The sequence below is a fragment of the Erpetoichthys calabaricus genome, chromosome 18 (assembly GCF_900747795.2).
Source record: "Erpetoichthys calabaricus chromosome 18, fErpCal1.3, whole genome shotgun sequence".
Taxonomy (NCBI): Eukaryota; Metazoa; Chordata; class Cladistia; order Polypteriformes; family Polypteridae; genus Erpetoichthys; species Erpetoichthys calabaricus.
The window spans coordinates 32,989,452-33,061,540 of record NC_041411.2 but is presented as its reverse complement, the minus strand read 5'-3'; the positions used below and the strand labels follow the sequence as shown (position 1 = coordinate 33,061,540).

The 72,089-nt window shown below is 45.1% G+C and overlaps 1 protein-coding gene across 1 annotated transcript; it reads left to right on the top strand.

The window, feature by feature from the left end:
• The first annotated feature begins 29,239 nt into the window (after positions 1–29,239).
• Positions 29,240–45,521, top strand: LOC114668312 (dual specificity protein phosphatase 7). Its single transcript, XM_051921242.1, is given in 5 exon segments — positions 29,240–30,185; positions 35,995–36,420; positions 43,903–44,075; positions 44,077–44,118; positions 44,121–45,521. Coding segments are annotated over 5 exon segments (1,128 nt in total). The 5' UTR covers positions 29,240–29,791; the 3' UTR covers positions 44,214–45,521.
• The last annotated feature ends 26,568 nt before the right edge of the window (positions 45,522–72,089 follow it).

The following is a 72,089-nucleotide window of genomic DNA, read 5'->3' as shown; positions in this document are numbered from 1 at the left end:
GTCCAGTGCTACAGCATGGCGCACAGCCCAGAGAGATGGCATCTCCATGAGCCAAATAAAATCAGAGCATGGGTTGCATGTCACAAAGGGCCTGCAAGGTCTACACCATGATCAGTCAGGTGACACAGAGGTGTCCTGGGTGTTACTGTGAGCCATTCAGCATGTGCTCCAAGAGGAGTGTAAAAGGGTTCAAGTGAATTGGGCCCAAGTGTATAAATGATGCCCCTTTTAACAAATGCAGCTTATCCCAGGAATGAGTCCCTGCGTGAATAAAGCCATATTAAGAATCGCAATATAAGAACCTAGTATGACATAAAAATGCCACACAACATCATAGCATTCTCACATACTGTATGCTGCAGTCATGACATGTCATGAGATGTGAATTGCACCCTCAGTTGGATGTTCTTAGCTGACAGAAGTGGCACTGATTTGGTTTCCTGCTTGCTTTGTTGAACTTTTTTGTTTTACCAAAATTAGCTATTTGAAAACACTCTGGAAAATGGAAGAGTTCACATACATTAGAAGGTCGGATCAGGTTGGACGGTTGGGAGACAAAGTAAGAGAGGCGAGATTGCGTTGGTTTGGACATGTGCAAAGGAGAGATGCTGGGTATAATGAGAGAAGGGTGCTAAGGATAGAGCTGCCAGGCAAGAGGAACAGAGGAAAGCCTAAGAGAAGGTTTATGGATGTGGTAAGAGAAGACATGCAGGTGATGGGTGTAACAGAACAAGATGGAGAAGACAGGAAGATATGGAAGAAGATGATCCACTGTGGCACCCCCTAATGGGAACTGCAGAGAGAAGAAGAAGAAGTGATAGCCTGAGATGGAAAATTAGATGCAGAGATAACCCATAGAGTGCACTGTTAATGGAAGAATTGGAAGAAGGTATCAGGAGTATTGTGTGATCGAAGAATTAAGGTGATGTTTAAAGGTCAGATTTTTAAGACAGCAGTAAGACCAGCAATGCTGTATGGAGCTGAGACATGGCCAGTAAATGGTGTGCAGAAGAAGATGTGTCAGAATTGAGAATGTTGAGATGGATGTGTGGAGTTACAGAAAATGACAGAAAAAGAAATGTGACAACCAGAGGGACAACAAAAGAGAGAGAGATATCTAAGAAAGGACTGGAAATTTGGTTGAAGTGGTGTGGACATGTGATGAGGGGAAACAATGAATATGTAGGTAAAAGAGTGACAGGAGCAGGAGAAAGTGAAGGTGGATGGATAAAGTAAGAAGAGTTCTGAAAGAAAAGGGCTTGACTGGGGAGGAGGTTGATCAAGCACATCACCTCCACGTAGAAGTGGGAAAAGCTGTAGAGGAAGAAGAAGAAGCTTGTCAATGCCTATAGGCAATCTCCATTAGCCAAGTGTACAGGTCAGGTGCCTCAGCGAATGGCCTCTGACAATCTCTTCCCTACCCAGATGTCACAGTGGGACCTTCTTCAGCCTAATATAGAGAGTACTTTATTTGTACCAAGGAGTGACTTAGGCTTTACAGAAGCTTGTGAAATATATTACTAGCCAACGCCCGCCGTAGCATATGGCGGTGTAAGAATGGGAATGGAAAACGGTGAGAAGGGAATTCAGAAATCAAGAAGAAATAAATACTTCTTGAAAGACGCAGTTGTGAATAGGTATTTTGGTGGGGACAACAGATAATGAGTCAAAAGATCTAACCCTGGAAAAATCCACGTACAACTGACCGTGGCTGAAGACTGGTTGTTGTAGATTAACGCAAATCTTTGCAAACGTTTGTCCTTGGGACTTGTTGATAGTCATGGAGAAGGTGAGTCTGAGTGGGAATTGTGTGCATTTAAATGTTAAAGGGAGATTGGTGTTGGAAGGAAGGAGAGAGATTCTGGGAATGAATATTGTTTAAGAATTTTGGATAGCAATCGGCTTGCACTCAATAATATTTGTATGTATTCGGGTAATGATGAGTCTTGTTCCGTTGCAAAGACCTTTTGATGGCATAATATTTTGGAGGAGCATAACTACAGCTCCCACCTTCAGATGAAGGATATGGGGAGGTATGCCAGTTGGTGTGAGGGTGTGTAAAAACTCCTGTGGGTACGTTAGTTGATCATTAGGATCGTCACTGACTACTGTATCTACACTCTTGAAGGTCACTTTTTCACCCTGTATAAGATCAAGAAGTTTGTTAATATGTAGAGAATCATCATTTGTGACGCTCAGTATTGGTCTTGTAGCAAGTTCTTGGGGAGTCACAGTCGAGAAATTAATATCACTGTAAAGCTGAGCAACTGGGTCTTGTTGTTGTGGTAAACATTGAGAAGGTAATTCTGCCGTTAGTTTTGTTGCATGTATCTTGGACTTCCTGGAAATGTGGATGGTAATATGATCATTTTGCCTACACGTATGTTGTTATTTTCAGTGTTTGCTTGCAGTGCGTCTGATAGTCCTTTGTATTGTTCCATGCACAGGTCTTGTTGATCTAATCTGAGATACTTGAGACGTGCGCCCTCTATTTTAACATACACATCTACGACGTACTGTTGGAATAGTTTGTCGCTGGAGTGCAAAATACTAAATGTATTCCTCATTGCTAATCTGTACACGTAAAATTGGCATTGAGTAAGCCTTATTCGCTTGGTGGTTCTTTTATCGGGAACATGTTGTAAATCTTTGTGCCAGCCAATGTCTCCGTAAGGGAATAAAAGTGGGTAAACCATAAGATGACGTTGTACAAAAATCCGTCGACAGAGAAGATACTGTCGTTCATTTTATAACAAAGGCTTAGGAAACAACCGTCGCAGTATAACGAAAATAGGAAGGAGCGAAACCAATAGCAAGGAGCGAAACCAATGCCAATGGTCGACAGAGTATGTTCTTGTAGCAAGCTACGGAAAAGACTCCCAGGAGCACACATGGCTGAAGTGAAAGGTCACACGGTCAGGCTAGATATAGGGCGGTGACGTGACACCAATGGGGTCATGAGAGAGGAGCGGGGAATGCAGTAGTCCGAAGGAGGAATAGGAATCGAGAAAACTGGTGTGGGGGTGTATGGGAGGCCTCAGGCAGCGTGGGGAACAGCAGGAATAGGAATCGAGAAATGCCATGTCAGCTGCGTGTGAGCGGGACCGGTTTTGAAGAGGAGCCGCAGGCAGCGTGGGGAAGGGTTTGGAAGAGGACGAATAGCAATCAAGAAATGTCGTGTTGGCTACGTGTGGGCATGACCGCTTTTGAAGAGGAAGCAGGACGAACCAGAAGAGAAATATATACAAGAGATTATTATAACAAAGAAAAACCAACAACCTCATCAAAACATGCGCAAAAGTTACAAAAGAAGAGGAATACGTGTCTGACTGACAGAAGATAAGATAGCAGTCCCAGTGAGGAGTCATGCCGGCGTATTGCTGGTGGTATGAAGGAGCCCCACTAGCATTTCCTGACACTCGTCTGCTGAATGATCCATTGGCTAAAAATACTCAATGGTAGTGTGTCACTAAGAGGATGAGCAGAGTTGTTCATAATGGCCATCGGTTTTGTCTTCATACTCTTCACCGCTATTACCTCTTGCAGGTGGAGAGCCCGCCTTCAGCTTACTGACTTGGTTGTCCTCTCTTGAAGTGATAACATACCAGCCAGTACACTAGAGATTCACAACGGCAACTCAAGAACTCTTCAACAACCGTCTGCCCCAGAGACGGGCTGATGACATTCTCTTCATTAGCCAAATGCTCTTGTGACATCTTTGGGACAACATTTTCACCAGCTGGGATCTCATAGACAGTCCCTGGAAGTCGTTTCTGCTTTGTTCTGGAATATCAGCCAGTCTTCTTGCTCACTCAAGCAGTTGGGTGTCATACGTGTAATGACAGTGACAAATTGACTCGGTTCCTAAATTATGTCATTCATGACACACGCTGGTTTCAGTGACAGAGAGACAAAACAAAAATGTGACACTTGGCACTAGCCTGAAAAAATGTAAAGCTGAAATAGCTTTTTACTGCAGAGCCCGCAAGGGTTTGCTTAACTCCTGTAAGTCTGTATTGTCAGTTTGAGTAGCTGTCAAGTTACCAATCTGTTAAGGATTACAGACAGTAGGACTTTAGGGACTTTAAAAAGTAGACTTGATGTTATTTTGGAGGAATTAAGTGGACATCAATGGTGAGCTTTGTTGGGCTAAATGGCCTGTTTTCGTCCAGGGCCAGAGAGTCCTCCTAGACTCTCAAGCTTTAAGATGTGAAGCGAGAATATTAAAGACTGGCCCTTCAAATGTCAGGTGTCTTACAGAATACACCTATGAATGGCCATGGACTGTCCTGTCACTAGAAGGAGGTTACAGCAAAACTTCACAGTCTGCGTCCTTAAGAACTGGGTGTCACAAGCTGTCATCAGAGATGGATTCCTGTGTTTGGAAACCCAGCCACTCAAGCGGTCCGATCCATAGTATAAATGAAAAGATTGGCCCTTCAAGATGTTGGTGTCTCCGAGAATGTTTATGGATATCCAAGGTCATAGGGAGGACTCCCAGAGGTGTCACCGGCAGCCATCACAGTCAGCATCCTATGTGATTCCTGAGTGCTGGTGTGTACATGTGGTAACTCGACTACTCAGGTCCACTGGGAGAGGGGAAGGACAAGCCGCTCAGGAGTCTGGCATTTCAGATCAGTCTCTGCATAAGTTGGCTGCCATTGGGCGCTCTCGGAGTCGAGCGCTTCCTTAATTCTATTGGCCTCAGGGACTGGGTGCCTATTGTTTGAGTGACTTCAGTGAGGGACTCTCCATTTGACCACTACTCCACTAACTGGACAGCATTACTGTATCATCAGACCAAATCGGAGCATGACTAGCTGTGATGACGTCTGAGATGCAAGCCATGGGCGTGGCGTGAGTTTGCCAAGGGACTCTGGGACCTGAGACCCTATTGGAGTCTTACACCTTTGGTGGAGCAGGTTGCTTTCCAGTTTCTGTACAGCCGAGTGGCGTCCTTGACAGTACCACGCCACAGGAAAGCTTGTCTCTCATTGTCCGCGGCAATGACTCAAAACACAAGAGCTGACGGCTTCAAGTAAGTGTAACTTAACCGGGTTCACAAAGCGCCATTATGCCAGGACAGAAACCCTACTGTTTTGGGCAGCACAGCTGCGATGAAGTCAAACGCTCTTTTTCTTCTTCTTTTTTTTTTTTTTCTTTCTGTCCTATTTTTGCCCAAATGTACAGACTGAGTAAAATCCCAAGCGTGCATTTCTCGATTGTCATATATTTTCTCGTAAGTCATCTTGTAGGGAAAACTTGCATATTGTGATAAAGTTACAGACAAAAGAAAAGCTGCCGAGCACCCCAAACAACAGGAACTCTGAGTGGCCTGAACTCCACAAAAGATACGCCAAGAAATTGTTTCCAGTGGGTGCTGTGTACCGTTAGTAGGTGAAGTGACTCACTTTGGGGGGGCTCAACTTGCAGTCGTTACTGCTTGGCCACCCTGGATAACCGTAGCTATGTCTGGAAGTCAGCAGTGGTTAATGCAGCCATTCATTTGCTATTCCTGCTTTCTCCATTTCAAGGGTCTGAGGTTATTTCGGTGGCACTGGGGGCAAAACAAGAACCGCCCACGATTTATACAAGTGATTGACTTATGTCACACCATGGCATGGGGCTAATCACGGACCCCTACTTCCAATGTTCCCCATTGAAGACTCTGGGTACCTTTCTTCTTATGTCTCGGGAGTGTCTCCCAGTATTTACATTTGACATTTTCAGACATTCATTCTGTCCATTCATATCTTTCCTTCACCCTTCTACTTTTGGCCCTCTATTCTCCAGGTACAGTTGCTGCAGAGCGGACCATATGTGGGTCAACAAAAATTTAAGACGTATGTTAAATCACTGCAGTGGGCTGGCACCCTGCCCGGGGTTTGTTTCTTGCCTTGTGCCCTGTGTTGGCTGGGATTGGCTCCAGCAGACCCCCGTGACCCTATAGTTACGATATAGTGGGTTGGATAATGGATGGATGGATGTTAAATCAAAGAACGGTTGAGGTGGGACCCACTTGGACATTTGTTTTTATTAGATGAACAGGGGAGACTTGTGAGCGTTGTTGGATGTATATGATGTCAAAGAGCGAGAGTTGGGGGATACTTGGGGCTGTGAACACGGATACATATGTTTGGGGTACAATGTACCTTTATTGAATGGCCGGCACGTTTAAAACATGACATTTTGTTCTTTTCCTACTTTGAAATGGGATACACTTGCTAAAAACGCAGATGTCTGGTCAGTCTACTCTAAGCCCCTTGATGGAAATGCTGTCTTTAGTCACCCTTCTTTGCCCTGGTGCTTCTTGCGTTATCTGGGACAAAGATTAAGCAGCCACCTCAGTCCAGGATCACTAAATTTGGAGATCTATTTGGTCTGCTCTCTTTTTCACGTTTTTTTTTTTTTTTGAATACTCTGATTTCTGATTTTTTGCTTCGAGATCCCTAACTCTGATTGATCCTTCTTTACTTTTACATAACCCTGTCACATCATGGCACACACTGTCATGTAGCATCGTAGCGTTTTCCACTTCATCAAAGGGCTTTAAGACCGATCAACAGACATTTCAAATGCACACGTAGTCACAGTTGAACCAGTTGCCTTGAAGTCCATGGTGGCACGTTGCTGCCTTACGTCCAGAGTTGGCATTGCTCTTCGGAATTGGTCTAAACCAGGGGTGTCCAACTGCAGTCCTGGTGGGCTGCAGTGGCTGCAGGTTTTTATTCTGACCATCTTCTTAATTAGTGAGCCGATTTTCTAATGATTAACTTGTTTTGCCTTTGTTTTAATTGATGTGGCTCAGACCCCTTAGTTGTTTCTTTGTCCTTAATGAGCAGCCAAACAATACTGAGACACAAAACATGACCAGCTAACCTGAAAATAAAGAAAGGTGAAGGTCTCGGTCATGTTGGCCTACTCAGGTCACCAAAACATCTTGACGGAGGTCTTAGAAAAAATAGAAAATCAACAGTCAGCTGTGGCAGAATGAGAGCAGCAACAAGTCCTGATATTCAATAACAGCTTTAACAGCAAGAATTGGCTTCTCATTAAGAAACTGGTTGGAGTGAAATTGGCTGGAGTTTGATGTTGCAATTCAGCTGGTCATCTGTTGGTTCGTTTCACATCTCATTTCTGTTTGGCTGCCATTTAATGAAGAAGCGAATCAACTCAGATGACCGAATCCTTAAAAACAGGGCTATTGAAATGAAGGGAAAAGGAGTTAATTAGCAGTGAAAACTGCTCGCTGATTAGGGAAAGGGTTAGAATGAAAACCTGCAGCCACTGCGGCCCACCAGGACCAGAGTTGGACACTCCTGGTATAAATGCTCCATCCATCCGTTTTGTAACCTTTGACTCATTAAGATCATTGCAGGACTGAGCTAATGGCCACCCTGGAAACCCTGGACCGGGACAGGGTGCCAGTTTGGTACACACACTCATTTGGGAGCCATTTACAGTGAGTAACTAAGCCACCTATGCGATGGTGGGATTCTGGGGGTAAACCCGGAGTACCTGGCCAGACACAAGACATTATGAGAACACTACAAGAGAGGGCGACAGGCTGGGGTCTTGAATACTGAACTCCAGGGCAGTAGTAACCAGTGGTCCACCCTTACGAATGGTCTGTTGTCATCTAAAACATCTGGTCAGCCAGATGGTTGCAACCATTTATCAGGCAGGTGAAGACTGAAGAAACTCTAAGACTCTTGTGAATTGAACTGTTGGTAAGATTGTAGGCAGTGATTGGATTGTTGGAAGCGACTCCAAACCAGAGATGAGGGTCCGGGGAGCAACAAAAGTATAAAAGAGGAATGGGTACAATCGTGAAATGGTGGAAATATGGCATGCACTTGGGCTTGGGGACCGGAATCTATGATTCATGTTTTTCTGTGGACCCCTGTCATTTATTTTTCTGTTCTGTTATCCCCTCTGTCCCTGCCTTGCCTGTGAAATTGTAATATTTGTGAATAAATAATAAATAAAATGGCCACCTCATGGTTCACATTGGTGGCATCACATTGGAGGAGACCCTCACCTTCAAACATACATGGCGGAGTGTACCCACCCCCATGGACCCTAACAAGTTGGCCAGTGGTATCCCGCCCTCAGCTACAGCCCCCTGACTTTCCAGCCCCTGTCTTAAATTTCATAGACTTAACAGGTCTGCTCCAGCATTTGAAAAAAGGGCCAAGTGGGCCATCTCTGGACCTCTAAAAGCTCATTGTTGTTTTTAGTGAGTCGCTCAAGCAAAGTGGCCTTCGCAGAAGAAGAGCTTCAGTGCACCTCTCCTCGATGGGATCTGTTAGTATGAAGCAGGATACGCGTTCTCTTTGTCAAAAACCACGGGCACGCTAACAATCTGCCCTCGCCCTCAGTCTGTCTACCAGAAATAGTAAAACCCAAATCACTCGGCAAAGACGGTGATGTCATCGGGCTGGGGACATTCACCATGCAGTGGAGCAACTTAAGAGCTGAAAGGACCTGAGCCAAGTGAAAGGGCTCATTGCTACTCTTCTAGAAATAGTGAGACCCAAATTCAATCAAAGTAAAATTATCCCTGTCTGGTGATGTCATCAGCCACTGGAATTTGTCCGGGCTGCAGCGTAAATAAAAAAGACCCACGCTGCCTGGCATGATATGGGCTTCAGGAGCAGAGCTGGCACCTTCTCCTTTCCACTTGAGCTGTGCCTCTCATGCTTCCTGATTTGAAGTAATTGCGATGTAACATCTTACGCTTTCTCTGTTGAACTACAATGTGGAGTCATACGCTGGCCACTTTATTAGGTACACCTTACTAGTGCCGGGTTGGACCCCCTTATTGCCTTCAGAACTGCCAGAATCCTTCATGTTAGAGATGCTGGAGACATTCCTTGCTGATTCTGGTCCATATCGACACGATAGCAGTTGCTGCAGATTTGGCGACTACACACCCATGATGCAAATCTCCCATTCCACCACATCCCAAAGGTGCTGTGTTGGATTGAGATCTGGTGACTGAGTCCAGTGAACTCATTGTCATGTTCAAGGAACCAGTGTGAGATGATTTGAGCTTTGTGACATGGCACGTTATCCTGCTGGAAGACGGGTACATTGCAGTCATAAAGGGATGGACATGGTCAACAACAATACTCAGGTAGGCTGTGGCATTTAAATGATGCTCAGTTGGTACTAAGGGGCCCAAAGTGTGCCAAGAAAATATCTCCCACACCATTACACCACCACCAGCAGCAGCAGCCTGAACTGTTGATACAAGGCAGGATGGATCCATGCTTTCATGTTGTTGACGCCAAATTCTGAGCCCACCATCTGAATGTTGCACCAGAAATGGAGACTCGTCAGACCAGGCAACGTTTTTCCAATCTTCTATTGCCCAATGTTGGTGATCCCTTGTGAATTATACCCTTAGTTGGCTGTTCTTAGCTGACAGAAGTGGCACTGATCTGGTCTCCTGCTGCTGTAGCCCACCTGCTTCAAGGTTTGACGTGTGCATTCAGAGCTGCTCTTCTGCAGACCTCACTTGTAATGAGTGTTGATTTGAGTTACTGTGTACCACCGCCCCGGGAGAACAACTAAGCCCAGGGGGCTGCTGCACAATCAGAATACAGCTAGAGAAAAGCAGTTCCTTATTAAAATCTCTCGAGGTAACGTGACCAAATGCTTGTCCTGTTTTTGCTCCACACGCCCAGATCAGCATAAGATAACAAGCATTAAAGCAAAGGGCAAAAAAGAAGAGGTTATATTTACATATTAACAGACAAGACCGTTATGTGATTCCCCCAAAAAAACATGGATATTGCAAAAATCAAAGACAAACTTTTACAAATGTTCTCGCCTGAGATAACGAGGTCTCCCCAAATTGGATCACAGTGTCCTTACAGTTCATGAGCCCAGTGAAATGCAGGAATCCCCACGGAGTACGCCAGAGGCCTATGCCAACAACAGTAATGGACAGTCCCCAAAGGTCGATCGCTCAGGTGAAACTACTAAAACATTCGTCTTCAGAGATGCGTCGCCATTGTATACTCGAGTGAAATAACGCAGGAGGACTCTTGCCGCTAACTCGCTGCTTCTCCTTACTCCACAGCTCCATGTCTCTCTGTCTCTTCCTTCCTTTCTGGGTTAAATTGTCTTCAACCCCAACTGTCTTGTCTGCAATATGTCTTCCTCTTAAAGGTGCAGTCCCCCATTTTTAGGTGAACCCTCAACAACTCATTTCCTGATGTACACCCCAAGGAGACTCAAACTGACTACGGGACAATAGAACATGTGGCACCCACTGCCATTCTATTGGCTTGAACCAGTCAGGCCATTCTCCTCTAACTCTGGCATCAACAAGGCCGCTCACTGGATATTTTCCCCCTTTTCAGACCATCCTCTGTAAGTCCAGTAGATCAGCAGTTTCTGAAATAATCAGACCAGCCCGTCGGGCACCAACATCCATGCCATGTTCACAGTCACGTCAATCCCCTTTCTTCTCCATTCTGATGCAGGTTTTCTTCACAATGTCTACAGGTCTGGATGCATTGAGTTGCTGCCATGTGATTGGCTGATTGGATATTTGCGTTAACAAGCAGTTGAACAGGTGTACCTAATAAAGTGGCCAGTGTGCCCTGAGATGTGTTGGTACCCCTGCCAGAGTTGCACCAGCTGATCTCAGACCTGCTGAGCAGCTTAGAAAAATCAACGGCTGACATCCATTCGGCTTCCTCCTGTTCTGCACCAGCTGAGCACCTCTCATCTCTGCTGCTTGTCATCCTTTCCATCCAAAACGTACATTTTGACATCTTCTAGGTGTGGTGGTCAGCTGGGGGCTGTGCCCAGCCGGGACGCCTGGAAGGACCGGGAGAGGGACTGTGCCTCACCCGGACCATGAGAGGGCAGCTGCCCTGGTTTGTATGGGGGCCACCGGAACTGAGCATGGAAGCTCAACCCTATAAGGGACCGTGGCCACTGCCAGGGGGTTCCCAGAGGGTTGAGGAGCCTTGGACGTCAGCACTTCTGCCACACCTGGAAGTGCTGCCAAAAGGATTACCAGGGACACCCGGAGTGCATCCGGGTGCTCGTATGGCACGTTCATCACACCAGGAAGTGCCATAGGAAGATCGTTGGATGACACCTGGAGCACGTCTGGGTGGGTATAAAAGAGGCCACCTTCCTCCAGTCATTGGCCGGAGTCAGGAGGAAGTGGACAAGGCTTGGGAAAGAGGAACAGGGGCAGTGAATGAAGGGAGGACCATTGGAGGGCCCGGACTTGAAAAGGGTGTTTGGTGTAAGGACACTGTGTGCTGTGCGGGACAATTTATTTATTAAATGTGTGTATTTTTGGAACTCTCGGTGTCCGGGCTGGTTTACCACAATGGCATCCCACATGGTTACTTAAGGCCTGTCAATCGGCTGGGAGCCCTGTTTAAAAGTAATTTTGTGGTCAGCCCAGAACAGCAGGACGCCTCACACACGTACCGCGAAAGGAGGCAACTCACCTGAAGACCGCTGAGCGGTTCGTGAAAGCGCCGTCTCCAACCCAATGGGGAAACGGAAAACCCGGCAAAGCATGACAGCAGCGGACACCCAAGTGCACGCCGTCGCTACGGATACCCGGGTCGGCATCGCGACTGGGAAGGCCACGAAGAGGAAGTTGACTCCGACAGACAGGATCCAGGAGGTAAGTCACACGCCCAACAGCAGTCGGCCCTGGGGGGCCGGATTGGCCGGACCCTCTTTTTGTGTTGTAGGCAGGGACTACCTGGATCCACGTCGGTGGCTGAGGCATGCTGATCTGTGGAGCTATGACAGCCCGGCGGCAATAGAACAACCTGGGGAGGATGAACCTCTGCAGCTCAGAAAGCCGCAGCAGCAGAAGAGCTGCCAGGTGGCTCGCCACCGCATCGGGAGCCAGAAGGAGGAGACGACGGAGAACCGGAAGTCCCTCCCCGAGGCTGGCGAGGGATTGGACGGTGTGTGTTATGTTCCCGCCGATGATTGGTCGGAGGCGGGACCAATGAATGTCCGTCCTGAGCCAGGGGAGGACCCAACTGAGCCGGGGAGAAGGCTCCACAGCACACAGCCGGCACACAGGACCAAACAAAGGGTAAGTCCACCGCCGGCTGATGTTCTGCTTTTACTTGCGGCTCTGCGCAAACTGGAGGATTGCCTTCAGCCCGCAGAGTCGCTACTCCAGGTAATGCGCATCCTCCATGAGACAGTGGAGAAGCTGGAGGAGGAGGCAATCGCGTCACTGAAGACAACACACCAGTGGACGAAGCAGTGCGGCGCTGGATTCTCCAGCCAGAGAGACCCGGCGGTACAGGTAAGTACTACCTGTGCCGTAAAGGGAAGAGGAGTGTTGTGCAAAGGGATTCTGGTATCGGTCAGTTCTAGATATCGACTAGCTGCATCTCCTACAGTAGATGCGGCGGTGAGGGCCGATCGTGTGGTGGGGGCGAAAAGAGCAAGAGGGCAGATAAGACACTGGCTGATGTGTGCCGTGTGTCAAAGTGCCCTGCTCCCAGAGTCAGCGACGGTCTCATACCGCTCTGCAGGGGCGCAGATGGCACAGGGTCTCCTTCTTTCTCATAAGGAGACCCATACCGTCAGGGCACCCCAGAGAAAGAGGAGGACCCGGAGGAAGAAAGCCAGCTCATCTGACAAGGAAAGACGTGAGGCTGTGAGCTCACGTACGGTGACAGGCCGCCCTCTGCGGTGCCAGAGGGAAGCCCCGAAATCAGCTGAGGAGACGGGGGTGCAAGCGTTCCCGTTGAACGTCCCGGTATTGGGGGCACGGAGGTCTCGGAGGGGGTGCCGAAGTTGTGAGTGCCAGGGGGAAGCGTTGCATGTGTGGAATGAGGAGAGACAGCGAGCAATGACGTCAAGGAAACATCTCCGCTCCTGTTTCCAGCTTTTGTTTTACAGGACCGGACCCTGGACAGGAGTGTGTTGGCTCCCCGCCGTGGGAGGTCTTCCCTCGCAGAACGGGCCGCTGGCCCCTACGGGTCTCAGCTGATGAAGGGGAATTGTGGTGGTCGGCTGGGGGCTGTGCCCAGTCGGGACGCCTGGAAGGACCATGAGAGGGTCTATGCCTCCCCCAGACCATGAGAGGGCAGCCACCCTGGTTTGTATGGGGGCCATGGGAACTGAGCATGGAAGCTCAACCCTGTAAGGGCCCGTGGCCACCTCCAGGGGGCACCCAGAGGATTGAGGAGCCCTGGACGTCAGCACTTCTGCCACACCTGGAAGTGCTGCCAAAAGGATTACCAGGGACACCCAGAGTGCTTCCAGGTGCTCGTATGGCACTTCCATCACACCAGGAAGTGCCGCAGGAAGATCGTCAGATGGCACCTGGAGCACGTCTGGGTGGGTATAAAAGAGGCCGCCTTCCTCCAGTCATTGGCCGGAGTCGGGAGGAAGAGGACAAAGCTCGGGAAATAGGAACAGGGGTGGTGAATGAAGGAAGGACCATTGGAGATCCCGGACTCGAGAAGGGTATTTGGTGCGAGGACACTGTGTGCTGTGCGGGACAATTTATTTATTAAATGTGTGTATTTTTGGAACTCTCTGTGTCTGGCCCATTGAGTAGCACCTTCACACTCTGAGCGCTTGATCCGCTCATTGGTCCTTTCACGCCATGATGTTCACGCATGGAGCTTTAAGCTCTTTCTGCCCAAATTGTGCTAATCGCCATTTCTGGGCACCTCACTCTACGGTATTTTATGAGATGTTTTATTAGCCGTTTTGAGCCCAAGATGGAGCTTTTCATCTGCTCTGCCTTTCCTTATAGAACTTGTAAAAATAAATCTCATACTTTCTTTGCGTGATTTGTTATATAACATTTTTCCCATTTTCCGTCAGCATCATGCTTATCGGTTTGTCATTTGTCAAATTGCAATATGGAGTCCTGCATGAGCTGCGCTCTGGGCCAGCATTCTGCAACCCTCCTTTCTAGTAGATCAGAATGTATGGATTCAAAATGGGGAAAGACTGTGGCTTAGCAGGACTCTCTGTGTGCCAGAAAGAGAAAAGAGCAGGCAATAAAAATCTATATGTCACTCGCACCTCCCCAGGGGCCACTTCATTTGTACCTTTATAGGTGTCAGGAAGGAAGGACAGGAATCTTGGCTGGGATAAAGGAAAGATTCCTAACCAGCCAGGAGGCAATAATGGAAGGTGCAGGACATTCACCCACATGACAGATGGCAGTGTCAGTTAGGACAGCCGCAGGGTGGCATGGGAATTGACATCCAGAAATACAGCCCTGTTGGGACCTTTGGTGACCACCAGAGAGCGCTGCCAGGAGAGAACTACCCTGGTTTCCACACGACCTGGAAATATTCCAGATGACTTGGCAATTCCTGAGTCAACTTTAAAAGGGAGCCCACCACCTCACTTAAATGAATCAGAGTCAGGAGAGAGTTGGCAATGCTCTCTTGGAGGAGGAAGGAGAAATCTGTATTTTGTTGGTTATTGGTGTTGGAATTGTGTTGGGTATTACTGTGTCTGTGGATTGGGGCTCAATGACGCCCCCTTGTGCTTATAGCTTCTTGATTGTGATAAAGTAACAGTGGCTGCTTGTTGTAGTCTTTGTGCTAGCAGACAATTTGTATATGCAGTGGAAATAACATGTGGAGCTCATCTATCTATCTATCTATCTATCTATCTATCTATCTATCTATCTATCTATCTATCTATCTATCTATCTATCTATCTATCTATCTATCTATCTATCTATCTATCTAATAGTGTCTTCATTGTCTATCTACAGTGCATCCAGAAAGTATTCACAGCGCATCACTTTTTCCACATTTTGTTATGTTACAGCCTTATTCCAAAATGGATTAAATTCATTTTTTTCCTCAGAATTCTACACACAACACCCCATAATGACAACGTGAAAAAAGTTTACTTGAGGTTTTTACAAATTTATTAAAAATAAAAAAACTGAGAAATCCCATGTACATAAGTATTCACAGCCTTTGCTCAATACTTTGTTGATGCACCTTTGGCAGCAATTACAGCCTCAAGTCTTGTTGAATATGATGCCACAAGCTTGGCACACCTATCCTTGGCCAGTTTGGCCCATTCCTCTTTGCAGTACCTCTCAAGCTCCATCAGGTTGGATGGGAAGCGTCTGTGCACAGCCATTTTAAGATCTCTCCAGAGATGTTCAATCGGATTCAAGTCTGGGCTCTGGCTGGGCCACTCAAGGACATTCACAGAGTTGTCCTGAAGCCACTCCTTTGATATCTTGGCTGTGTGCTTAGGGTCGTTGTCCTGCTGAAAGATGAACCGTCGCCCCAGTCTGAGGTCAAGAGCGCTCTGGAGCAGGTTTTCATCCAGGATGTCTCTGTACATTGCTGCAGTCATCTTTCCCTTTATCCTGACTAGTCTCCCAATCCCTGCTGCTGAAAAACATCCCCACAGCATGATGCTGCCACCACCATGCTTCACTGTAGGGATGGTATTGGCCTAGTGATGAGCGGTGCCTGGTTTCCTCCAAACGTGACGCCTGGCATTCACACCAAAGAGTTCAATCTTTGTCTCATCAGACCAGAGAATTTTCTTTCTCATGGTCTCAGAGTCCTTCAGGTGCCTTTTGGCAAACTCCAGGCGGGCTGCCATGTGCCTTTTACTAAGTAGTGGCTTCCGTCTGGCCACTCTACCATACAGGCCTGATTGGTGGATTGCTGAAGAGATGGTTGTCCTTCTGGAAGGTTCTCCTCTCTTCACAGAGGACCTCTGGAGCTCTGACAGAGTGACCATCGGGTTCTTGGTCACCTCCCTGACTAAGGCCCTTCTCCCCCGATCGCTCAGTTTAAGTGGTCAGCCAGCTCTAGGAAGAGTCCTGGTGGTTTCAAACTTCTTCCACTTACGGATGATGGAGGCCACTGTGCTCATTGGGACCTTCAAAGCAGCAGAAAATTTTCTGTAACCTTCCCCAGATTTGTGCCTCGAGACAATCCTGTCTCGGAGGTCTACAGACAATTCCTTTGACTTCATGCTTGGTTTGTGCTCTGACATGAACTGTCAACTGTGGGACCTTATATAGACAGGTGTGTGCCTTTCCAAATCATGTCCAGTCAACTGAATTTACCACAGGTGGACTCCAATTAAGCTGCAGAAACATCTCAAGGATGATCAGGGGAAACAGGATGCACCTGAGCTCAATTTTGAGCTTCATGGCAAAGGCTGTGAATACTTATGTACATGTGCTTTCTCAATTTTTTTATTTTTAATAAATTTGCCAAAACCTCAAGTAAACTTTTTTCACGTTGTCATTATGGGGTGTTGTGTGTAGAATTCTGAGGAAAAAAATGAATTTAATCCATTTTGGAATAAGGCTGTAACATAATAAAATGTGGAAAAGTGATGCACTGGGAATACTTTCCGGATGTACTCTATCTATCTATCTATCTATCTATCTATCTATCTATCTATCTATCTATCTATCTATCTATCTATCTATCTATCTATCTATCTATCTATCTATCTATCTATCTATCTATCATTTCATTGATACTTAATTTACAACAATCGTGTATTGAGAGATACTAAAACCCCTTACAGTCATCACATTCAAGGCTGTGAAATGAGACAGCAGAGCAGATTATGGCAGCAGGTGTCAACAGGTATATCAGACATGAACTGAAAGCAAACCCATTGTGTTGCCAGCCTCATCACCAGCATGTGTGATTACAAGATTCTGCTTTTTATGAAAGCAAATAAGACGTCTTATGAGGGAAGTGACCTGCCATTTTTCTATATGGTACTGTAAAGTCTGACGCACCCTCTGATCCACCCGACTTTGAATAACATGTGTGAGCCTTCTGTTGCTAATTGTCACATCTAAGGAATCACCCAATCAAAGGAAAAATTGCTGACCAGATTCTGTTCTACTTGAGCAGATGTCATTTAGGGCCCTGGGCGCTGTGCACTCACAACCTACACCTAAATAAACACACACAAACAAACACATTTCTGATCCAAATACAGACATGGCTCTACCTTCACCTCTACACTTGGTGAGAATTTCAAGCAAATGTGTTAAAATAACACTGATGGACATGCTTATCCATCCATCTTCAAACCAGCTAAATCCAGCTGAGGGTCAGAGAGACATCACTGGACACAAGACAGGAGCAAGTGCTGCATAGTCCATGGCAGGGCACACAACAGCACACAAACACACACACACACGCACACGCACTCAGAAACACACAGAGACACACACTCACGTACTCAGATGGTGCCAGTTAGCCTAACACAAGTGTTTCAATGGCGAGGAAAACTTGAGCCCCAGAAAGACAAACCCAAGGAGAACCTGAGAGAACATACAAACTCCACACAGAAATTGATTGGCCTTTTAACTCAACTCAGAGTGAAAGACCATGTTTAACATCTGTACTTCATAAAATCAAATAATATTCATAGAATTAAATGAAACAGTAATCTGTAAGCATACTTACATAATGTGACCTTTACATGGTAGGTTTAAACAATAATTATTAATGCTAAGAGATGACATCTTCATACAACAAAAGTTTAAAATGCTGCAACTCCCAGCTGGGTCCCTGGTGGAAGTAAAGAAAGTCCAGTGAAAGCAGCCATGTGCTTAACCTGTGCACGAGAGTCCCGGGTTCGGTAGTCTTCATCACTCCGTGCTCCTTTTGCTTATCTGCCCAGACCTGCACAGGTTAAGACTCATGGAGGAGAAATGGATTCCAACCACAGCAGCTGTTCTGATGCTACCTGGCGGCTCTCCAGCCAACATGTCATGTAATGGGCTCTGACGATGATGCCCCGATATTATTTCGTTCTGAAACTACAGAAACAGAAGGAGATACACTAAAAAGCTCTGTTTGGGATGTTGTGATTTGACTCATTTTTTGGAAGCACTGATGGGACTTCAAAATGCAAGGAAGGTGAGGCTTGGGCATACTGGCTACTCAGAATGCTGTCACCATCCCACCAGTTCACACAGATACGGCCGGATGCCTGCCTTTGATAATTCATTGTGGATGGAAGCCATTGGCCAATAGAAAAGAACGGGCCTCTAGCAGCACCCTAACCAGTGAGGGTAGGAATCTCCAAAAAGGGTGAAGTACAAAATACATGACAACTACAGCTAAGTGTCCAGGATCGAAGTTCAAGGATCATATGGACGTTACGATGAGGTTCTCACTTGAAAGCCCATACTACGATAAATAGAGCAGACTACTATGGCACACATCTGGCCCGCTAATGGCGTGACAGGCTCATGGAGTAGCAGGGTGCAGGCTGGCCTATTGATTTGTGAAGTCTCGTTCTCTCAGCCTCACCCTCTTTGTCTTTCACTCGATGACTGTCTGCTTCTAATCAGCAGGCCTCATTTTTCAGAGTTGCTCTTTAACCCTTTATGGAGCAACATACAGCTTTCCAGGCCTACTGGCTGTGCAATAACAGGTGACCCCTAGTGGATCTCGCCATCGTTTCAGTGCCAGAGAAGGCAGTAATTCATCTGCTCTGTTCTGGGGTCTTGAAGGGACTGCCTCCATGCTGGCCAGCTATAACAGATTCTGCTGGAATAGGAGCAGATCCCCAAAAATATGAACTGGATTTGAAAAGGAACGGTTAGTTTTTCAGAATTGTGAATGGAATTTTGTAAATTATAAAGAAAAGTACAAATTAAACGTGGGAGCACCTATGACGTAAACAATGTAAAATTGAACTCTTACTCCTCATTCCAATATACGGCAGTTAACTGATCACTAAGTCTCGGGCCAGAAGAGGTAATTGCGATGAATCAGAAATATTTATTATTGTTTTTTATCGGACATCCAAGTCAACTCATAAAAATACGACATAATGATGAGCACCACTAGGGGGCATTCCAACCTGAGATATAAAAGAGCAAAGGTGTTTTAAAAGATCACAACTGATGTTTTGTATTTTCAACAAAAGACATAAAGGAGAGATGAGAAACATTAGAAGACAAACTGAAAACCACAACCTGCTGCCCAAGTCCGAGGTTCCGCCAGTGGAATGGTTTCTCTACTGTATCCCACCTTTCCAATAGCACAATGTATTTTTCTCACTGTGTACCTCCATGCCAGTGGGCCTTCGCCCAATTTGCTGTTCCACTCTCCCCTCAGAGTCCCACAGTCATATAGAGAGCTTTAAACTCTTTGGGTTACTTTGAAGCTTTCCCAAGTCGGGGATGTCTGCAGGCCTCTGGTCGCTGACTGCTAGTGGTCGTTGGCTGAATCACACTACTGAGACGACAATCGACAGATCCAACAAGCGTCCTCGCTTCTGTTTGGAGCAGCAGAATCAAAATGGGGACTCTGCTGGATCTGGAGGAGCTACCCACTGGCCTCCAGCCACAATTCCAGGGCCTCTCATTGTGTCAGTCAGAAAAACAGGCGTCCACAGTAGGTGCCTGGACTCTCTACCCTCTCTGTGGAAAGCCACCAATCCCTGGTTGGGAATAGTGCTGCCACCTAGTGTCCGGGCACAGGTGGTGGTGGAGTAGGACTGGCATGGGGGTTAACCCTTAAACTGCCGTAACCAGCTATAGTCGCTTCCCAATGCAATTTGCCAGCACGCCGGAGCTGATCAGTCCGTGCCGTACATTCGTTGAGCAGCCATCTCATGACCACTGGCAACCCTTAGCGAATCAGCATCACTGTCCCTGGGATTCAGCCGCTGCACTAGACAGGCCTGCGAGTGTCAGCATTGGCCTCTGTGTGCTTGTTCAGGCGCAGTTGGCTCGGTGATTTACTGAATTTCATCAATGGCGTCAGTTGCACCTTCGACTTATAATAACTGATTTTTTTTACAGTTCATTTGCAGTGTGTAAAATGATCAGCGTTGCAGTAACTGTGATGCTCTTTGCCTGAAAAATATATGAGTTCCATTAAAATTTCACTTTTTCTTGGTGAATTGGTGACGTTTCCTTAAAAAGTGCAGCAAAAAAATTATTTGGCGTCTGGGGGTACATTAACCCCCCCCCCCCCCAAGTACGTGGCGGTTTAAGGATTAATACTTGTTGGAAGTATAAGCACTCACTGAGGAATTCAATCTAAAAGAAATAAAATATGAGTTGAAAGAATGCATTGAATTACGTTTAACGGATTTTAAAAATCTGATTACAGATTGACCAGCCAAATGGGCTCTGGGCACTTACACCCCTCTTCCTAGTATGTGCCCCTGTTAGGGTATACATTTTATATCCATTATCCAACCTGCTATATCCTAACTACAGGGTCACGGGGGGTCTGCTGGAGCCAATCCCAACCAACACAGGGCACAAGGCAGGAAACAAACCCCGGGCAGGGCGCCATCCCACACACCAAGCACACAATTTAGGATCGCCAATGCACCTAACCTGCATGTCTTTGGACTGTGGGAGGAAACCCACACAGACACGGGGAGAACAGGCAAACTCCACGTAGGGAGGACCCTAACTGTGCTACCCACTGTGCCGCCCTATACATTTTATAATGTTTATATTATTGTGTTCATGACAAATATTGAAATGAATACACACACACCCCAAAGCACACACACACTGTCAGCCCCTCCCATCAACGACCCATCATCTACCCCTACTTTCTTAATGTAGAATACCATAAGCCCCCTCACCCGTAGCGATTTGTCCAATTAGACACTCGGATGTGGGGCCTGGCAACTGGTGGCTGACCCAGAGAGTGAGGCCACCAAAGGCTCGTAGCTGTGGAACTTAAGGAGCAATCCGGTAGCTGCTGAATGTCCACACTCTGTTCTTTGGCGCCATTTTCCGCTCGTTCCCTTTGTCGTCATGCTTTAGGTTGGCATTCTCCATGGCAGGCCTCTAACATTTGGTCTTCTGAGGTGAGCTGCGGATTGGATTTAAATGGTCCACTCACTCACTCACTCACTCTCCGCACAAACCTGTACACGGTGTGCTGCACCTTTGAGGTGCTTTGTGAAAATATTTCAACAAACTGTAGGCTCAACGTGGTGGACACTTGAGGAACTTTTTCAAAATTTAAATGTTCTTCATGGTGCCTCATAGCATTTTTACCCATAATTCAGTGTGCTTCCTGCCCCTCAGCCTACTTTCTTCGAAGGAGATTCATACACGTAATGTGCGTTCACATGGAAGGAAGCAAGGCAAGAGGGAATCCTGTAGCGGGGCTGTCCTAACGTGTGGGCACTGGACGGGGGGCTCCAGGAGCATAGGGGTCCACGATGTATGTTTCTGTCTTGCTATCAAAACAGGGGCCCCAGTACACTATGTTGATGCTGTTAAGATGGCCGGGCCACTCTGACATACAAAGTGACACACGCTGACCAGTCACTGTCACATGCATGTCATTGAATCTTGGAAAGAAACGACTCACTGGGTAAGAAGGAAAATGTGCAAACTTCACACATTCAGTGACCAGGCCTGCATTCAAAGTATCTTTGAGAAGTACGAGGCATTGGGGCAGCTTAGCTGTTGATGGACTGAATGGTCTCCTCTCGTTTGTCCGATTTCTTATCTTCTTACGGAGCTGTGAGGCAGCTGTGTTAGCCACTTTGGCAGTAGAATTTGAAAGAGTCTAAATGAAAGTGGATGGATGTTCTTGGAGCAGTGGGCTCACTGACGGGGCGATGGTGAGTCTGGCGGATTAAAGATGGGAGAATATTTTGACAATTGTATAGTCAGAAGTGCTGTGGGTCACCTGTCCATAGGTGTACCAGTAAGATGATGGCCACCCCAGTTTGTATAAATCCTTCTACCCCAACACAAATAACCCGGAGAGCTCAGAAAGTGGCTACCTCATTCCTACCGAGTCAACCATCAGGCGTCGTTTGGCTTGGTTGACGCTTACCTGGGGTTGTGGCCTTTAAAAATCATCAGTTTCCAGCATCTAGAGGGAGACGTAAAGAGAGCAAAGTCTAGTGTTTGTGTCCTCATGTCACTCTCCCGAAAAAGGGATAAGATCTTCCATATGTTTTACATTTTCTAAACATAATTTGCATTCCCATCTGGTACCATTTTCCACATTCCCAATTAGTTCCTGTAGGTCATATTTAAAGAGCTAAACAGGGCTGGCTGCTGTATTTAATCAAGGGAAAAAGAAGGGGGCAGAAGAAAAACAGACGCTATGGAGGTGTGCAGCAGGCCATGGATGCGTTGGAAGGCTGGAGCCATCGCAGAAATAGTATAATATACATAAAATGTTATATTGGGGAATGAAGAGTTCAGTATCAGGTAGCAGGGGGGGGTCATGTGGTTGGCACTGATGCCTCATGGCGTCCGAGTTCAAATGCCATGCTTACTGTTTCTCTGTGCAGAGTTCCTTAAGCCTCCACAGCATTTCTTCCCAAATCCCCAAAAATGTTCGTTGGGCAGTGCCAGTGCTAGTTACTTTGCCCTTATTAGTGTGCCAACCAACTGTTTGGTACTGCCAACCCCACACCGACTATGATCTGTACCCCAGGTGAATGCCTAACTCGCCTTAATGGTGGTTCCGTCCCTGGCGTGAGTTCTGTCCTGCCTTGTGCCCAGCGTTGCCAGGATAGGCTCCTCGCCTCCAATTGGATTTCAGCTTAGCTTGAGCACTTTGTGAGATTTCTTAAAGTGGTGCCAGGTGTGGAAGTTAAAGAGCTCTTACTTTACAATCTCTCCTGCACTGCTCCGTCTGCCTTATCCTGTCTCCTTTGACTTCAAATGGAACATGAAAATGAAAGTTCCGTGCCCACAACGCCCACCAGTACATTATAATTTTATAAACCTCTATTCTATACGCCTGCACGTTAGAAAACTATCGCACACGTGCCAAATTCTGCCGCTTAACGTTGCAGCTTGTAAAACATCCTGACAGGCACAACGTGGTGTCACAGACGTTATGAATAATGGAATATTCATATTGACAAAGTAAACAAAACTATACGCACACTAGTTTGCTTTGTTTACAATGGATGTCTTTGCAGCGCACCCCGGCCCGTGAGCACCATACCCCATCCCGATTCATTTCCGAACAATAGATCTTCTATCTTCTGTGCGACTTTCCCATTTGATTTTCTTTCCCGGGTTTGGACAAACACTGCCGGCGCTGTGGGCCCGCCCACTGGAGAATTCTAACCCCGCCCACTGCACGCCGGATGGAATTTCATCTTGGCGGAGTTGGCGGGAGTCACTGGTAAGCTGTCAATCACTGCCCGCTGCGCGTCGCCCGGCCGCCTTAAAGGGACACGCGGCGTCAAGCGGAAGGGAGAAATCCTTCAGATCTGTGCGATCTTCCGTCCCGTTTCTTCTGTGTTAACATATGTTTCTCGTATCATACTGGTAAAACATTGCATTCAATTTGCATATGAAAGCGTCTTTGTTTTGTTACAGCTTTTCCTCTTTTCTGTAAACTCTACACGTTTAACAATCATAATCTGTTTCATACATCATCTGTTCATTTGCCGAGCTCTCTTTCTTCTAGGTCGGCTGAAAGACAGGGGCCAGCCTTGGATGGCACGCCAGTGGTCCTCGAAGGGCTTTGGACAGAGGACCACCTATGACCAACAGCTGCTCATTACCGTAAATTTCATTTTACAATTATCACTTTCTTTTTTTGACACCTACTCTTGTGAAAAATGTTATATAAAGCCAAGGTGCAAAGAAGAAGTGTTGGCACACAAACGGAGAGGCTGACTTAGTAAGCCTGAACAGGGCAGTTGATCAGAAAGCACCTCTTTGTTGGTAACTGCTGCTGTGCCCTTGGAAGGTGCCCTAAAGAAAGAAAACCAAATACCCAGCATGCACAGGGCTTGCTCTGCAGTGCTGCCTGGTCATTCTTGTACTGCCACTCTGTGACCTGCCATGCTGGATCAGGGTGTGAAGAAGTGGCGTGGAAGTAAAAGATGTGATCTCAGAGTGTGGCCTTTATCAGTTAAAAATGCTCTTCTAAGAAAGATGACTCGGTCAGCCCAGGGACCACCTGGCTCATGCACATGGACCCCCAGTGGCCCACGGACCACTTTTTGAAAATCACTGATGTACAGGACAGAACCATTCACACAGTCCTACTGGGAAAGTTTCGGATCACTGCCTCTGTCTTCTTGGGTCAGGGCTGTTTCTAGGAATTCTGGGGGTGAAATGCCCATTTCCTCTTTGGTGGTTGGGGGCTTCTGCTATGCTTAGCTCGCTTTTATCAGCAAAAGGCTCTGCGCTGGGCCCTCAGAAAGCATACTGACTAGGTCAGCGGGCAGCTCTGAAGTTCCTCAGTGTTAACGTGAGTGGCGATGGACCCTAAGATGGACTGCCGCCTGGCTGATTCCTGCCTCTTACCTGAGATGGGCTGCAGCTGCCCTCTGTGAGATTAAAACGTTTTGCGACTGTTATGTTATGTTTTGCCTTAAGTTAAATAGCCAGAAAGTAGTGAGTGCACGTAAAAAGCGGAGAATGAACAGGACAGCTGAAACATCTGGGCATCTTTTCTGGAAAAAAAAATTGTAGGCCGTGCCTGACATTCAAAAGGGGTCGCTGATATTTAGAGTCGTTGCGACTGCACAAGTGAATTTTTACTTTCAGTTTTAGTCATAATAAGTGCTGAAGTAACAATGAATACTCACTACTAAAATGTGGCATTACAGTATAACATTTTTTAAAATTGAGACTGAAATTTATAAAATTTAGATTCATTTTTTTAATTCATTGATATTTCAGCCTCTTCTCAAGGAAAAAGGACAATGGTTGTGTCTTTCACCTTCCCTCCGAGATCCATAGACGTCCAAGACATCTTATTTATGTGTTAATCAAAATAAATGTGGTATACATGGAACGTTTACAACTGTTATAATTAGGAACCTTAACTGATACGCAATCAAGTATGAAAGCTGCACTGGTAGTGATGTCAAAGTCAGCGGACAGATGAGCAGACATGCTGCCTTTGGTGTGAGTTAGGTCTTAGGGTGATTATCTGACCACATTAAATGAGAGAAAACGTTTAAAAATCCTGTTGACAAAACCTGGGGGGTACTGCCACCTTTTGTCAACCGTGGCACTGGACCTTGTCCTAAAGGCAAGCATTTAAGTCAACTTTTAGCATTTTTTATGGTCATAACAACCTTAGTTGTAGAGAGTATAATTTGATGAACAGCTCACAATTAAACAATTAAAAAAATACACTTAGATATATGCATTACATGTGTCATTCCAACAGATGGTGCATCACAAACATTAACACTGTTTTAACAATTTCCATACCAAATAATATACAGCATAACATATACATTACATGTGTCATTCAAACAAATGGTGCATCACAAACATCAGCACTGCTTTTATGAATTCCATACCAAATGACACATAGCAGAGATATATGCATTACATGTGTCATTCCAACAGATGATGCATAACACACATTAACACTGTTTTTACAATTTCCATACCAAATAACATACGGCAGAGACATATTCATTACATGTGTCATTCCAACAAATGGTGCATCACAAACATTAGCACTGCTTTTACGAATTCCATACCAAATGACACATAGCAGAGATATATGCATTACATGTCTCATTCCAACAGATGGTGCATAACACACATTAACACTGTTTTTAGAATTTCCATACCAAATAACATATAGCAGGCGGCACGGTGGCGCAGTGGGTAGCGCTGCTGCCTCGCAGTTGGGACACCTGGGGACCTGGGTTTGCTTCCCGGGTCCTCCCTGCGTGGAGTTTGCATGTTCTCCCCGTGTCTGCGTGGGTTTCCTCCGGGCGCTCCCGGTTTCCTCCCACAGTCCAACGACATGCAGGTTAGGTGGATTGGCGATTCTAAATTGGCCCTAGTGTGTGCTTGGTGTGTGGGTGTGTTTGTGTGTGTCCTGCGGTTGGTTGGCACCCTGCCCGGGATTGGTTCCCTGCCTTGTGCCCTGTGTTGGCTGGGATTGGCTCCAGCAGACCCCCGTGACCCTGTGTTCGGATTCAGCGGGTTGGATAATGGATGGATAACATATAGCAGAGACATATGCATTACATGTGTCATTCCAACAGATGGTGCATAACACACATTAACACTGTTTTAACAATTTCCATACCAAATGGCACATAGCAGAGACATATACATGTGTCATTCCAACAGATGGTGCATCACAAACATCAGCACTGCTTTTACGAATTCCATACCAAATGACACATAGCAGATATATATGCATTACATGTGTCATTCCAACAGATGGTGCATAACACACATTAACACTGTTTTTACAATTTCCATACCAAATAGCATACAGCAGAGACATATCCATTACATGTGTCATTCCAACAGATGGTGCGTCACAAAAATCAGCACTGCTGATTAATGGTAGTTAGGATATAGCGGGTTGGATAATGGAAGGATGGATATACAGTGTGACCGGTGGCAAGGAGACAGGCGAAAATTAGGGGTACCACCCCAGTAACCCCATTTACTTCTGAACTCAAAAAGGATAACAGCCCAGAAAGTAAAGCAACTCAGCATCAAAAGAACGGAACTGAAAACAAATTAATTTCAAACAAAATCAAGTAACGTTCACCAGAGTTTCTCTTTTTTCCGTGCTCCTCTCAAGAATGCGGCCACCTTCCTGGGGTTCTCGTTTTTATGGCCCTGGAACTGGAAGGGGGGGCGGGGCTTCTGTCTCACCTTTCTGCCGAGGTTACTTGCCCTCACTGGGCGTGTCCTCTGGACAGTGGATAGAGGAGATGAGAGCGTTAGCTACAGCGCCCTCTCACACCCGGGAGTGGTACTGCAGCTGAGCTTGTCGGGTAGCATGCAGGTTCTTCCTCTTCTTTCGGCTGCTCCCGTTAGGGGTTGCCACAGTGGATCATGTTCTTCCATATCTTTCTGTCCTCTGCATGCACGTTAATCCTTTAAAAAAACGTGAAGTTTTCATAATGGTAAGATAAACATCTAGCAGCAGTTCAGAGACTGTCACTCACAAGATGTAAAGAGGTGAAATGAGTACAACAATTTACCTCATGGGGAGGCTGGCTGGCTGATCTGATCGAATAAAAGTCTTGTTGCCCAAACTCCAGTGGAGTGGAGAGCCAGTCGAGTAGTGCGACATAATTTTAGAAAGAGAGTCAGGAAACACTCGGCGCTGTCTAAGGCAAGACCGACAAACATGTGTGAATGATCTGTTCAGGGTAGAAGAAAAGGCTTTAGTACGTTAAACAAATAAATAAGATCAAATCTCAACAGGCCCTCTGCTCCTCTGAATTACGTATTTGTGACAGAGGCTGGGCAGCCACTCTCTAGAAAGATGGTGATGGCTTCTCACATCGTAGATATTTATGACTCTGGAGTTTCAACGTAACAGGGAGGATTGAATGCTGTTAACAAAATTAAAAAATGCGCCGCACATTTTATGTGATCATTTACCGAGTAATCTCCATCAGGTCATGCGCTACCTGCAAGTGTGTCAAACTGATCACCATTTGTAATTAGACGGACCGTGACACTGGAATTCATTTTCTGGATCAACCCTGATAGCTGGCTTCTGGAGATCTTGTGAATTTGTGGGGCTCACCAGACAGTTTGCTGGGGCCAGGTCCTCTGAACGACTGACTCATAACTCATGCCAGGCAAGCCATTTAAACACATTATAAAGAAAATGCAATACGAAATGCTAAACGTTAGCTAGAAATATGTAAAGCATATGCGCTGCGATGAAAAAATGGTTGCATGCAGAAGTAGTCATCTACTTTGCCATTGCAGAGAATTTGTGAATAGATATTCCAACAGATGGCGCACCACAAACATTTACACTTCTTTTAGAGAATTGAAACGATTCTAAAACTAGTAACTTAGTGGCGCCCGCTGTGACGACATCACCGAGTAGACGCGCCGTCAGTGCAGGATTTACGTATAAGCTACACAAGCTATAGCTTAGGGCCCCCGCCTTCTTGGGGGCCCCCAAAACAAATTGTCCGAGTGAGCAATTGTCATATATACTTAAATATACTACAGCATTATTTGTCCCAATCAGGCCCGGCCTTAGGCGTAGGCGAAGTAGGCGACCGCCTAGGGCCCCGGATCGACTCCTTGGTCTAATTTTCATGCATTTCACAGAGCTTCCAGGGGGGCTCCGCCCCCGTCAGCAGGCCCCTGGACCCCCCTTTCGCCTAGGGCCCCATAATACCTAAGACCGGGCCTGCGCGCCGTGGTTGGCAATACGGTTGGTAATGGCGGAGTAGCATGGAGCCATGCAGATTCTGAGTTCAGCTAAACAGCTTGCTCTTCCAGTGGGCCATTGATGGGATCTCAGAATCTCCCATACATCCTCGGCAGGAGATGAGGAAAGTGGCTGATGTTCGAAACCACGAGGATAAGAATAAAGGCCAGGATGTGAGACAAAATCATAAATCGAGAAATGTAGTTAGAGAGACAAACACCTGAATATTTCACGTGGCCAACGCTCAAACAAAAGACAGAAATCAAAGACAATTTGCAGTCCCACAGATCTTTAACAGCAAGGCCACTAGAGTGTGAAGTTTTGAATTAGTCCAAAACTCGCACCGTAAAGGAATGTATGCTGCTGATCATTATATACCGCCGCTGTAATTATGTCACCATCGCACACTCCCGGACAGACAAACAGCAAACAATGGCGGCACAGACACTAAAACAAAATGGCGCCTCGGGTAGATGTGTCTCAAACTTAACGACTTCCAAAAACATCCCTGAATCAAAAAAAAAAAAAAACAGACCACACCATTCAATTCCTAAATTTAAATCTAAATAAAGGCCGTGAAAAGAATAAAAAAAAAAAAACGTCTTGACCATCAAGGTAGCGGCGGCCAGATCCGATCTAACAAGTGGGTGGGCAAAGGGACCAACAGTTTCAGGTAATGGTGCTCTTTAAACTGGCCCTTGCTGTTTTTACCAGAACTGATCGGTGTCGAGCTTTACATGTTGAAAATAAAACACTGGGTTTCCAAAACTGAAACGTTCTGCTTGGTCAAAGTGAGCCACCTAATGTAATAGAATACCTTACTGATGAATTAAAAAAGACACTAGAAAACACAAGATGTAGTTATAGTTGCTAGGATCATCCTACTTCCACATCTGTATGACCAATGACTGACCACTGGGTTTCTCCAAACTGTTTCAGTCCATTCCCGCACTTGTACACATACAGTACACAAAGCTGGGCTTCCAGCATACATTACATGCCGCCATTAAAAAGTTTGTTTTTTGTGTGTTCTGTTCGTCTGTGCCCATCAGATCCGTGCACGGGGGCTGCCAGTCCTCAGTTAGAAGCGCGCGCATCATGAATACGATCGAGGAATGAGCAGCGACAGCCTCCCGTTTCTCGAGAGCGGCGCTGAAATGAGGCCCTTTCTTCTTTAAATTGCACGGCTCCTCCTCTCGTGATGACACGGAGATGTCAGCAGGCCCCCTTTTAATTGGGACTGTCAGCCTGCGCTCGCAGGAAATGACAAGCTGGAGGAGGGAGCGCTGGCAGGCAGCAGCAGCACGCTGAAATCACGATGCACACTCCTCGGCAGCTCGGGCTCTAGAGCCGCGCAGTTTCCGGAGCTCAGTGCGCGTGGGGCTCCACGGAGGATGAGCATGCTCTCGTCCGCCTGAAGATCTTGCTTTTTCTTTTTGTTTCTTTCTTTCTTTCTTTTTTTTTTTATTCTTTTGCACATCTTGGATTTGGAGGAGTTGCATTACTTTTCCTTTCGGAGGGGGTGCCTCTTTTCTCGCATCTCGCTTTAGTGCCCCCCCCCCCCCCCCCCCTTCTCCTTCACCGCCTCCTTTATTTTCTTACTACTAAAAGTAAGCTCCCTCTCTCTATTTTTCCTCATGAAAAATAATCTTTGGAGCGGTTCCGCAATGATGCCGAACAAAAGCGTAGAGTGGCTGCAGGAAGAGCTGCAGTCCGGCGGAGGAGCGCTGCTGCTACTGGACTGTCGGACTCACGAGCTCTACGAGTCATCGCACATCGAGACGGCCATCAACCTGGCCATCCCGGGGCTTATGCTGCGCCGCTTCAAAAAGGGCAATCTGCCCATCCGCTCCATCATTCCCAACAACGAGGATAAGGAGAAGTTCGTCAAGCGCTGCAAGACGGATACGGTGCTGCTGTACGACGAGGCCACGTCGGAGTGGCCGGAGAGCGGAGCCAACAGCTCGGTACTGGGGCTGTTGCTACAGCGCCTACGGGATGACGGCTGCAAGGCATACTACCTGCAAGGTAACCCTCCGCGGGGGTGGCAGTGCACTTCTCTGGTGGGACCCGAGCGCTGCGGTGCTGACGCTGGTTCGTGATTGTAGCTATCGATTTGATTTCCATTGTGAATCTCTTCATACTTCGCGCTGGTGCGTTCGTTCAGGCCGCTGTTGCGCTGCGTGAAGAAGTTGGAGGCGCAACAAAGTTTGGAGTGGCAAGTCGCCGGTTTCTCTGGAGGTGTCGCTGAGCGCTGCTGGAACCTTACCTCACGTGTCCGCGGAGTTTGGCAGCTCATCTTGGATGTTCAAGGGGCTTTGTAACTGTCCCGCCGAAGATCCTGTTGATTTACAGTCCTGGAATTGGGCGGTGGGCTCGAAGCAGCGCACGTTCCTCACTGGCCCTGAAGTCGATCGTGCACGTACCGATATCAGCCGGTGCCTGGCCCGAGCGGGAATCGAGAAGCAAGCCTTGGAGGCTCAACAAGTGTGTGTGTGTGTGGTTTGGGGGGGTACACGAGGTGCCAACATTTACATGGGTGTGATGATCCCAGACCGGCCGCGCAGTTTGTGGACCCCCGCATTTGTAGAAAACGCCAGAAGAGCCAATCTTGGCAAGACAGTAGGCCACTCGCCGTTCATAGTTGACATTCAAGTATTAGAATTATGTGAATCATTGAGAACGATGGGGCAGAACATTAAAACTCACACTAAAAACGCGTCAGCTGTGGAGGGCACTGTGGTCCAAGCAGTATGACAGCCTTCTGTTGCGCCGCCAGGCCTCCCCAGACGGGAATGGACGGCCAGTTAGTCTGAACAACAGATAGGAACAATTACTGGAATTCGGCTGGACAAATATTTGGAATATCGCGTGTTTCTTTCTAAGAGTGGAGAGTTTGTTTCGTTGAGGGCTGAAGGGGTTCCCTGACTTGCCTTACTGATTATCTTTCTATGCATAAACTACTTACAAATTAAAATCTACATCTCGGCAAAAGAGGGGAAAGTCAAGTTTATAAACCCTTTGTTTTTTCTTTTTCAAGTTAAAAGCTTTGTTCCTTCACATGGGATGGGGGGTTTGGCCGCTATAGAAACTTCATTTGTACTTTTTTTGTAGTACTGCTTCCATAATGGCATCTTCCTGAGTCGGATGTTTCTTCATGGAACAATTGCTGGGTAAAGATCCACTTCATTTTGTGGAGGGTTCTTTGCATATCAAATTATTATTATTTTTTTTTTCTGGGCTTTGAAAAGGTTCCTAATATAAGTGGACACAACTGAAATCTTGAATGTCTAGCAGACAGTCAAGAAAACCTGAATTTGGCCTGTGTGACTGTATGCAGCGGGAGGCTTCTTAAAAGTAGCAACCAATTCATTCTTTATGTATTTAGAAATGTATTAATGGCTGTAACAGATCTAAATAAATGAAGGATCCCTGTAGAACCTTCACGTGGTGGGTTCTTTATAAAGGTTCCCCCTTGGCATCTCTCTGAAGAAGAACTTTGGCACCTTTTGAAGAGTGTATGTAGCTTTGTCGCTGTTAGCCAGGGGGTACATCTGACATTTTAACTGTCGCCGTCTACCAGTGCATCGATTTTGTAATTTCCTTTTTTTCCAAACTGTTAACCTGTTCAGACACTCGGAAACAAACCGGTTGCCACAGACTGTCCGATTCGGTTAATGAGACAGTAGGCGCTGAACTTTAAAACACAAGGCCCGTCCTGGGAGGGTCACCACTGAGCCAGACCCTTCACCTGCCTGGGCTCCCAGCGTCATAAACTCATCTTGTAAGTCCCCTTGGATTATGGTGTATAATAAAAGCAATACTATTTTATTTATATAGCACCTTTCCCATGCTCGGAGCAGCAGACAGATGCAGATGGTCAGGTTGTGTTAAGTGTTTAGGTGAGCATTCAGTTAAACTGCAACATTCATCTCCGGTGGTGGTCAGACACCATATCTTTTTTTTATTATCCTTCACACAGATGGGATTGTTAATGACCAGAAGTGGACACCAAAACTTATGTGTAAACAATTACAATTTTTTTTTTTAATTGTAAATATGAATAATAATTAATATCCGTGTATTTTGTCTAAAAGGTTGACGTGAGAAGTAGTGCGGATACTGCCTGCCCACTGCTGCTTAAATAGAGCCCACTTTCTGGAGGGACAAGGGGTTTGGCAGCACAGGTAGATGAAAGCTCATTTCAAGTTTGCAGAATTCACAAGACTGTATAACCCCACGAGTGGATCATCTGTTCAGTTAGGTTAGGGTTCTGGGTACTGAAGTGAGTTACGTTTTATAGGTCTGGTGTACCCTTACAGATTCATTTTCCTTTTTTTTTTAATCTGATCTTGTCCAGCTAATGTGTATACACTGCCTGATTGAGGAAATATGGCAGATCCTTAAACCCTGCTACCCAAAACACACGTTGCCCATGTGCTGGGCAGCCACAGTACAAACCGCGCGTGCGTTTACGTGCGTTCACTAGCGGCGACTGTCCCAGAAGTAGGTCGCACGTGGACACCGAAGCCGCTCGGCCGACTGTTGACTCTTTTAATGACTGGGATGATCTTTGTGACTGCACAATTAAAAGAAAGAAAGACAGAAAAAAAAAATCTCCTGAGTGCCGGGACCGAGCAGCAAAATATGTTAAGATTTGGGCAAAAGTCCTGGAAATGGTGTCGCACGTGTATTGCTCCGTCCTGCCGTCTCTTTTTTTAAGTTTTGCTGGGAAGGGTCGCTTCCCTTTTTTCGGCCGAGACGTGGCCTCCCGTTAAAGCGCGTGGGGGAGACTCCCCCCAAAAAAACAGTAGTCGTTTCTGCTTTTTTATTTTAAAATCTAAATAAGGACTGGACGGATTCGTTGGCTTTACTTTCGAAATGTGTCGTCGGGATCGCTTAGAATTGTATCATTCAGTCAGCCGGCCAGCCGCTTTGAGACAGTTAAGAGATGTTAGTCGCCGCATTGACCTCAATTACATCTCCCAGTGCCCTTTTTTTTTTTTTTTGAACGGACAATTCTTCTGCATGCCCACCGATTTAAAATACATGCGTGTGTGCAATTTGGGGGAAGGTTGCGTAATGCGATGTCTCGAGACACGACGCCATAGTAAGATTACTTCAAGTGACAGTCTTGTCATTATTTAAACATGTCCGTATATGGCTAATTACGCCTTTTCTGTTGAATATAATTCCTCTCACCGTGTCCTCTAATAACCTCGCGTGTACCGGGGTATCGTTATATCTTACGTTGATCAGATAAGCTCCGAGGCTTTACAATGCAACTGTCAGATCGTTTGAAACTGCAATGATTGAAGCCCACCCCCTAACCCCCCCCCTCCCTTTTTTGTTGTTGTAATCGCGTGACCCTTGGGTGGCGGTGTCCATGGTGTCATTTGCTTTGCGTTACAAAGCGAGATCCCCCCCCCCCCCCCCAAGAGATTGTTGTCGCGATTTTGACATGTATTTGTTGTCACGTTTTCGTAAAAGCATTCCTGCAGTTAATGTTAATATTCGCAGGTTTTTTTTTAGTCGTCTGTTCTTTTTTGGTGTGAAGGCTGAAAGGCTTCGATCGAAAACGTAGTGCGCGTTTGTGTACGGAGCGGAACTTTTTGTGAAAGAATGCGACGCGCTGCTGCTTTCAATTAAAATTCCAAAATGGCTCCTCCATGTTGTCTTCCTCCAAGAAAATAACCCCCCCCCCCCCCCCCCCGTTCCCTTTTCATGAATGAACAGGAAGAGAAGTGAAATCAGACACCCCCCCCACACATACACACCGCCACCCCTGCCCCCACCCTTTCGAAAACGAAGGAAAACCCGAACTTGTCGCCTTTGCACGGTGCAAAAACCGCAGAAGTTGCACTGTTTTGTCAAAGCTGTCACTGTCATTCACAAATAGTGAGCTGGGATTCACAACTTAAAACTCGCAAGGTGCGATCGCTTGGGCGATATAGCGCCTTTCACGGAAGGCGCGTGCGCGTTTCGTAGGGTGGTGCTGCCAGATGTGCCCGTTTCATATTCAGTTGGGTCGGTTTTTTAATCTTGTTTTGGCTTCGTTTTTTATGGCCTCTTCTAATACATTTACGAGTTATTGTTGCTTTATTTATGAACGAAACTTTTAACTCGGTAGCCAGGGTGTGTTTTTCTCGCGTCCCCACCGCCTGAACTCAAATTCGGACGCTGCGTTCCCCGTGTAAAATCGAGCTAATGACACGCGGCTCGGCGAGCTCGCCACACGTGGCCAGTGGTGTGACTGTACTGCACTCGCGCAGGCGCACACGTAAGGACGGCCCACTGTTCGGGTCCGTGGAGCGCACCAGCCAGTCGCTTTGCTGCTTGCTGATCGGATGCCATTCATAACCAGGCGCCTCGGCACACCGGGGCTGTTGTAGGTGCCTACTTACCACTCGAACCCATCTCCATCGACAAACCCCTCCGCCGTCATGTTAAACTGAAGCTGATAAGGCGGTTAGTGTCACACGGGCTTACATGACAGGAAGCGAATGGCATCCCCCGGCCTTTATGAATGGCGAGGGGGTTAACAATGTATGCTTAAAATTAGGATCCTGTCACTAAGGGGAATGTTTGCAAATCTGTATAAAGGAAAGCCTCTTTTTTTGTTTTAAATGCTGAAATTTCCAGGGGTTCTTCAAACTCCAGTTTATTATACCCTAGATGGTGCCCGGAGGAATGTGAAAACACTTTAATCAGAACCTGAGTGTAAGAGTCTTTATTCTTATTTTTAAAAGACTTTGGGTCGTTTGGACTAAAACCTGGCAGTCCTGAATACTGAAATGGCTGCAGTTGGTGTCTTGAGATTGCACTTTGTCTTAATAATTCCTTGCATTTATATAGCGCCTTTCTAACCTACTCAAAGCACTTTACGTAGACGGGGAGCCACTTCAGCCACTCATATGATGTGCCAGCAGCCGCTGTTGTGCCAGTACACGCACCACGCATTCGCTATTAGGAAGTGAGGGAGTGCGAGGCATGGAATGATTAGGGGGGCTATAACAGACAAGGTCCTGGTGGGCAGTTTTGCCAGGATATCATGGTACCTCCTACTCTCTGAAAGATGCCTATCCTTTATGACCACAGAGAGTCAGGACCTCGGTTTTATGTCTCCTCCGAAGGACGATGCCAGTTTGTACAGTGCAGTGTCCCCGATGCACACACCACAGGGTAGGCGCCGCCTGATGGCCACCCCAACACCAGCTGGGGTTCCATTTAAGGACGGGCCAGGTCCAAACATGCCTAACTTCAGGTCTTGTCTCTTGTGTTGTGGGACCCCTTGCTTAGCATTCCATCCCATGAGTGAATTAGTGGACGCCATTCTTTGAAGTAGCCCCCTACGGATTAGGCTAGCCAGGGTCCTGGTAGTCCATAGATTGAGCAACTGCAAATGTCTTTCAAGTAAAACGTGTAGGTGGTCACTCAGGACTCTTGATGGACGTCTGGTTGGTGGATGATCTTGTCATGGGTTGTGTGTGCGCTACTAGGAGCCTTATGACCATGTGGAGCAGCAGGAGAGTCAGGCTGAGCCGTACAAGGTGTGCGTCAGATGGCAGGCTAACACTTTGGACCAAAAAACCATAACGTAACCAGCTGGAAGTGTCAAATGTTGTCAGTCTCCTTGGATAAAGTAATAAGTAGTGATACTGTTCTCCATCGCACAAGCTCTGAGCATCAGCTAATTTATTTCACCTCTTCTCTCTCCCCTCTCTTTCTGTGTCATCTTGCCCCCATTCTTTTCCCTGGTGTCTTCATCCCCTCCTTTCCTGACCCTTCTCCCTCCATCCTCTGTTCCTCCCCCCCCCCCCCCCACACACTTTTCAGGTGTGTTTCAACAAGTTTCAGACTGAGTATCCAGAGCACTGCGAGACCAACCTGGACAGCTCGTGTCCAGCAGTTCACCTCCCTGCCTCTGTCCTGGGATTGGGTGGCCTCCGAATCAGCTCCGACTGCTCCGATGGGGAGTCCGACCGAGAGCCCAGTAGTGCCACTGAATCGGAAGGCAGCCCTCTGCCCAACAACCAGCCCGCCTTCCCTGTCCAGATTCTGCCATACCTGTACCTGGGCTGTGCCAAAGACTCTACCAACCGGGACGTGCTGGGCAAGTACAACATCAAGTACATCCTGAATGTGACACCAAACCTCCCCAACATGTTTGAGCACGGCGGCGAGTTCAAGTACAAGCAGATCCCCATTTCCGACCACTGGAGCCAGAAACTGTCCCAGTTCTTCCCAGAAGCCATCTCTTTCATTGGTAAGTGTCCTCTGAGAACTGGGGGAGTCACTAAGCTCCAGGGTGCTTCACAGCCAGCAGGGATGAGCAGGCATTGGAGACTTTAAGGAAAACTTCTGATCAGGACCTTGGTTGATTTTCTGTAGGTGTACCAAAACCTAAAGGGTGAGATCTTTGTGCTGCCTGCGATTAAAGGGTTAAGCACCAGTGAGTGGGTAATTCAAGCACCGCCCGGTCACCCACATATACCCAGTGGGTAGGAAAATATGAATTACGTGCTTGCACCCACAACATCTTTTCAAGGTTCTGACCATACATTTTTCAGTTTAAGGAGATTGTCCATGTCCTGCTGCCTCAAGGTCTCACTGACTGGTGGGCTTCTCTCGGTGTCCTTTAATCTCACTTGGTGGGTGGTTTGCATTCTTCAATGCCAAGCTTGTTAACACTGAGGAATAGGTAAAGGATGAGCCTAGCTGCATGGTGCCAGTCTTCTGGGTGAATGTGCCAATGGGTATGGCACATTAAGGAGATTGTCCATGTCCTGCTGCCTCAAGGTCTCACTGACTGGTGGGCTTCTCTCGGTGTCCTTTAATCTCACTTGGTGGGTGGTTTGCATTCTTTAGTGCCAAGCTTGTTAACACTGAGGAATAGGTAAAGGATGAGCCTAGCTGCATGGTGCCAGTCTTCTGGGTGATGTGCCACTGGGTATGTCACATTTTCTGTGAGTATGTAGTGACGTGATGAGCGTGTTCTCTTAGGTGGGTACACCTGAGCTGGACACGTGCCATGGGCTCATGCTGGTGCTCCTTTGTGACTGAATGACAGCAGCGACTGGATTGTGAATTGTGATTTATTAGTGCCAGTGCCAAGTTGAGGAGCCTGTGCCCTCTTCCATCCTTGAAGGTCCACCAGAACTGTGCGACTTTTTAAAAGCTGCTGTCAATAAGGGTTGGGTTGTCCCTCATCAACGCCGTGTTCTTAGTCTTTTTGAAGAAGCAAATCCTCGGTCGAGCACAAACCGATCAGCAGGGTACATTTAATTCCGAATCTCGTATTCTGCCATTCAGAAGTGGGTAGCGCAGTTGCGTCCGTGTGCACAGATTGAACTTGTGTCACTGCTGTGATTTCAACTGAGACCCCCTCTGCCTCTCCATCCAGCACCTTCACCCCTAGGGCAGGGGCCGTCTTTAACGAATGGGCACAATGGGCACTAGCCGGGGGCCCACAAAGTTTCTGATGCCTCTGTATGTTTGTGTTTAGTTATCAAAGCAGGGTGCCCAGCGCACTACTTTGCCCGGGGGCCCAGTACGCTGTTGAGACGGCCCTGCACCAGGCAATGCCAGGTTACTAGTTTGTGTCTCACGTTTCCACATCGTTGGCACTTTGTGTGTTCATTCGTGCTGCACCTCGTGTCACAGTTGGGTCCCCAGTGACTAATTTGTGTCATTTTTTTTGTCTCACATGGTTGTTGTGGCTCCTTTTATTATTTTTTCCATGGTAATTGCCCCCCGTGCCACACTGTGGCTGCCAGTCATTACTTTGTGATCTTAACTTGCTAGTTTGTTTTGGGATTTGGTTTCTTGGCACCCCTGTTTCTCCCGCTCACTACTTTTGTGTCATATTGTGTCACTCTTCTTGTTTTTTTTTTTCCTTTGTGCCTTTTTGCGTATCCAAGGTGACAAGTTTGTGTCACACTGTGGTCCCTTTGCTTGAGACATCCTTTGATTGTCATCCCTTTGTTCCTGTTTGGTGTGTTCCATCATCTCAGGTTACTAAGTGTGTCACTTTGTGGCTTCCAGTTTGTACTTTTTGGTGTCCTGAAGCGGATTTCTCTTCTTCGTGTTATGTGATGCCACCTGGCTTTTATTGTGACTCTTTGGTTGATCGGGTCCCATGTTAGTTACATATGGCAGTGGGAGAATTTGTGTTGATCCGCCTTACTAATTTGTGTCCCATTTTTATGTATGTGGTGCCCCCCCAAGTTTCTATTTCGTGTGGCCTGGCACCTTGTTTCCGCCATCTTGTGCTCCTGTCTTGTATCCCCACTCCTCTCAGGCACTTTGTGGCTTCTGGGCTGTCATGTCTGAACTCGAGTAACACCTCATCTTGTATCTTCGGCCCCTGTGCTCTGTTTCAGTCCCGCTTTGTCACTTTCTGGCAAGCCGTTCTCCATTTTTGGTGTCTGTTAAGTCCTTTGCGTCACTCTGTGGCTCTCGATGTGTGTGACAGTGTGGCCCCTCGGTCGATCCTTTGGCTTAGTTGGCATCGCTCTTTGCTAATTTGTCTTGCGCTGTTGGCCACTCCTGTTATTTTGTCACTTCCGGTTGCCACAGTGTGACTTCCGCTTCTACATTTGTGTGACTCGGTGGCTCCCGGTTTCTACTTTGTGATGCCCACTGACTAATCTGTGCTTTGTCTTTGTGCTTTATCCCTGTAATCTGCCCGTGTGGCATGCTGTGGTCCCACGTTGCTAATTTCTGCCCACTTAAGACACCACCGACCAGAAATGACAAGTCTGCTTTGCTTTGGGTCACTTTGGCAATCACTTTGGTGGCATTTAGTTCCCGATCTCTGTCAAATGGTCACCTCCTTTTTTTTTGCCAATGTGTCTTCATTCTTATTTGTCATGTTGTTGTCCCAGTTTAGTATTTGTGTCACGTTGTGGCTCCTAGTTAGACTTACCTGTGACTTTGGTGGCTCTGATACTTTTCCTTTTTTAGCAGTCCTTTGTGGGTTTCTATTTGGACCCTTCGGCCTGCTCGGCTGCATTTGATACTCCATTGTAGCAGGTTCTTGTTCCAATTTCTTATTTGTGTCACTTTGTGACACCCTGGCGCCATAAAGTGACAAATCGATGTCACCTTGTGCTCTCTTTCTCACATTTATTTGATTTTTCAACCCCGCACTCTACCTGTGTCTTCTTGGGGTCCTTGCCTACTAATATGTGTCACTTTGTGGCTCCTGGTCATTCACACGGCCTTACGCTTTTTTTCCTTCCTGATTGCTAATCGTGTCATGTTGTGGTTTCCTGTTTCTGACATGTCGCTGTGTACCTCCGCTTTCTGCATTGTCATTTTGTGGCTCTCAGTTTCCACTTTGTGGTGCCTCATTACTAATCTGGCTCACTTTGCCTCTTCATTCCTGTTCTCGGTCACCTTGCTTTGCTCATCTCTGTCTCGTTCAGTTCCTCTTTGTTTCAGTTATGTCGCGTCACGTCGTGCCTCCAGATTACTACTTTGTTTTTTGCACGGGTGGCTGCACCTCCTTCTGCAGCTCCATTGTTACTAATGGGCACCGGACCCCGTCCTGCCTTTATTCTCGTGGGACGTCTCAACCTTCACTCACACAACTGCATTTTTTATTTTCTTGATGAGTTCGTCTTTGTCACATGAGTGACAAGTCTGAAAGAAGTCAAATCTGAACGTGCCACTAGCGTCTGAAGTGGTGGCTGCTTCTGGATTGCCCTCATTTCCTTTTATTGCGCTGGGTGAGCCAGCTCTGTGCAAGCCGTTCAAGGCGCTTTGATCAGCTGCTTTGAGCTTTGGGTGCTCCCCACTCTGCCTTAGTACCCCCCTGGTACAACGTCCACCACTATGACAGGTGAGAGCTGTGTGCGTGGGGGGCAATGGAAGAGAAAGTGGAGGCACCATCTTTGTCTACAGTACGTCGACAGACAGTGTGGTGGAGTAACTGAGCCACCACTTCAAGGCTGCCAGGTCAATCCCACCCACCGCTGGCCACTGGGTGCACGGTAACACTTGTGCTGTTGGCTGATCCTGGGTTGTAAAAATATCAGCAAGTGTACCCTTGTTGGAATGTGTTTAGCCGACGCTTTTATCCAAAGTGTGCAGTACACTGACTTCCATCATTTGTACAGGTTTTGAAGTGCAATCTGTTCGTCATTAGGCTGTGCCCTCCCAATCGCACAGTCTGACCCCCTCTGCACAGCAGCACCACATCTTTCATGCCCGTCTCCAGTTTTGGCCCCCGTCGCCATGTGTCTTGACCCCTCCCTCGCCTCCCTTCACAGCATCCGTCTGTCGCTGCTTTCTCTTCACGGTTTCCTGTGTTGACTGCAGAGCGCCACACAGAACTTTGCAAGGATTTCCGGTTTGGTGGCAGCTGACGCCATCACCTCCTTTGTTGTTTTCAAGCCTGTAAAAGGACAGAACGCCAGGTCAAGCATCAGGAACGTGCCAGTCGTCGTCGTGGGACAATGTTGGCTTGATAGGGCACATGAGCTTAATAATAACGCTTCTTATTAGTAGAAGCTGCCAAGTGTTGTGATGGGGAGGGTGGAGGTGCCCTAAGATTCTGCATGGTACAGAAGGGCAGTGTATGTTTCTGTCCTGTCTTGTCTCTGCTTCTTCTTCTGCTGCTCCTTCTTCTTCTGTTGCTGTTTCTTCTTCTTCTCCTACCGCTTTTTCTTCTTCTTCTGCTTCTCATTCTTCTTCTGCTCCTTCTTCTTCTTCTGCTGTTCCTTTTTCTTCTTTTTCTGCTTTTTTTCTGCTGCTCCTCCTTCTTCTTCTTTTTCTGATGCTGATGTTCCTTCTTCTTCTGTTGCTGCTGCCTTCTTCGTCTGCTGCTTTTTCTGCTTCTTTTGATGCTTCATCTCTTGCTTCTCCTTATGATGCTGATGGTGCTTCTTCTTTTTCCTCTTTCTTCTGATGCCTGCTGCTTCTTTGTCTGCTTCTTCTTCTTCTTCTGCTGCTCCTTATTCTTCTGTTGCTGTTTCTTCTTCTCCTACTGCTTTTTCTTCTTCTTCTTCTTCTTCTCCTACCGCTTTTTTCTTCTTCTTCTTTTGCTTCTTCTTCTGCTCCTTCTTCTGCTTCTCCTTCTTCTTCTTCTGCTCTTCTTTTGCTTCTTCTTCTTCTTCTGCTGCTGCTCCTTCTTTTTCTTTTTCTTCTTCTTTTTCTGCTGCTCCTTCTTTTTCTTCTTCTTCTTCTGCTCCTTCTTTTTCTGCTTTTTTTTCTGCCGCTCCTTCTTCTTCTTCTTTTTCTGATAATGATGTTCCTTCTTCTGTTACTTCTGCTTCTTCTTCTGCTGCTCCTTCTTCTTCTTCGTCTTCTTATGATGCTGCTGCTTCCTCGTCTGTTGCTTCTGCTTCTTCTGATGCTACTGCTTCTTCGTCTGCTGCTTTTTCTGCTTCTTCTTTTGATGCTTCATCTTCTGCTTCTCCTTATGATGCTGATGGTGCTTCTTCTTTTTCCTCTTCTTCTGATGCTGCTGCTTCTTTGTCTGCTTCTTCTTCTTCGGATAATTCTTCTGCTGCTGCTCCTTCTCCTTCTGATGCTGATGCTTCTTCGTTTGCTTTTTCTTCTTCTTCTGATGCTTCATCTTCTTCTTCGTCTGCTAAGAGTTTGCTGTTTGGATCTTGGAACGCCACTTTGCGTGGTCACATGTATCTTCGGGACGTATCACGATTATTTTCATATCCATATCGAGTGTATCTGCCACCCGTTATTTTGGTCTACTGCAACGACATGTGTCATCAGTTTCAAGGTGGTAGGTGAGGCTGACAGTGTTGTTGGGTGCTGCATGTATACATGATTGCACCACTGGAGGCACCTTTCCTGCGTTTTCTTGTTGATAGGCTCAATGCCCATCTATCGCCATATATACGTTTTTGCATGGATGGTGAAGCAGGGGGATGCCCAGCGTCCTGTGGGCTATATGCTTCTCCATTGCACAGAGGTGATGCTCAGGCTGATTTGGTGGCTGTCCAGTATGTGTCTGGCTCCATCTAGTGTTACTGGGTGAATGATGGTTAGGTAAATCTTTTGACTTGATCACTGGTCACTTACCCAGATATATTTTTTTTTTTATTACAAATCATCACATCAGTCAGTTAAGTTCTGCATGTGTTCCTGTAGCTGGGGTCCTGGCAGATGTACTGACACCCTCAGGACTGGTGGTGCAGTTTTGAATCTGCAGCATTGAGCTACACAGAGCATATCAGTGGCCGGTGAAACCCATCTGATTGTACTTGTTTTGTAATTTTCATTTTAAGATGGCTGGTTGCGAAGGTGGCACAGTGATGCCTTTCTGACAATGCCACTTGGGCACAGGTCCCCGGCCTGGCCACTGTCTGTGTGGAGTTTCCATGTTCTGCTCGTGTCTTTGCATGGCTTTTCTCAGGGTATTTCTGGACTTTCCTAAAGGTTAACTAGAAAACTCTAAATTGGTCTGTTATGAATGTGTGCAGGGGCATCCCTTCAGGTCTGGTTCAGCGTCCCAAAGTAGATGGATGGATGACTAGTTGTGTGGCACCAGAGACATAATGTAAGGAAGGCCCACCTCCCAGCCTTATGGGTAAGATGGAGTACGACATGTCAGTAACCTGTCATATAGTGGGAAGCAGTTAGGTTAAGGAATTCGACTGGGTTCTGTCACCTTGTTTTAAGAGACACACCCAGTACCCTAAACCCATGAGGTGTTGGCACCATCCTTCACACATAATACGGTGTTTTCACAGAACGGAGTGCTGGCCAGCCACTCCAGCACATGCAGCTCTGAATGGAGGCCACCATTTTGGACAGGCAGTTCTCACAGACGGCTGTCTGTTGGTGCATATGTGTCCGAACTTGGACTCCCCATGTTGACGACTACCCACCTACCATGTTCAAATGCCCGAGGCGACCCTTAGCTCTGTCCAAGGCTTGAAGTCTCTTTGGGTTTCACCTGTTGAGAATTTTGGGTTAATCAGAAGCACTTCTGATGTTGAGAAAACAGCAGCGATTCAGATTAGGCTGAGGGTCCCAGTAGTCCAAGTGTGGGCGTTGATTCTGATGATGATGAGGAGACCTCCTGTAAATGTGTTAAATGCTTGGCAGGTGCAGACATTGAAGAATGGGCTGTCTAGGCTTGGTCACTCAAAGTGACATTTAAAGAAGCTGACCAGCCTAGACTTGGCTTGCACTTAAGTGTATGCAAGTGGTGGGCGGTGTGGCGTTGTGCTCAAGGCTTTGGACTTTAGAACTTCAAATCCTGAAGCTGTGGGTTCAAATCCCATTGCTGACACTGTGTGACCATAAGCAAGTCACGTGACCTGCCTGTGCTCCAACTGGAAAACCAAAAGTAAATGACGTACGTCACCTTGGATAAAGGCGTCAGCCCAATAATAAGCCATAATAATAATAGAGCTGTATGTGGTAGGGTGGCCTTTAACCATGAAAGGCACTATATACGTAAAGTGAGCATTCTCATCTATGCCCCTTGCTTTGGACTAGCAGTCGGTGAAATGAAGACGAGCACCACAATGCAAAACCGTGCAGGGTGCTGGAGTTTGGCTAACGCTCTTCCACCCTCTGTCTGCTTTGGTGAATGACGTTTCCCACTGATTGCCCGCGCGTCGACCCTTTTATAGCGCCGCTAAGCCGCAAGTTCTCCTCTGTAACTGGCTGTCCTGTTCATCAGTGTGGATTGGGATGTGTCGGCGGCTGCGGACCTCCAAATCGTTATAATCTTATATTAAAGCCCCCTTTTCTTTCTGCTCCTTTACAGATGAGGCTCGTTCCCAGAAGTGTGGAATTCTGGTCCACTGCCTGGCCGGCATTAGTCGGTCGGTGACTGTCACAGTCGCCTACTTGATGCAGAAGCTCAACCTGTCTCTGAACGACGCCTATGACTTTGTCAAGAGGAAAAAATCCAACATTTCACCCAACTTCAATTTCATGGGGGCAGCTGCTGGACTTTGAAAGGACTTTGGGGCTCAACAGCCCCCTGTGACAAACCGGCCACCCAGCGACCCAGCTGTATTTCACCACTCGACCAACCACAACGTGTTCCAGCTTGACACCCTGGAGTCGACATGAAGGCGCGCCAGGTGCTGACCACATGGTCCGGTGGATTGTCTCTTTTGTCTCTTTAAGCATTTCGGAGGAAGGGGGACCCTGAAACTCCCAACAGGCGCACTGGCCTGACGGCTCTGCCTGCTGCTGCTGCTGCTGCTGCTGCTGTTGCTGCGATGGGTTTTACTTGGCGTCTCGCAAAGGCACCACTGGGGGACGTGGCTGCTTCAGCCTTGTTAACGGGGGCCACTGCTAGAAGAAGCATAGGATTGCATCCGATGCCGTCCAGATCTTCTCCGCAGGCTCGCTGGTGGGAATGGCAGCGACTGTTAAACTCGAACGAAAGCGAGAGCAAGTGAGCGAGTAAAGGAGGGAGGCTTGTGTACTTGACCAACTCCAAGCGGAACGAAGAACATTTAATGGAAACCTGTAGATTGTAACTAAAGAAAAAAACAAAAAACAAACACAAAGCTTTGTGAAATCTGATTGTTCTATTTTTTAATTTTTATTTGTATGCAGTTTGCACAGTTGTGAAGCCCTTTCACATCTTGGCACTTAAACTTGGTACTCCGCAAAGTCAAAGAGAGATGCCGAGTTGCACGCCCAGCCTGCCAGTTTGAGGCCGGAATTTTGTCCAGGAATTTTGGTTGGGGTGGGTGGGGTTGTTGTTGGCAAAGAAAAAAGGACATGGAAGAGATCAAGAGAGAGGCACTTACATACTTAAAAGCGCTTGGTTCCTTTTTTTATTTTTTTATATATATATATATTTTTTTTTTCTCAGTGTTTTACAACCTCGCCTCCGGCAAAAGCAGGCCGTGAGCTTTGCCGTGTCCCATTCATAAGGTGCATTTGCACGGGCCTTGCAAGGCACCAGTGTGGAGGAGAAACAGGCGGCTCACCTCATCTGAACAGCTTGGATTGATGAGCAAGATTATTTAAAAGTTAATCTTTAAAAGAAAAAAAAAAAACACGTTTTATGGCTTGCTACTTGGACTTCACACAATGGAAAACTGAGAGCTGTATCAAACCGCCAAGGGGATCATTGGAACCAGATGCAACGGTTGCTTTAGATAGCCTTACAAAAAAAAAAAGGAGCATTTTTTTTTATGCTACTTACATGACACTATATTTGTACTGAAATTGACTTTTCAATATTTTGCAAGAAAAAAAAAAAATTGACAAAAAGAAGAGCAGACAAGCCGAAGTTGGCGCACTTATTTCTAATGGTGCACAGTTCCTTTTTTTTAAGTCTCGGCCATACGGATATATTGCAGTATTTCAAAAAAAAAAAAAAAATGACACCAGAATTAAAAGGGTATAACACTTTTTGTTGCAGGGTGGGGGGAGGGGGAGGGGGTGGGGGGTGAGTGGGAGGTAGGGGGGGCAATTTTTTTTTTTTTTGTATTCCGCCCATTTTTTTTTTTATTGTATAAAATGGACACGGTGGATGGCTCATTTTTTTTTTTTAAACCCTTGGCTGGCTAAAAGTCCATCGATGTTACGGCCTCTTGAGGATCAGTATTTGACTTGTGCAGAAGCTCAGGCTTGTCGGTTTGCCCTCGGCTTCTGCAAGTGGATGTTCATGATCAGCTGTTTGATGCGTCAAAACTCTTTTTGTCACGTTTGTGCACACGTATCTCTATGCGAGTGTTGTGGAGAATTTCATACTGTACTCGTGTAAAGATATCTCCTTGGGCCTCCAGCACCCTTAGTACTGTATGAGCAAGTTGGCGTAACTGGATAATAAACGACAGTAAAGCTTCCGTGAGCCCGGCCACGACACACTGATCACCAGCTGACAATAAAGCGATTATTGCATCCACCATAAAACGTCATGGAGTCCTCTCCTCACAGGACCCCCATTCACAATAAAACCGACCATGCTACACCTCACAGGACCTCCCCTACAACAGTAATTGTGCTAAGACCTGCTTACAGATCTCAATGACCAAGCTACTGATTGTACGACACGCACGCAACAAATGATTGCACTATATGTCATAGACCCTCCTTCACAACAAACCGTCGAAGAGCCAATGAGCATGCTCCCAAAACACATCAGACCGTCACGTAGCCAGGAATTGGGTCACATGTCTGCATTAGCCAGAGCCAATGACTGTACTGCATGTTTCGGGACCCACCTCCACTGAAACAGGACCATCATCCATATCAAAGATCCAATGATTCATCGTACATATCCCAGAACCTGCCCAGCATTCAACCGATCCATAGAGCTCATGATTGTTCAGGCCCAGCAACTGGACCCTCAATTCACAGAACTATTGATTGCATTCTGTGTGAAAGGACCCTCACTTTGGCCACTAAGGTGATAAACCGAGACCCCCCCCAAATTGTCTGTTCAGTGTCTTTGCCCTGCAGAAGAAGATACTTTTTGTTCCAACCGGTTGTTTAGTCCCTGCTGTTGACTAAATGTCTCCTTGAATCAAACGTTTCTCAAGACAGGGAAAGATGGAGGCAGACTGTCCACAGCAGGGATAAAGAGGATTACCCAACTAACTTTAACTTGAACTAAATGACCTGCCACATTTCCCTGCCTTCAGTGCCATACGTGACCAAGAGCTTGTCCGTGCCAGTCTTTATGGAGGTGCTTGTTGTCATAGCCCACTCTGTATGCTTTGTTCTCCCCCTAGGAGAAAGGTGTAAATGCCACCTAGTCCTTTTTAAGGATTGGTTTATGGAAAATATTTAGAAGAAGGATCGAGGGGACTGATGCATTCTGGGCCGCACTAATGAAATGAAACAATCGATTACACACTTGGAGGGATTTCTCCAAGTGTCCGAATGTGGCTAAGTGGCATTGTTATATTGAGAACAATTAAGGATCTCTCCAAGAATGAGACTAAAAACCGTTGTGTATGCTGCATGAGGGCCAACGTGTTCAGGACAGCGCCAGTCCCTTGGTGGCACCCTCTTGTACCCGCCTGATAATTGTGGATGTGTGGTGTCATTGGAATTGGAGGTGTGTGTGTGTGTGTGTGTGTGTGGGGGTCTCCTTCCAGGTCCAAAGTGAAGCGACTGATCGCACACATGCCATACAGCTTGTCACACCGTACTTCCAGTCACGGTTACGAGGTCATGCTAAGGCGTTCTGGTGCTAGCCTGGTGAAGTGTGTCCATGTTTCATAGGAGCTGGATGAACAAACTTGAGCCCTTTTCGCTTGACAGAATTGCTCCCAGGGCTTGACCCTTAGGTATCTCCAAATCTGGGAAAGACAGAATGGTAGAAAAGGCCCGTTCCCACCGGAGGGGCCTCTCGGGTAGTTCCAAGCGGCAGCATTGTCAGCGATTTCGATTTGAATGTCTTACTCGAGTCGGACAGCTGCTGTCTGTTGGCTTGTACACGAGGACTTTCCGCTCTTCTTCTGGCTTCAGCGATTGGCCAGCGTTTCACTTCTTTGTGCACCGTGACTTGCAACACTCCTTGCGTTCCTCAGATGCTGGTAGGTTCCACATTTCTGGAGGCCACTGCCTTCTGTCAGCCAAATGGAATTACCGAAATACAATATACATACTTTTTTTTTTTTTGGCCTCTTGGGATTGTTTTTCAGAATTTCCCCAACTCCCTGCGCTTTGTTAAAACACAAACGGGAGCGCTTGGCTCAAAGATAAGCCCTGATAGGACGGAGACAGCCTTGGATTTGCTGCACTTTCTTTGGCTGTTTTGACTAAGTCACAGTCGTTATGATCAACAGGGGATTGTGGGTTGGGTGGGGGGGGGATCATGTGGTTGCAGTACCTTACGGCCTCCTGGACACCCATCTAGGACATGATGATGGCAAGGTCTGCAGACGGTGGGCTAGCTGATTTCACAGAGGCTTTGGGTGTTGGAGCGGAGGCGGTGGAGGAGGAACAGTTGGCGTCTTTGTATTAATCTTTAAGAGAAAATTGAACCTGTTTTTCTCTGTTTTATGCCAGACTGCAGGAACGTCTGTTTCTGTGATTTGCTTTTTTTTTTTTCCTTTACAAAGAATGGAGTGTGTGAGATGTCGAGAGTGAGAGCGAAAGAGAGTGAGAGGAATTGCGCATTAAATGTATTTACCTCACTGAGGATATTTTCAGGGATTTTTGAACAACGCCTCAGCGTTGTGTTAACAGCTTCAACTGTAAAAAAGCTGTTTCTATGTGCTGTACACCTTGTTCTCACCTTTTGTAATAACATCTATCTATCTATCTATCTATCTATCTATCTATCTATCTATCTATCTATCTATCTATCTATCTATCTATCTGTATATAAATGTGTAAATATCTGCTTTGTAGTCGAGCAGTCAGTCCTACTTTGATTCATGAAGGAAATTGTAAAAAGATGCCCCTCTTTACTGTATAGTATACATTGTCAACAGGAGACTTGTTTATACTGCAAATAAATATTGAATTATTTTTTCTTTAAAGTTTGCTCCAGTGTGTGCCTCTTTGCACCATCGGTGACTTTCTCAAGCGGTTTGGCTCCCTCATCTGTCCAGCCCTCTGTTCTCTGCACCCACCTTTACCTCTTCTTACGTCAGGTTAGATTAGGTAACACTTAGTGTTAGTCCTACAAGGACATTCAAAATCGGGGTTCAAGATGGGTGACCAGTCTTAAAGCGGATGCCAGCACACAATGACATTTATTTATAATTGCTCGTTTTCAGTGATGAAATTAGCTCAAAGTGCTTTACAGTAATAATGGCTTACACTAGAGAGCAGTCTTCTTATTCTTCTTCTTCTTCTCGAGTGTTTCCACCCTTCACGTCTGGATGCTATAGTGAGCCAGCCTCCTCCACTCTTATCTGTTGCACACTTTTGGTTCCACTTCACACGGTCCGTTCACTTTTTCACGTTGCTTGTGCTCTTCTCTGTTCCGATACCTCAACATCCATGATTCTTCTCCCTGCATCATTTCAAATAATGCCCACCTTAATAACAAAAAACAAAATATTCAGTCCGATGGCCAAGGAGGACAGGAAAGTAAAAACTCCGTTGAGCAGAATTTTTGGGAAAATTAAGTCTGAGGGGACTGCCACGGCCAAAAGACCGGTCAGTCCCCTCTGGGCATTCTGCAGTTCATGAATGGGTCTCCATTAACCAAAGGCCATTGAGGTCACCACAGGGCCTGCTGAAGCCTTCAGCCTAATAATGTTATCAGTCAGCATAACTGCATGCATCTTGTATGTTGGGGGACCCCTCATCGTTATGTAGCTCTTGGTGGTGGAGCTGTGCAGTGGGCATTAATATCTCATCGTATCTCATGGTGCCACCATTAAAGTGTGTTTAATACATTTGGTACTACCCAGTAGGAGCTGGTGACCTAGATGAGGAGGATTAAACTTCATGTTAATAGAATCGCTGGTGTTGGAGGTGGATAGCCAGAACCAGATAGCCAGATCTTTTTCTACTCCTTCATTTCCAACATCGCTTTTCAGTTAGAAGGCAAAATGCACATTGATGAGAATAGGGCGTTCTTGATGGAAACACACCAAAAGCTGAAGCACCTTCACTTCCAAACAGGTAATTCACCTGAAGCTGAGTGTGTTTGATAACATGCCAGTACTTGGATGGGAGACCGACTGGGGAAAGTTTGGGTTGGTGCTGCTGAGGCCACCAGGAGGCAATTAACCTGTGGTCTGTGTGTTGATCTTAACGCCTCAGTGCAGTAACGGGGACACTGTGCTGTAAAAATGGTGCCATCATTTTCATGAGACGGAAAAGTGAGGTTCCGACTCTCTGTGGTTGTAATAGATCCCTGGATGTCTTTCGAAAAAGTAGGTTGCACTCTGATGCTCTGGTAAATTGTTTACTGTGACTGTCCTTTCTGAGCCCCTAATAGGCTAACTATCTCTCTGATCCCTTTACCTCCTAATAGCCTATGTGTGATGAGCATTCTGTCACAAAAATAGTCGCCGTCACAGGATCCAGATGGATGTTGAACATTGGTGACAACTAAAGTGGCTCCACTTACTTGTTGTACTTACTTAATGCAATTTAAATGCTGGGAAAAGCTCTCAGTGCACTACTTCTATCTATCTATCTCTCTATCGTGAAATATGACCTGGACACAGACAGGCGGACACCGTAGGTACAAAACCCAAAACACGTTAATTCATATTATTTACAGTGAAACAGCACACAACCCAGTACTCCCCCAAAGTCCAGGCCTCACTACAATGCCTCTCTCTCTCTCTCTCTCTCTCTAGGTCCACCTCCACTCCTCTCCTCCTGAGCTCTGTCTTTCTTCCTCCAGACTCCAGCCATCGAATGGAGGGAGACGGCCCCTTTTATATCCACCTGGATGTGCTCCAGGTGCCTCCCAATGTGCTCCTGCTGGCACTCCCTGGTGTGGCGGAAGTGCCGGCTGTGCACCCGGAAGCTCTCCGGGTGTCCCTGGTCTTCTTCCCTCCAGCACCTCCGAGTGTGGCAGAAGTGCTGAGGACCAGGCATTTGGGCGCCCCCTGGTGGTGACCACGGACCCTCCAAGCTCCTTTCCCGTGGTCCCCATAGCCACCAGGGCGGTTGCCCCCTCGTGGTCTGGAAGAGGCGTGATCCTTCCTCTGGTCCTTCCGGGTGTCTAGGCTGGGTACCACCCCCAGTCGCTCGCCACACTATCTATCTATCTATCTATCTATCTATCTATCTATCTATCTATCTTATATAGTGTCTTTTCTATCTATCTATCTATCTATCTATCTATCTATCTATCTATCTATCTATCTATCTATCTATCTATCTATCCTTAAGGAATTGGAAGGAGTGTTGCGGATAAATGTTCTTGCCATATTTAGTTCAAACAAATTCTTACTTGCATGTGCTAATCGGCGTGCAACACATCACAATTTTCTCGTGCCATGATGAGTGTGTATAACTGGCTCTCCTTCAAACATCTGTCTTTCTCATCTGAAAATATTTATCATTAACAGACCAACGGAGTACGGTAGAAGAAAGAAGGACTTTCGTTTCAGTGCATGTGCAGCTCCCCTGTCCTCCTTTTCTGTCCTTCTTCAGCAGTAAAGGCTTCGAGTTGAAACTGAACCTTTGAAAGGTAATCTCGAATGTGGAGGGGGGTGGGCAGTTGACAGGACATAAAGAATCGCAGTGCTCCAACGTGTTCTACCAGTACTCGAAGTTAATACTGTAGGAGCAAAACTATCAGGCGTTTCAAAGGTTGGAGATGAAATCCGAGAGGTTCCATTGCCCCTGCCCCCGTGCTGCTCCACTCATATAATTCAATTGTTACCCTGATAATTGTTTATGAAATTTAAGCCCATGCCTTAAGGGATCAAGAAAAACGATCTCTTTGAAAATTTCTCACTCTGTTCTCCACAGGCAGGCCCCGCCACATGATATGGTTTCTTGTATTTTCCAACCTGGACCTGCCTTCACCCTCACAGCTTCATGTGCCAGGGCCTGTAGAAGAACGAGGTAAAGACTGTCAGAATAAGACGCCAATGTCCTTGGCTGGTGAGAGAGTGGTATTAGTGTTGAAAGGAAAACACCTAGATGGCACCAGATGCCGATTTGTTGACAAAGAATAACAAAGCTGGGGCCGCATTTACCAGATCTTTGCCTGAATTTATCAGGCATCTCAGAATTATTCCTTAGAATTGCATTAAAGGTCAGACTACGATAAGAATTTGTCCAACCTCAGAGTAGGACATGAGAAGTAGTTATGAAGCATCTGATACCTACTGCCAGCCAGGAGTAGGAGTTCGTGTTTGAGAATGAATGACGTCATGATTCTACAACCCTCCAACCTGCAAAATGGCACTCATGAAGGTGTATTGTAGGAAATCATGAAAACATGTTTTAGTTTTCTGATACTAACACTAAGGGTTCACTTCAAAGATAATAATAATATTCAAAGTAGTCGGAGTAGAAGAAGAATAATGAAAACCTAATACGGAAGGACATTGTGCTATGCTACTCTTGCCACTTTGAAACAACATCAAGAATAATGCTGTAACACGCACCGAGATGGAAAGGCCAAGACACACACACACAGTTAAGCCCCATGACAGGCGTGTTTGCTTAAAAATGAAAGATTTATAGCCATACTTCCCAAAAAATCACCTTCCTACTTGTTGTGGCCACGGTGAAACACCTTGGAAATTTACAGTTACTGAAACAAATCATCTGCGGTGGGTTGGCACCCTGCCCGGGATTGGTTCCTGCCTTGTGCCCTGTGTTAGCTGGGATTGGCTCCAGCAGACCCCCGTGACCCTGTGTTCGGATTCAGCAGGTTGGAAAATGGATGGATGGATGAAACAAATCATGCCAAATCCCATGCTGTTTCTGAAGTTATGTTCGCTCTTCCAGTGTTCTCGATCGTCTCCCAGAGTCTTGTGACGTGTCTCTCTGTCCCCGTCATCCTCACTTATCTTCTACAAGGCTCTGTTTATCCGGTCCCTCTGTCAGCCTTCTTGAAATGTATAAAGTGAATGAATGTTCCAGAGGTTTGTAGAATGTGGAGCTCTGCTGTCAATCACCCGTTCAGCCCCACCTACCTTCAGGGTGATACGCTGGCTACTACTGCGCAGGTTTGTACCCATGAGCCTCTGTGTGCTGATGCTGTGAGATCGCTTGCTATTCACATACTGTATGTGCGCGCTCACCCACACTTGGGGCAATGATCTTTATGTGCCTGCCATCAGTCACACCAACAACTCCAGCAAAACCAACGATTGGTATGAATGCAGCTTGCTTTAACATTACCTCACCTGGAGTGCTGGGGAATTGTAGAACTCTGCATTATTACCTCATACGTTATAAAGTTTAGTTCAAAATTCGAGAAATAGTTGGTTGTGACCTAAAAGCTGCAGTCTCTCTGTAATGTTACCAACAGTTGCATTTCAGCTGACAGTCCTTGGCTTCTTCGTGTAGATGGAGTGATCACACGATGTACAAGATTTATTGTGTATAATATTCTACATCGGTCAAATTGATATCTTTTTACAAGTTCATTGTTGTCTGGATCATCAGACGCAAGACAGGAACTAACTCTGGATAATAATATTAATAATAATAATCTTCTTCTTCTTCATCTTTTGGCTGCTCCTGTTAGGGGTCGCCACAGCAGATCATCTTCTTCCATATCTTTCTGTCCTCTGCATCTTGTTCTGTTACACCCATCACCTGCATGTCCTCTCTCACCACATCCATAAACCTTCTCTTAGGCCTTCCCCTTCTCCTCTTATCTGGCAGCTCTATCCTTAGCACCCTTCTCTCATTATACTCATACACATGTCCAAACCAACGCAATCTCGCCTCTCTGACTTTGTCTCCAAACTTGAGCTGACCCTCTAATGTTCTCATTTCTAAACCTGTCCATCCTCGTCACACCCAATGCAAATCTTAGAGCTGGAGGTGGCAGAGTTAAAGATGCTGTCTCCTGCTTTCTGGTCAGTGCCACCGTCTCCAACCCATATAACATAGCTGGTCTCACTACCATCCTGTAGACCTTCCCTTTCACTCTTGCTGATACCCGTCTGTCACAAATCACTCCTGACACTCTTCTCCACCCATTCCACGCTGCCTGTACTACCTTTTTCACCTCTCTTCCACAATCCCCATTACTCTGTACTGTTGATCCCAAGTATTTAAACTCCTCCACCTTCGCCAACTCTACTCCCTGCACCCTCACCATTCCACTGATCTCCCTCTCATTCACACACATGTATTCTGTCTTGTTCCTGCTGACCTTCATTCTTCTCCTCTCTAGAGCAGGGGTGTCGAACTCCAGTCCTGGAGGGCCGCAGTGGCTGCAGGTTTTCATTCTAACCATCTTCTTAATTAGTGACCAGCTTTTGCTGCTAATTAATTCTTTTAATTAGCTTGACTCTGGCCCCTTAGTTGTTTCTTTTTCCTTAATTAGCAGCAAAACAATAATGAGACACGAAACAGGCGGCCACATGACCTGCTCACCTGTGCCCATCACACAGAATCTGAAAACAGAGAAAGGTGGAAGTCTCAGTAAGGCTGATCTCTCAGGTCATCAAAACATCTTGATGGTGTTCTTAGGAAAAAACATAAAATCATCGGTTTTGGAAATGTCTGCTGTGGCAAAATTAATAATTAAATAACAGGTTTAATTAACAGCAAGCATTGGCTTCTCATTAAGAAACTGGTTGGAGTTTGAAGCCCCAGGTTAAGCTGGTCATCTGTTGGCTCGTTTCACATCTCTTTTCTGTTTGGCTGTCATTTAATGAGGAAACGGATCAATTCAGAGGACTGAATCTTTCTAACAGGGCTATTAAAATGAAGGGAAAAAGTGAATTAGCAGTGAAAACTGGTCGCTGATTAGGAAAAGGGTTAGAATGAAAACCTGCAGCCACTGCGGCCCTCCAGGCCTGGAGTTCGACACCTGTGCTCTAGAGCAGGGGCAATCCTCGAGCAATCCTCGTCCTGGAGGGCCACAGTAGCTACAGGTTTTCATTCTAACCCTTTTCCTAATCAGTGAGTAGTTTTCACTGCTAATTAACTCATTTTCCCTTCATTTTAATAGCCCTGTTTTTAAGGATTCGGTTCTCTGAATTGATTTGTTTCTTCATTAAATGACAGCCAAACAGAAAAGAGATGTGAAACGAGCCAACTGTGAATTTCCCCTTGGGATTAATAAAGTATCTCTATCTATCTATCTATCTATCTATCTATCTATCTATCTATCTATCTATCTATCTATCTATCTATCTATCTAACAGATGACCAGCTAAACTGGGATTTCAAACTCCAACCAATTTCACTCCAATCAATCTCTTAATGAGAAGCTGATTCTTGCTGTTAATTAAGCCCGTTATTTAATTCAATGGCTTGTTGCTGCTCTTATTCTGCCACACCAGACATTTCCAAATCTGTTGATTTTTCTATTTTTTCTGTCATGTGGTGGCTTGTTTGATGTCTCACTATTGTTTGGCTACTAATTATGGAAAAAGAGACAAGGGGCCCGAGTCAAGTTAATTAAAACTAAAGAAAAAGAAGTTAATTTGCAGTAAAAACGGCTCACTAATGAAGATGGTTAAAATGAAAACATGCAGCCACTGCGGCCCTCGAGGCCTGGAGTTCGACACCTGTGCTCTAGAGCATATCTCCACCTCTCCAGGGTCTCCTCAACCTGCTCCCTACTATCGCTACAGATCACAATGTCATCAGCAAACATTATAGTCCATGGGGACTCCTGTCTAATAATAATAATAATAATAATAATTCTTTACATTTATGTAGTGCTTTTCTCGCTGCTCAAAGCGATAGTGAGTGGGGGGCCACTTCAATCACCACTAATGTGTAGAATCTGCCTGGATGATGCAATGGCAGCCATTGTTGTACCAGTATGCTCACCACATATTAGCTGTTAGGTGGTGAAGTGGTGAGAAAGAAAGCCAATTAGAGACAGGGGATGATTAGGGGGCCAGAATGATTAGGCTATGGTGGACAGTTTAGCCAGAATATCAGGACACGCCCTGCTCTTTATGAAGGATGCCCAGGGACCACAGAGAATCAAGACCTCGATGTTACATCTCATCCGAAGGACTGCGCCATTTTTACAGCACAGTGTCCCCATCATACATTCAAACCACAGGGTAAGCGCCCCCTGCTGGCCTCAGCAGCATCCCCAGCTTTTCCTAGATGGTCTCCTGTCCAAGTACTGGCCGGGCCTGCACATGCTTAACTTAAGGTGGAGGACCTGTTCTGAAGTGCCTGTGCTATGGCTGCAGGCTGGTGTGTCTGTGAAAGGTACCATCTGAAATAAACACAGAAATATTGATTAAAATGCTCTAGGCACTGCTCTGGTGTGATACCAGATATCTTGATAGCGTTCCTTTTCCACTCTTCAGACTGGAGTAGTGCAGAGACAGACAAGTCTACTCTGAGACCTTTCTTATAAAATCAATACCAGCAGGGTGGATTTAAAATGCCTATGGGGGGGGGGGCTGTCAAGTGAAAAGAAGCTAACATCAGCAAAGCAAAGGATTCAAACCTTGAAAGCATCCTCAGGAATGTTAACAGATGTCTGGCTTACCCCTCTTTCAGCCCACACGCAAATGCGACAAGCGTCCCCCGGTTGCGACTGGCCAAAGCGGTTTTCCTCCGGGGCCTATCAAGAGCATTTAAGGAAGTTGGCAACGGTTGCTATTTTTCGTTTTCAAACTGCTGTGTATTAAAGAGACTTTCATGTTGTGTGCCGACAGCCAGTAATAAAACTCGGTGAGGTGGAAATCCCCGGCTGACCTTGTGTACCAAATCTTGTGGCAAAATAAAAGGCACAATGGAGGGGCAAGTGGATGAGGAATGGAAGGATAATGCTTGCATCAGCAGTTTGTGGCTCTCCGCCTAAGCACATTTGTGGGTAATGATTTCTTCTCTAAGCCATGCACAAATGTCATCGCAACACACTTGAACAGATTGGTTTCTGATAGAATGGACTGCACTTTCAAAAGAGAGACGGGAATAATACTTCTTGTGAACTCCTTCATCCACCTTTCTCATTAGTGGCATAAACTCAAGGGGTTTTCATCAGCCAAATGCAGCCTTTCTGCTCTCGACAGTCTCTTGAATCAAATGGAATCTTTATCCTGAGAGTGGCAAATGTCAGCCGCCGTTCAAGCTTCTCGCCAACTAACAAAGATCCTTCTTCTCGATCAGAATCCAAAATGAATCATCTACTCAGGATTTTTCTGCGCCATTCTAACATTCCATTGTTTGGGAAATGATCCCAGGTTTAAATGGTTGTTTCTGTGAGTGCCTTATTTAGCATGCGAAATGTTTGCTGAAAACTACATCTATAATCGTTTTATTTTTCACCCATTGCACTACTTCTGTTTCTGGCCTCTAACTTCAATCCAAGTTTAGCCTTTACATTTTTGGATTTCTCCGCATCATCTCTCGAATGGGAGCCATCACAGATCTTCAGTTTTTTCTTCTCGTTTTCCAGTTTTTAAAATTCTTTCGAGTCCAAATGAATGAATCATATGGAATCTGATGTAATCGTGTTCTGTTTAAGAATATTCCCTGATTCTATTGCTCCAGAGTGGATTTGTCGGAATAAATTGTCTAATTCCAGCATCACTCCAGTTTCAGTTTCTAATTGATCATTTGCAATCTTTGTCCAAAAAGGCAGACTTTCATTTTCATATATTCCTTGCGCCTTCTATATATATAAAATCCCTATGTGCGTCCAGGTGTCCGTGTGTGTGTGTCTTCTGGTGAAGTGCGCATGCGCGGGGCACGGTGCTATGCGCGATATTACTGTCAGAGAAAGTTAGATGCATTTTACGGAAGTACAAACCAGTATTACTGCGAGAGGAAATTAAAGGTACACAATACAGTGACGCATATTACAGCCACATACAAGCCAGTATTACTGTCAGAGGAGATTAAAGGCATATTACCGACGCGCACGCCTGTATTACCGCCAGAGAAAATTAAAGGTATATTACGGACGCATATTACGGACGTACAAGCCAGTGGACGTACAAGATGGTATCCTTCAATAAGGGCGCACACAAAAAGGCGATTGAGGTCGCCCTTTTGAGGCTCGCCTTTTTGTGCGTGCCCTTATTGAATAGAGCCGTACAAGACAGTATTACTGTCACAGAAAATTAGACACACAATACACGGCGGCAGCCCACGAAGAACGGTCAGCTCAGCAAGTAAACATCAACAAAAGAAAGGCTGAAAGAAAGAAAAATACGACCAACAAAAAGAATGAGGCCAAAGTCCCTTGCCATTTAATATCGACTGTTCCTACTAATGTTTATGCACTACTGTTCTAGCGCCCGTTATTGTAACGGGCTAAATGACTAGTCATTAATAAAAGCAAAACCTTCTACATTTAAAAAAAATCTAAACTGAATGAAAACTTTGACATGAAAGGAGTTTGTATGGAATCTTTCACTTCTAACCCACTCCTCTAATCCGGATGTGCGCGAATGTTCTGCAGCACTGAGGACATGCGATCTGAGGACTGAGATCTCTGATTCAATCTCATCAAATGGAATCTTCTACTTTTGATCGATTCATCTATTCCAGCGCCAAACCGATTCCATTCCAGTTGTGAAAGACTAGGAGCATTCTCCACAAATGTCTCCCCTTCTCCTTCTGACCCGTTTTCACTTCTCTACATAGGAAAACCAGACGAAAAAGAGGCAAAAACACACCAAAGCTGTAACTCTCCTTGTGAAGGTTAATGCTAATATTAATAATAGCGGACGCCCGTCGTATCATACGGCGGTGTAAGAATAGGAACGGAAAACTGTGAGAAAGGAATTCAGAAATCAAGAAGAAATAAATAGTTCTTGAAAGACGCAGTTGTGAATACAGTAGGTGTTTTGGTGGAGACGACAGATAATGAGTTGAAAGATCTAACCCTAGAAAACAATAAGATGTTGTTGTAGAATGTCTCTAAGTAATTCCTTAAGCTTAATCCAAAAGACTTGTACTACAATATCAGGTCTGTGCTCCGGTCTTTGGGTATCTGACAGTGCATGTAGAATTTCCGGCTAAGCAGTGATAAATAAAAGGCTTTCTGAATTTACGTACTATGTTCCATGGCATCCTGATAGTTTTGTTGCATGTATCTTGTACTACCTGGAAATGTGGACGGTAATATAATCATTTTGTTATTTTCAGCATTTGCTTGCAGTGCATCTGATAGTTCGACGCGCAGATCTTTTTGATGTAATCTGAGATAGTTGAGACGCGCGCCCTCTGTTTTAACGTACGCATCTACGACGTACTGTTGGAATAGTTTGCTGCTGGAATGCAAAATACTAAATGTATTCCTCATTGCTAATTTGTACGCGTAAAATTGGCATTGAGTAAGCCTTATTCACTTGGCGATTCTTTTATCGGGAACATGTTGTAAATCTTTGTGCCAGCCAATGTCTCCATAAGGGAATGAAAGTGGGGTAAACCATAGGATCGCAATTCATATTGCGCGTGGAAATCTGTTTACAGGAGTTGCCTATGGGATAGATGCAAATGTCTCTTTCGGCAGGTGATTCGCCATCTTCTCAGACGAATATCGCTGCAACATCAGTGTGACATGTATCGTCGTAAATCCTGCCTAGGGGTTTCCTTGAAAACCATTCGTACAGATGCTGTTGGATTGGACTGAGCGATTTCATGCCTGTGTTTGTATGATTTAGCGAAGGGGTTGATGGTTCTGAGCATGGAATCTAGCTGGAGAAGTACATTTTCGCTGCATGCAGAGTTTGCTTTATTTTGTAAGTGTGCTTCAGTAACTTGCGCTGTGTCAAAAACATACAACTGTCCAGGCGGCACGGGGAAGGGTTTGGAAGAGGACGAATAGGAATCAAGAAATGCCGTGTCGGCTGTGTGTGGGTGGGACCGGTTTTGAAGTGGAAGCAGGACGAACCAGAAGAGAAATATATATATAAGAGATAATTCATCACATTTATACAGCACATTTTTAGGACTTTACATAGACAGTGGGGGGGCCACTTCAACCCACCACCAATGTAAAGCATCCACCTGCATAATCATGTGATGGTGGCCATTTTGTGCTAGAGTGCCCAACATACACTAACCATTAGATGGTGAAGGCCTGAGAAAAATAATTAGCCAATAAAAGACAGAGGATGATTAGGGGGGTCAGAATAACCAGGCTGTGGTGGGCAATTTAGCTGGGATGTCCGGGAACACCCTACTCTTTTCAAAAGATGTCCAGGGATGTTTTATGACCGCAGAGAGTCAGAACCTTGGTATTACGTCTCTTACGATGGATGCCACCATTTTACAGTTTATACGTGGGGACACTGGGATCAAGACAACAGTGTAAGAGCCTGCTAATGACCTCACCAACATCCCAAGATTTTCCCTAGTTGGTGTCCCACCCAAGTAATGGATGGCTCCAGCATGTTGGATCACCTGTTCTGAAATGCAGGTGGTATGGCTGCTGTGCCATGGGCCAGTGCCCATTGTGCCAGTACGTCAAGATGGCCCAAACAAAATGATGATTTCCAGCTGGAAGGGTTGAAGCAAGAGTTGAAGAGGAAAGGTCGTATCGAGTCTTCTTTATGGTTGTCCTTCTCCAAGGACAGTAATGGAAATGGAGTCAAAGATTGAGTATGAGAAAGGTGTTATATAAATAAAATGTATTATTATCATTGTGATTTATTGTGCAGCCTTCTCCATCGTCCCGCCCCGTGCTCCATTAAGCAGGCCCTGTAAGGTACACACCATACTTGCAGGCTTGACACTCTGAAGAAGTGTTTTTGAATTGCGGCCCCTCGAGTCTGTGTAAATGAGCTGAATTAAATCGAAAGAACAGCAAACCTCCTTGGTATTCTTACAATTCTTACAATTTCTGTTTTTTGAAGTGTAACAGCAAGGGCCCCTGAAATTAAGCAAAAAGTGACAGGGAGTGCAGTAATAGCAGAAGCTTTGGCGTGTTTGGCTTGTACCACTTTGCCCCTTTTCAGTCCCACAGTAAATGTTTGCTATATTGCATCAAGAGCACCTCTTCAACATTGCAAACAAGCACAGACAGATTCTAAATATTTGCCTGACTTGAGTCGAATTCCCCCAACCCCCCCCCCCCCCCCCTCCATTTGAGTGGAGAGGTCTCTTATCAGTTGGTAAGTTAGATAACAACTCCCACCCATACACAGCTCCCCCCCCACCCCATTCTTTTGGGTTTCCTGGTGCAGACCATGTGATTGAACTACATCCGATCTGTGAAACCACCGCGCCTCTTCCTTCTGCATCGCTAAAACCTTGTGAAGGTTGGTGGGGTTGTGGTGCGGGGTGATGAGGGGCACAGCGGATATAACTCGACAATGCCTGAGAGTACGTGCCAATCTTAATTCTGAGTTCCCCACGCTCACTTCCTCCTCTGCTTTCATCTCTTACCCTCAGCCCATTAACTTCGTTTTAGGCCGAGAGATTGCAGATTCATTCTCTGGTGAATGAAAGCTTGTCAGCTCTTGCCTTTCTGGAATGAGATGCAGGAGAAGGACAACCTGCTCACCCTGGGGCTGATTGAATGAAAGAGCCAGGGACTAAGGGATAGTGACCGCACAAATTGCTTTTACTTGGTCACACCTTTTCCAAGACACGACAATTTGTTGATACATAGATAGAAAAGACACTATATAAGAGATAGATAGATAGATAGAAAAGACACTATATAAGAGATAGACAGATAGATAGAAAAGACACTATATAAGAGGTAGATAGAAAAGACACTATATAAGAGATAGATAGATAGATAGATAGATAGATAGATAGATAGACAGATAGATAGATAGATAGATAGATAGATAGATAGATAGATAATAGGAAATGCGATAGATAGATAGATAGATAGATAGATAGATAGATAGATAGATAGATAGATAGGAAACATCTATCTATCTATCTATCTATCTATCTATCTATCTATCTATCTATCTATCTATCTATCTATCTATCTATCTATCTATCTATCACATTCTACCTTTCATGTTTACAGTATCTGTCTACTGATCTATTATAGTGTTGTTTACTGTATATCTAACTACTATAAAGACACTATATTAGATAGATAGATAGATAGATAAATAGATAGATAGAAATGACACTATATAAGAGATAGATAGATAGATAGATAGATAGATAGATAGATAGATAGATAGAAAAGACACTATATAAGAGATAGATAGATAGATAGAAAAGACAATATATAAGAGATAGATAGAAAAGACACTATATAAGAGATAGATAGATAGATAGATAGATAGATAGATAGATAGATAGATAGATAGATAGATAGATAGATAGAAAAGACACTATATAAGAGATAGATAGATAGATAGATAGATAGATAGATAGATAGAAAAGACACTATATAAGAGATAGATAGATAGATAGATAGATAGATAGATAGATAGATAGATAGATAGATAGATAGATAGATAGAAAAGACACTATATAAGAGATAGATAGATAGATAGATAGATAGAAAAGACACTATATAAGAGATAGATAGATAGATAGATAGATAGAAAAGACACTATATAAGAGATAGATAGATAGATAGATAGATAGATAGAAATGACACTGTATAAAAGATAGATAGATAATTTTATTAATCCCAATGGAGATTTCAGGGTTACAGCAGCAGACATAAAAATGTACAAAGATACAGAGAGCAGAGTTATGTTACACATATATCAAGAATTATTTGTATAATAATATTTACTTATGAAAGTGTAGGTATTTTACTAAGTGTACAGCGAGTAGAATTGCACATGTATCAGTTACAGTTTCACAGTACAGGATGCCCCTCATTGACACAGTCTATTGCACGTACCGTCATTGTCTATTAGGATGTCTGCCAGACCAGCTCAGCACACAGGGAACAAGACCACCTTGTCCAAAACTGACTTATTATATAGCCTGCTGGATGAGTGAAGAAATGAACTTGCATAGCTCTCCTTGGAGTAAAGCAGTTGTCTCAGTCTGTTACTAAGTATGCTTTCCTGTTTAGTCAAGATCTCATTCAGGGAATGGAAGTCATTGCCTTGGACAGTAAGCAGCCCCCTGTGTGACTTCTGTTTTATTATTTTCTTCAGTGAGTCCAGCTTGACTCCCAAGATTGAACCAGCCTTTCCAATCGGTTTATTTTGACTGTTGGCATCACCTGCACTAATGTATTTTCCCAGCACATTACCACATAGATATGTAGGTTGATCTCTCAGTGCCCCGAGCACATTATTACTGACGTTATCAGGTGTTTCAGGTCTTTCGGCATCAGACACTCTCGCCTAGGTGAACCAGCCATGGTTGATCAGGCCATGACTTGTGTGTTGGTGGCAACCATTGGCATCCTTCTCTATTCCAGAGCCTAAACAAAGCCCTTTCTGCTGCTTCAGCTATCTTCTTCATGGCTCTTCTCCTCCTACGTCCAGTGCTGCCAAGTTTGCTGAAGGTTGTATAGAGGGGATTGCCCTGCAAAACCCCTGCAATGATGAGCATATACCTTACCTTCCATTCCTGTTTACAGAAGATTTTTGTTTACAGCGGAAGATCTTCATATTTGGCCCTCTTCCTCTCGTAGGTCTCCTCCAGTTCATCACCCTATGGGTCTGTCATCTCTTTTCCGAGACAAGGAGGATGTCTGGCCTCAAGCAAGTTGAGGCAACGTACTCTGGAAGTTCCATTCGCTTCTCCAAATCCACAGAGAGTTACAAATCCTGAGCAGTTGCCAGGACTCCCACTGGGTTCTTGTTTCTTCCTTGAGTTTGCTGTCCAGTGTTAATGAAGTCGTATGTATTCATTATTTATTCTTGTTATTTCTTACTTGGCTGACACCTTTATCCAAGGTGACTTTCAACATTTGGTTACATTTCTTTTGTTATTCCATTTGGAGCCCAGGCAGGTGGTGTGACTTGCTCTTGGCCGCATAGAGTCAGTAGCAAGATCTGAACCCACCATGTCCAAAGTCTTAGCTATTATGTAACACTGTCTGCCAATGGTTACAATTACACTGCCCACAACAGACTGGTAGAAAACGTGCAAGAGTGGCCTGCATAGTCCAAACAACCTCAGCCTCCTCGGAGACCCTCTGTGTTGGTACTCAATTCTGGCCTGTCCTTCAGATGCACCCAGAGGTACGTATATGTCCTCAGCACCTCCACATTTACACTAGTATTGAGAACTGGGGGGTTCGGGTCAAGTGGGCTTAACCAAGCAGAAGTCTGCGATTATTTACTTTGTCTTATTGATGGTACCCTGAAGCTGATTGAAACAAAGTCCTACACTAGCACCCTGTATCCTTTCTCCTGCCCACCAGTTTTGACTGTTTCCATTGGAAAATGTCTGCAGGTGACATGATTCAGTATCTAAATTCCTGAGCCGTACTAGGTAAACAAGATTGGAGCCAGTATAGTTCCCTGTAGAGATCCTGTGCTATGTCCAATACACAAGTCTTAAGCTGCACAAACTAAGATCTACCAGTAAGGTGGTCCATTATGCAGGACATGGTGGTAGCATCAACCCACAGTGACCAGGGATTACCCTCAGCAGTTTTGGCTGTATGGTGTTGAATGCACTGGTGAAGTCAGAAAGTAATATCCTCACCCTGCTTCCTTGCTTCTCCTGATGGGACTAGGATCTGTTTAGCTGATAGATGACAGCGTTGTCAACCACCATGTAGTCCTTGTAGGAAAACTGCAGATGGTCCAGTGCCATTCTGACCAGGGGATGCAAGTGAGTCAATATTAACCATTCAAAGGGTTTCATAGTATGTGAGGTCCAAGCTGTTAGTCATTTAAGAGATTCAGCTTCACCATCTTGGACCACACAACTGTGAAACTAAACACAGTTGCCCAAGCGCAGTCTTTCGGCCCCTTAGGGTTAACGCCATCGGGTCTGGCAGCTTTGTCTTGTCAGGGTTTTCTTAGTTCTTTGTTCACCCAGTCTGCTGTGAAGGTCATTGCTTGGTAGCCGAGAGGTTGGTGAAATGTCGGGCGTGAGTCGTTGTAGCTGGTGAAAGATGACAGAAACACTGGTAGTTGGCATGTGATTGGAAAGTGAGGGGGTGGAAGGGTGTGTGGACAGTGGTACATGATCTTGAAGAGTAACATGGACTGGAAGGGGGCACAAGGGGAGCGAAACCACTCTGACTTCCCAGGCCCCTGGGAGGGTAAACTGTCAATAGAAAGGCCACAGTCAAACCTGTTAAAGAACTGGCGTAACTTATTTGCCCTCTCTGTACATCCCACCTCTGATCTGCAGTTGGACTGTTTAAATTCTGCAATGTTTTTCATTCCTGTCCACACCTCCAGTGTGTTATTTCACTCCAGTTCCCTCTTGTAATTCTTTTTGGTGTTCTTGATCGTTCGTCATTCTTTTGTCGTTTTTTTGTTTGGCTTTTAATTCCAAATCCCTTCATTTCTCTACCCATTCACCAATTCTTTAAGCCCTGTCAAGGATTTGTTCCCATCTGGTACATGAGGATGCCAGTAGAGACCTTAGCTCCCATAACAAGCCTGGTGTGGGTTTAAAAAAGGAATGGAAATGGCCTGATGGTGTAGCAGTTACACTTACAGCTTCAGAGTCCAAGGTTCAAATCCCAGCTTGGTCGCTGCCTGTCTGGAATTTGCACAGATCTGTGTGGGTTTCCACCAGTTTACCCAGTGATGTGCCGGTCTGATTTACTGGCTGCTCCAAACTGGTCATGTGTGTCTGTGAAAATGCCCTGCAGTGGACTGATGGCCTAACCAGCTTTGGTTTCCTACTCTGTGCCCAGGGCTACTGGGATGGGCACTGACTCGCCAAGACCTTGTGCTGGATAAGTGGGTCCATTAATGTACGTATAGACATGGACTTCAAGTAAATCTCTTTTGTAGTGTTTGCTTTTGGTCAAGCATTTTTCAAAATGAAAATTCAACTTGTTCATCGGTCTATTAGCACCTGATGACCCCGACTCTCATGATTCACTGACACGATGTCTTACTTGTGTTTCTGAATGGATGAGTAGTAATTTTCTCAAACTAAATAAGGAGAAAACAGAAATTTTAGTGATTGGCAAAAATGGATATAGTGAGGGTATTAGAAATAAATTTGATGCATTAGGATTAAAAGTCAAGATGGAGGTAAAGATTTTGGGGGTAACTATTGACTCTGACCTAAATTTTAAATCACATACTAATCAGATTACTAGGACAGCGTTTTTTCACTTAAGAAATATAGCAAAAGTTAGATCTCTTCTAACATTTCAAGATGCTGAGAAATTAGTTCATGCTTTTGTTTTCAGTTGGCTAGATTACTGTAGCGCACTCCTCTCAGGACTACCCAAAAAAGACATCAATCGACTGCAACTAGTGCAGAATGGAGCTGCTAGAATCTTAATTGGAAAAGAAAATCCGAGCACATCACACCAATTCTGATGTCACTACACTGGTTACCTGTGCCATTTAGAATTGACTTTAAAATACTGCTTATGGTCTACAAAGCTTTAAATAATCTCGTTCTATCCTATATTTCGGAATGTCTTACACCTTACACTCCAAATCGTAACCTTAGATCTTCAAATGAGTGTCTTCTTAGAATTCCAAGAGCTAAACTTAAAAGAAGTGGTGAGGCGGCCTTCTGCTGTTATACACCTAACATCTGGAATAGCCTGCCAATAGGAATTCGCCAGGCTAATACAGTGGAGCACGTTAAAACACTGCTGAAAACACATTATTTTAACATGGCTTTCTCATAGCTTCATTTTAGTTTAACCCTGATACTCTGTATATTCAATTAATTACAATTAATTATCAATATCATTCACGGTGGTTCTGTAATCTGTACTAACCCCTACTTTCTCTGCTGTTCTTTTTCTGGTTTTCTGTGCACCATACTGTCCCTACATTGATGGATTGGAAGCCAGATGTCCACTTGACTGTCATCTTCAAGTTCTTCCATGTGAACCCTGAATACCATGAGCACTGACTGAGGTCATTTATGTTAGGTAGAATGCCCAGAGGGGGCTGGCTTGGAACCCCTGTAGATTTAGTTTTTTTTCTCCAGCCGTCTGGATTTTTTTAATGTTTTTTCTGTCCTCCTTGGCCATCGGACCTTACTTTTATTCTATGTTAATTAGTATTGCCTAATTATATTTTTTATATTTAATCTTTTGTCTCTTTCTTCGTCCTGTAAAGCACTTTGAGCTACATCATTTGTATGAAAATGTGCTATAAAAATAAATGTTGTTGTTGTTATTACACAATTAAGAGTCATTTGTCAAAAAAAAAAAGTTTGTCTTCCTCTAAGTAAATCATTCTCAGTTTTGTTCCCTCTCCAGTACCCTTTATCACCGTGTTTCTCTTTTATTGCTTTTCTTTGACTCGTCCTTCCTGCTTCATGTCTTTTCCGTTCAGCCCTTACTGTCCTTCCCCTTCCTTTTCTCACTATGGCTCTGCTCTTCTCCTTCTCATTCATTTACTTTTTCATCTCAACCCGTCACTAGTCACACTAACAAATAACCAGAGCAGGGCCGACAGTGACCCCAGCAGCACTGTGTGTTCTCCCACGTGGGAGACTGAGACCATCTTCTGGTTGACTTTTTTGATAAACATGAGTGAACCATCCATTCCTTCATCTTATAACCTCATTTTTTCTTCCAGATTGCGTCCTGGCATCACCAGGTTGAGAGGTGCTGGAGTCGGCCGAAAAACAAACCCCAGCTTTGGAGGGGTGACAAGGCCAAGAACCGATCTGTGTAATAATTAAAACTCTGAAAATGAGGGACTTATTAATTAGAATTAATTAATTGGAATTAGGCCAACACCTAAACCCAACTGCATTTTTCCACCCCACCAACCAAACTATCAGCACATCACACCCGGAAAATGTCTAAATAAACTGAATATATTACATACCCCCCTATTTACAAAGACGACAATGACAATCAACAGCAAACATGTAAGACATGCATGTCAGTGCCACTGCCCCAGACGATAACCATACAGTCCTTAAAGTCCTGACTGTTAATCTCAAAGTGCTTTGGACAGATTATCCGCTATAAAGATGTGATGCATAGTCCCCCTTTAATAAACTGTTTCAGAAAACAATCATTTAACTCCAGAGTCCTGCCACCAGTATCACCTTCTGACTTCCACCTCGTCCCAGCAGAGCATCATGGGTAGAAATGAAAATATCATGTACTTCATGAGATTTGAAATCATTATTAATCTCTACTTTTCTCTGCTTTCTTTTTCATTTTTTCAATGGTGTGCCACCCGCCTCAAACCGATCAAAGTACTGTGCAGCCGCCTGTTGGAATGAAAGTGGACACACCAGCTGTCAACGAGACTCACTACATTGGATCTTCTAGAGCAGGGGTGCCCAACTGCAATCCTCGAGGGCCGCAGTAGTTGAAGGTTTTCATTCTAACTCTTTTCTTAATTAGTGATCTGTTTTTGCTGCTAATTAACTTCTTTTGAATTAATTTTAATTGACTTGGTTTTTAAGAAATGTTCATTGAATTTCTTCATCATTCCTCTGAATTGTTTCATTTCTTTCCTTAAATGGCACCCAAACAGAAGTGAAATGTGAAGTGAGTGAGCCAACAGGAGACCAACTAAGTCAGGGCCTCAAACTCCAACCAATTTAACTCCAACCAGTTGCTTAATGAGGCTCTGATTCTTGTCATTAATTAAACCTGTTCTTTAATTCCATGGCTTGTTGCTCCTCTTATTGTGCAATAGCAGATATTTCCAAAATTGTGGATTTTCTCTTTTCTAAGAGCAGATCAGCATTCCTGAGACCTTCACCTTTCTTTATTTTCAGATATTGAATGTTGGTCACAGTTTGCTGGTCCTGTTTTGGCTCATTTTGTACCTCATTATTGTTTGGCTGCTAATTAAGGAAAAAGAAACAATTGAGGAGTCTGAGTCTTCAAAAGCAAGTCAATTAAAATGAATTCAAAAGAAGTTAATGAGCAGCAAAAGCAGGTCACTAATTAAGAAAAGAGTTAGAATGAAAACCTGCAGCCACTGTGGCCCTCCAGGACTGGAGTTGGGCACCCCTGTTCTAGAGCAAAGTTTAAAAAACAACTGGAACTATATAAGTACGTTTATGATCGACAGAATGCCTGCTGGGGACTGGGTGGTCTTTTCACCTTGTAACTCCTGCAGATTTTGTTATTTCTTCCAGCATCTTGCTAACTTGTTTTAATACAGGGGTCTCCAACTACTGTGCACTACCGTGCTGTGATATTTTCGTAACGAAAACGAGAACTACTACTAAAAATACTGTTTTTCGTTTTACAAGGACGAGAACTGAAATTAAGGCAAACAGAGAAACTAAGACCAAATAAAAATTAAAATTAGTGATATGTGAACGAACTAAAGCGAGAACGAAAATTGAGTTAAAACGAAAAAAACAGCAATAGCATTTTCGTTCAGTCCGGTTCAGTCGTGCAGAGCGGTTGTTTGTAGGTCGCCCCGATCGTTCAGTTACGTTGCGCTCTTCACTATGCGGTGGTCATGTGACTTGGGTTACCTGAGTCACGTGGCGCAACTTCCGTTTGTTTGTCTGTCAAGCGCATTTGACTTGTCTGGTTGAAGCAGTAAGCACGTGTGGTTGATGATGACAAGTTTTGCACAGATATTTGCAGGTAGAAAGCGAGGAAGTAACGTGTGGAAATACCATAATTACAGAGCGGATGATAATAAATACAAATATAGCGTGCGAGAAGAAGAAATGAGTCTCGGAGTTTCAGTGCAGGACCAACTGGATCAGTACTTGGTGGAAGTTAAGCACTTATCTAGCATCATGACTGCAAGTCAGGGGCCATCATGAAAAGTAAAAAAAAACTAATAATGATAACATAAAATAAATGTGCTATAATTTTGATCATTTTTATATTTTCGTTGAATTGGCGCATTTCCTGTTTAAATACAGGGGAGAAATGCGAGATGCGGCACCGAAGAGCCTCACCTCAACTGGACTGCGCTATCCCTCACTCACTGGGTTGATGCCTGTAATTGGCGCGTGCCTGTTGCTGTCTCTCTGTATGTCGCCAATATAATGTTTGCAGACATGTTTATTATACACCCTGACCACTGACTTTCCACAGTTTGTCCAATATCTTTAATGAATGTGTGGGACATATCTAGTCTTGCTGATCGGACGTAAAATCGCAGTGAGAAGGCACAAGGTGAAGCAGACAGTACCGTGCTGCACTGAAGCCTGCATGTGAGCCAAACAGATGCTTGCTGTTGCTGCTCGGCGCCGATAAGTTAACGATATCAGAAAGTCAAGTGCACTGCAGCGGTTCTTTTATTTTATTTTCTTGTTCCGACTGACTGTCAAAATGGAAGATTAAGACTTTTAAAACTAAAGGAAAACAAGGAGAACTTTTACAAAAAAAGTGACGGAGATTTTCATGGAGAAGGATAGGCTCATGGACTCCATTTACAAATAAAGGTAAGACCATAAACGGTTTTCAATTTTATAAAAAGTGGGATCAGACTAAGAAAAAAAAATTTAAAAACTAAATTTTGACTTTAAAATATTCTTTTGTTTTTCTTGTTATTATTTTGTTGAACAGTCTGGGTTAAAATTGATTAAAGCATCAGAATTAAAAGCTTTATTAAATATTTCAATTAAGGTCAAAATTGAAATCCGTGTTTTTTGTTCACCAATTTGTATTGAATGAGTATTAATTGAGGAATTGCAACAGCAAATTTAGAACACATGGAGGGTGCAGAACAAAGGCGCTCTCTATAAATGTAACGTTCTTTCTTAGCCAAATATGTACCTTACCTATCTGCGTGTAAAGAAAGCTGATGAGATAATGAAACATAACCAGTAGTCAATGTGCATGCTGGCCGACAATCGAATAGTGAATAAGCTACTCTTTGGGGTTCATATATTTGTAAATCTGATTCTGAAGGAGTCGCCAGCCGTGAACATCACCGCACGTCACTACTTAAGTCCTGGCAGCAGAAATCGTCACCATTGCAGTCTGCTGGCGCCAGTGGCCGAGGACCTCGTCTGTGTATCTGCATTACAGGCGATCGTAAAGCGAGTATTTTAACTGTGTGACTATCTGGGCAACGGACGTCGTTGCAACATTAAGAAATCTCTCGAAATGCGTGCTTGTTTAAAGCTTAACAGTAACGCGCTTGCACAGACTACTTTCTTGGGTTGAAACATTTGATCTTGCTGACTGTACTCATTAGGCCACTCGATCTGTTTGGGCATTGATAGTCATGTTGTGTTTAACTGCATTATGAACTGTGAGTGTATTTTGTTGACAGAAACATAACTTGCATTGAAATATGTGTAGCCATTTGTGGTCTTGCAATAGAAAAAAAAACTAAAATTGTACTAATATTATGTAAAATGACCAGAAATAAATAAAATACAAACTCAAATTTGACTCCATTGAAAACTAGAATGAAATAAAGATAAAAATTTTATAAAATGAAATAAAAACTAAAACTACAGTTAATATCAAGACTGAAATATCACAGCTGCCGTTGCTTTAGTCTTTCATTGTAGCCATTTTCTTAATTAATGACCAATTTTTTTTGTGGATTAACTCTTCTGCCTTAATTGGCTTGATATTTAAAACGCACACCCTGTCATTTTTTTCTTCTTTTTTTTTAATCAGCTGCCAAGCAATAAGGAGCTACAAAACGAGCCAACGTGCAACTAGGGTGAAGGTCTCAGTAAAACTGATCAGCTCAGGTCCACAAAACACTTTGACCGTGTTCTTAGAATAAAAGAAAATCAGCACTTTTGTAAACGTCTGCTGTGGCAGAATGAGAGCACCAACAATTTATGGAGTTAAATAACAGGATTAATTAACAACAAGAATCGGCTTCTGATTGAGAAACGGGTTGGAATGAAAACTGGTTGGAGTTTGAGGCCCGACTTAGCTGGTCATCTGTTGGCTCACTTCGGATGTCATTAAGGTCTGGGTGCGGTTTAAAGAAAAAGATGAAGCAATTCAGAAGACTAATTATTAAAAAACAAGTGAATAAAACTGAAGGGAAAAGTTAATTAGAAGAACAAATTGGTTGTTAAGAAAAGTGTTAGAAACCTGCAGCCACAGTAGCACTCCAGAGGCCTTATTGATAAAACTTTGTGCAGAATCGAGAGTGAAAATATGCGCCAACTAAAAAAACAACAATGCGTACACCAAAAAAAAAAATCAGATTTATAAAACTTGGTGTCCGCACATTTCCCTTTTATAAGTGTGAATCACCTTGTAAATATGCAAACGTAAACGCGCAGCAAATGCCGACCATATATGGAGCATGCTAATCAACCTCATACATATGCAATTACAAAGCTGTCAAACTTCATTGGCTCACAGATCAGCCTCTCCTGACACACCAAGTCCCCGCCACCTGCTTTCAAGTCTACAAGACTGTGCTCTGTCCTTAAGAAGGTTCCAATTGTGCC